A 72,089-nucleotide genomic window follows, 5' to 3' on the forward strand; every position below is an offset into this window, starting at 1 on the left:
CTTCAGTGTTATCACATTCTTCCTGTAATAAGGTGCCCAGAACTGCACACAGTACTTCAGCTGTGACCTGATCAAAGATCTGTACAACTTCAACATTATCTCCTAGATCTTATATTCTATGCCACGACTGATGAAATCAAGTGTCCTGTATGCCTTTTTAACTATCCTATTCATGTGTTCTGCTGACTTCAGCGATCTGTGAATAATTATCCTGTGATCCCTCTGTTCCCCTAAGCTACCCAGTGTCCTGCCACTCATTAAATGTCATATGACACTCATCTGCTCATCTGACCAACATATGTATCACCCTGTAACCTACAACCATCTCCTTTGCTATTAGCCACCCTACCAATCTTGGTGTCATCTGCAATTTTGCTTAACATCCACCCCACACTTTCATCTGTACTATTTACATATATAACAAATAAGGGTCCCAGAACTGATCCTTGTGATACAGTGCTAGACTGGATCCTTCAGTTACTCAAACAACCTTTTTCCACTACCCTTTGTGTCCTATTACTAAACAAGTTTCTGATCCATCTCACTGAGTTTCCCTAAATTACATGTGCTTTCACCTTCTCAATCAGTCTCCCATGTGGGACCTTGTCAAAAGCTTTGCTAAAATCCACATAAACTACATCAAAGTTCCCTCATCCACATACTTGATCACATTTTCGAAAAATTCAAGCAAGTTTTTTGGAATTCTTCTCCACCAATCTCCTTCACCATCAAATTCTTGGCTCCTGTGAAAATGAAGCATTCTATCCTAACCAATGATACGACCCAAGCTTTCTAGACTCAGGCTTGCATGTGGCAGGATTACATTTAAATCTGAGGCAGTAATCACTATCACAATCTATGGTGGAGTTTTCCACCAGCAAAATCTAAGTGACCAAAAGCATAATTGACTGCAGGGCAATGACTGAGTATCATGTGACAAAAACCTCCTGATTCCTCAAAGTCTGCTACCATGTAAAAGGATCGAGTATTAATGGGATGGAATACCTATTGCTTTCCTGCAAGAGCTGCACCTGCAGAAGCAATCAGAAGCTCAGACTTTTCAGGACAGAGCACCACTCTCGATCAGTGCCCCAGTCATCAGATTCAAACTCCACTTTTTGCCAACAGTCGCACTCTGTGACTGAAGTAGCAGACAATCCACAGGATTCCCTTCCGCAATTAATCCCGATCATTTTGATACCACCTGAATCCCCAAGATTTTGACAAAAAGAAGGACAAGAGTGGCAATGGCACGGGAATGCAACCGACTTCAAGCACACCTCTTAAGCCACGTGGACTAGAAAATGTATCGGCATTCTTTTGTTGTTAATGGGGTCAGTATCTTGAAATTCCCTGTGTGACAGCACTGTGGGAGTGCCATCACCACAAGCATCACAGCAGTTCAAAGAAAAAAAACAATACTTTACTGGGGCAATGACTGTGATCTTCCTACCAGCCACATACCAATGTTACTATTCAATGTGTACCTGAGGTCCTGGTATATGCTCCCATTTTATTAAAGCTAAAAGCCTTGTGCTGAACATCGAACTGTCGGAATGTGTCTTCATTGGAATGGCCCCAGAAAATACATTTTGTAAAATTCAAAAAGCAATAAACATAAATATGGATTTTAGATTATCTTCCAGCTTTTCATTTAGAATTGAGTGTGAGATGAATTAATTGAGCAGATGGATCGAAAGACATTCAGGAACTTAATTTTGTGATTCAGTATTTTCTCTGGCACCAGTGAGCAGACAGAGTTCTAGCCTTCCTTTCAGAATTAAATGGGATGTTACCTATTAAATGCCTTCCTCCCGATTTCTATTTTTAAAACCTGGGTGTATTTCAAAACATGTATAAAAGAAGAGCTGTAATTTCTTGAGGGAAGCAAATTAGGAAAGAAATATGTACTTGCAAATAGATCCCATATTCATAATAATTACTTTATTACATGCGTGTTTAATTCCCCATGGAGAATCAGTGAATTGTATAAGTATTCAAATTGCTTGGATATATTTTTATCTGTAACATTTTTAAATCAAATTAAAAACGCAGACTTTAAGAAAAGTAGCAATATCCAAATTATAAAGTAAAGCAAACAACCAGCTCCAGGCAGGAGAGCAACAAATATTCTGCTTAATTTTCAGTAAATGGATAGGATCATTTTGGTCCACCTTCAGCAGTGAATTAGGTTTGCCAAACAAATGATAATGTGCTTTCTGGACGCGAGTACATGGAAAAATATGACAATTAATTTAACAAGGTGTAGAGCTGGATGAACACAGCGGGCCAAACGGCATCAGAGGAGCAAGAAAGCTGATATCTTGGGCCTAGTCCCTTCTTCAGAAATGGGGGAGGTAAGAAGGTGAATAGGGAGAGAGGGGGAGGCGAACAGAAGATGGATAGCGGAGTAGACAGGTGGAGAGGAGACAGACAGGTCAAAGAGGTGGGGATGGAGCCAATAAAAGTGAGGGAGGAGATAGGTCAGTTTAGGGAGGACGGACAGGTCAAGGGGGTGGGATGAGGTTAGTAGGTCAGAGGTGGGGATGGAGCTAGAGGGAGGAGGAGGGGATAGAAGGGAAGAAGGACAGGTTAGGGAGGTGGGGATGAGCTGGGCTGGTTTTGGGATACGGTAGGGGGAGGGGAGATTTTGAAGCTTGTGAAGTCGACATTGATACCATTGGGCTGCGGGGTTCCCAAGCGGAATATGAGTTGCTGTTCCTGAAACCTTTGGGTGGCATCATTGTGGCACTGCAGGAGGCCCATGACGGACATGTCATCTGAGGAATGGGAGCGGGAGTGGAAATGGTTTGCGACTGGGAGGTGCGGTTGTTTGTTGCGAACTGAACAGAGGTGTTCTGCAAAGCGGTCCCCAAGCCTCCACTTGGTTTCCCCAATGTAGAGGAAGCCACAACGGGAACAGAGATGCAGTATACCACATTGGCAGATGTGCAGGTGAACATCTGATTGATGTGGAAAGTCTTCTTGGGGCCTGGGATGGGTGTGAGAGGGTAGGTGTAGGAGCAGGTATATCGCTTCCTGCGGTTGCAGGGAAAATTGCCAGGTGTGGTGGGGTTGGAGGGGAGTGTGGAGCAGACAAGGGAGTCACAGAGAGAGTCATCCCTCTGGAAAGCAAATAAGGAGGGAAAAATCAGTAAGGAGGGAAATATCTCTTTGGTCCTGGGGTCGGATTATAGATGGCGGAAGTGTCGAAGGATGATGTGTTGGATCTGGAGGGTTCAATATCTCCCCTCCTCCGACTGCATCCCAAAACCAGCCCAGCCCGTCCCTGCCTCCCTACCCTGTCCTTCCTCCCACTTATTCACTCCTCGCACCTTAAGCCCCATCTCCTCCCTAACCTCATCTGGCCCCCTTAACCCATCTGTCCTCCCTGGACTGACTTATCTCCTCCCTAACTCCTTATCTACACTCACCTTTACTGGCTCCATCCCCACATCTTTGACCTGTCTGTATCTTCTCCATTATCCATCTTCTATCCACCTCTCCCTCTCTCCCTATTTATTTCAGAACCCCCTTCTCCTCCCCCATTTCTGAAGAAGGGTCTAGGCCCAAAACCTCAGCCTTCCTGCTCCCCTGATGCTGCTTGGCCTGTTGTGTTCATCCAGCTCAACACGTTGTTGTCTCAAATTCTCCAGCATCTGCAGTTCCTACTATCTCTAACAGATAATTTAGTTCAGATGGGTGAGTTTTATCCTCCACGTTGGCCTTCAAGGAAATGGAAACAAAAAAAATTAAATCAACTTGGCCAAATAATGATAAGTGAAAGGACCCAGTTCATTTTAAAGATTTCATATTTACAGTGGGAAAAATAATCTTATTTCCTACTGAAATGAACAATGATGCATTTATTCTCAGGATTATTTCCTTGTGGAGTTTAGAAATGTTGCTGTGAGCTCAGTAGAAAAAAAACAAATGAGGAGCGGGTGTGGGTCAGGAACACAAAAGGGTTTGAGTGGATCTTGGAGAAAATAATGAAATGTTATTGGCAAAATGTTACAATTTGCGGGCCCAGTAGTTTTGTTGAGATTCCGTCGATCTCCACCTAAAACTAGGAAATTTGCCTGGCAACTTGGAAATGGCATGGTACCTAAAACAGACATTCCCATCAGCCCTGATGGTCTCATGTTGATAATGGAGGAAAATTCATGGAAGCCAGCAGAATTTCAGGCCCTAGATTAAATCATCCATCTCGTTGTTCACCTGAAACGCCCAAGCCAATTACCAATTTCTAATTGATCAGAGAAATTATTATGTTAGAATTATATAGGTTTGCAGAGGGTCCAGTTTAGTTTGGAATTATGATTGTCGTGGCCACTTTGGGCCGAAGGATTTCCTTCCATGCTGTATTTCTCTCTATGAATACTTGCCTGATGCATACAGGTCTGAGAACCATACCAGTGTGGTGGCTCTCCAGCACTGAACTCTGTGGAATGCCATTGGAAGCTGACTTCCAGCCACAGAGATATTCCTCTACCATCATCTGCCTCTCGACCAAGATTGGATCCAACGTGCACTTTGCCTCGGAACTCATGACCCTTACTTTTTTGACCTAAAATGGAAAATACTGGAGAAATTCAGCAGGTCTGGCAGCGTCTGCAGAGAAAAAGCAGTATTAATGCTTCAGGCCAGGTGACCCTCTTCAGAACTTGCTGAGTTTCTCCAGCAATTTCTGTTTCTTTTTCTGATTTCAAAAATCGGCAGTCTTTTTGTTTTTTTTAACTTTTTTGACCAGTCTACAACAAAGCACCTTTTCAAAAGCCTCGCTAAAGTTTATATAAATCACATTAATATATTACCCACGTTAAGTCTACTGGTTATCTCCTCAAAACATTTGATCAAATTTGTCAAACATAACATTCCCTAACAAATCCATGCTGACTTTCTGTGATTAATCTATGTCTCACCAAGTGCAGATATATTCTGTCTGTCAGAATTCTTTCAAATAACTTGTCCACTGCCAAGATTAGACTGACCGGCCTGTAATTTCTTGGCCTATCCTTTCATCCCTTTTTCAAATTTTGAGACAATGTCAACAATCCTTTCCAACTCTGGCACCTCACCTGCAGCCAGAGAGGATTTAAAAATTAATGCCAGAGCCCCTCATATCTTCTCCCTTGATTCCCTCAACAGCTTAGGATGCCTCGCATCTGACCTGTGGAGCTATCCCCATTTCAGGGCTGCTAAATCCTCTAGCACCTCCTCTCTCTCTCTCTCTCTCTCTCTCTCTCTCTGTCTCCATCTCTCTCTCTCTCGCTCTGTTAATTTCCTATAATATTCCACAGTCCTCTTCTCTGATGTCTATTTATTGAAAGCTGGGCATTTCCTTGATGCATGCAGAAAGTCACAACTTCCACATGTCTTGCTCTGTTTAGATGCTGCAATGACCATCGAGTTTGTGCTGGGCACTTGTGAACTTCACCAACCATTAAAGATTAATTCATACTTATGTCGATGCTTCCTTAGATTTTACAAGAGATCTTCATCTTATCCATCAAATCTTTTTCGAATACGTCTATGGAATTTGCTCACTTCCCATCAGAAGAAGGAATCACACAATGAGCCCTTTCACTGCAACTGTTCACATAGTGGTCTGTGAATTCTGTAAGCTTCTGTCTTAATGACATGAATTCTAGTCAATGAATGCTGAAGTCTAATCTGGTTCTGAATTGGTGCCCTAACCATTTAACTCTTCAGTTATTAATCCTGATGTGTTAAATTTGAGTTCACCTTCATTCTTAACTACTAAGTATAACCTACTGACTTGCTTTTCTGTATCGCTCACCCAAATCTTGAAAGCTGAACACTAAACAATGTTTATAACATTTTAACAAAGTGTGGAGCTGGATGAACACGGCAGGCCAAGCAGCATCTCAGGAGCACAAAAGCTGACGCTTCGGGCCTAGACCCTAGATCACAGAGGGGGATGGGGTGAGGGTTCTGGAATAAATAGGGAGAGAGGGGGAGGCCGACTGAAGATGGAGTGAAAACAAGATAGGTGGAGAGGAGAGTATAGGTGGAGAGGTAGGGAGGGGATAGGTCAGCCCAGGGAAGATGGACAGGTCAAGGAGGTGGGATGAGGTGGTAGGTAGGAAATGGAGGTGTGGCTTGAGGTGGGAGGAAAGGATGGGTGAGAGGAAGAACAGGTTAGGGAAGCAGAGACAGGCTGGGCTGGTTTTGAGATGCAGTGGGGGGAGGGGACGAACTGGGCTGGTTTTGTGATGCAGTGGAGGAAGGGGAGATTTTGAAGCTTGTGAAGTCCACATTGATACCATTGGGCTGCAGGGTTCCCAAGCGGAATATGAGTTGCTGTTCCTGCAACCTTCGGGTGGCATCATTGTGGCACTGCAGGAGGCCCATGATGGACAGGTCGCCTGAGGAATGGGAGGGGGAGTTGAAATGGTTCGCAACTGGGAGGTGCAGTTGTTTGTTGCGAACCGAGCGGAGGTGTTCTGCAAAGCGGTCCCCAAGCCTCCGCTTGGTTTCCCCAATGTAGAGGAAGCCACACCGGGTACACTGGATACAATATACCACATTGGCAGATGTGCAGGTGAACATCTGCTTGATATGGAAGGTCATCTTGGGGCCTGGGATGGGGGTGAGGGAGGAGGTGTGGGGGCAAGTGTAGCACTTCCTGCAGTTGCAGGGGAAGGTACCGGGTGTGGTGGGGTTGGAGGGGAGTGTGGAGTGGACAAGGGAGTCACGGAGAGAGTGGTCTCTCCGGAAGGCAGATAAGGGTGGGAATGGAAAAATAGCTTGGGTGGTGAGGTCAGTTTGTAGATGGCGGAAGTGCCGGAGGGTGATACGTTGTATCCAGAGGTTGGTGGGGTGTTATGTCACCTGCACATCTGCCAATGTGGTATATTGTATCCATTGCACCCGGTGTGGCTTCCTCTACATTGGGGAAACCAAGTGGAGGCTTGGGGACCGCTTTGCAGAACACCTCTGTTCAGTTCGCAACAAACAACTGCACCTCCCGGTTGTGAAACATTTCAACTCCCCCTCCCATTCCTCAGACGACATGTCCATCATGGGCCTCCTGCAGTGCCACAATGATGCCACCCGAAGGTTGCAGGAGCAGCAACTCATATTCCGCTTGGGAACCCTGCAGCCCAATGGTATCAATGTGGACTTCACAAGCTTCAAAATCTCCCCTTCCCCCACTGCAGCCCAAAACCAGCCCAGTTCTTCCCCTCCTCCCCTTACTGCATCACAAAACCAGCCCAGCTCATCCCCTCCCCCCACTGCATCCCAAAACCAGCCCAGCCGTTCTCTGCTTCCCTAACCTGTTCTTCCTCTCACCCATCCCTTCCTCCCATCTCAAGCCGCACCTCAATTTCCTACCTACCACCTCATCCCTCCTCCTTGACTTGTCCATCTTCCCTGGACTGACCTATCTCCTCCCTACCTCCTCACCTATACTCTCCTCTCTACCTATCTTGTTTTCTCTCCATCTTCGGTCCGCCTCCCCCTCTCTCCCTATTTATTCCAGTTCCCTCTCTCCATCCCCCTCTGTAATGAAGGGCCTAGGCCTGAAACGTCAGCTTTTGTGCTCCTGAGATGCTGCTTGGCCTGCTGTGTTCATCCAGCTCCACACTTTGTTATCTTGGATTCTCCAGCAACTGCAGTTCCCATTATCACTGATACAATTTGTAACATTTTAATTCTGTTAGGATCTCCCAACATAAATTCAAGGATTTTGCAATCTCTCTGCTAATATGCCTTCAGCCTTGCTTCTTTGCTACTGATGTAACTTGCATACCAGTCACTTGACTTTCTCAATTTGAGGTAAATGGAATTTGTTTATTATGGATTTATCTGCTTACCAGCAAGCAGAGTTTCTAACACTCCCTATCACAGTAATGAACAAAGTTGTCAAGAGTCGTCTCATGCACTTTAGAATGATTGCTGTCAAACATTTGTTTCACCTGTACATTAACTTCCTTACATAGGTTCAAGCACTATAGGCTCCATCAGCATGATAATGTCCACAGTTGCCAAGTCGTGTTAATGATAATGCGCCAATGATCAATTTCAGTTCAGGGATTCATTAATTGCTTATTTTTTTCCCTTAAAACAGCAAAACATATTGCAAGTTGTGCAGCAGACATTACAGTAAAATGAATGATTTCCGTATGTGCAGATTGCATTCTGACAAGCAGCAAATAAATGGCTAGACAGCGCTGTGTTATAATATGAACACAGCGCACGGAGTCCCTAAGCGTGAACTGACTGAAAAGCAACGGACACATATAGCATAGAGCACCTCTCTCTTTGTACCTCCTTCATCTGCAAATGCTGACCTGACCATTCCACATCAATGCTGTGGATAGTGATTATCTCCCTCCTCTGATAAACTGACAAACACGCCCAACTGCTTCCAAACTGATGTTGTCAGTTCAAAATCTTCCAAAGTTGAAAAAAGCCAAAACCTAACTAGCACACTCTGCCAAAGAAAATAGAAGTAGCAGCTGCGATTCATAAACTTTTATTCAGCTCGGACAATGACAGATTGAAGTAGCCAGAATCCTGTGCACCAGATGTTGTGGTCATGCCCACCAGAACCATCTCGGATGTCTTGGTTAAATTCAATGCTATCAATCCTTCTCAATGTTATCAGTGTAAGCTACCAGCACCAACTGTGGAATGATGCCTGAAGTAAGGCTTCAGCAGAGGAGAGGTCCAGTCTTATTAAATAGAATAGATTTATTATATGGTACTTAGATGGATCTCAGACCTGTGTGTTTAAGACTGAGGTAAATGAATTCTTGATTGGTTGGGCAATTAGGGGTTATGAAGAAATAGTGGGAAGTGGAGGTGAGGAGTGTTGGGTCAGCTTTGATCCTATTGAATGGCAAGTCAGGATGGAAGGGCCAAATGGCCTACCACTGTTCCTTTTTTTCTGGTCTTACTTAATACATGACATCTGAGTTATATGATAATCTCACATGAAACCTTCAGAGTAAGCATATGTTACAGTTCAACTAGGAGGAATTTAACACTTAGAACAATATCTGGAATATTGAAAGCAAATGTTATAAAGTAGAAGTTGACACCCCTCTGATAGCTAAATCTGCAACACCCAGAGAGGAGCACCTTGCCTAATAATCTGGTAAAAAGGAGTGAGAAAAGTGGTGTAACCTGCTTCTCAGCAACTTCTGGTAGTTAAATAAAACAAGGCTTTGACACCCACTTTACAATCAACAAATAACAATTGATTATCTAACTCTAATAGTGAACAAGGGAGAGCAGCAGGTCTGACAACACCCGAGGATCAGGGAAGGCAATATTTCACACCAAAACCATTTGTCAGGAATGACGTGCTGTGCATTTGCAGCTTCACATTTATTCACTGAATTTTCCAGCATCTGCAGTCCTCCCTGTCTCTAACTATTAACAACCCCCTGAATAATCCCCTTGTAACTACTAACTATTCCCTAGTAAAAGAAGATTCTAATGGCATGCTGTTCCAATAGATACAGGTCCCACTTATATCAAGTAAAAAAAACACAGACTTTAGTCACTCAAAATTACAGCCAGATTACGCATCTTGCAGAATGCTCTGTGCCTTCTCTGTCAAAAGACCTATCAGGAATACTAGCTCATTGTGCTAGAGATGCCTTCGATTTAGATAGTGCATTATCTAAAACTTAGAGAAGACTGTGAGAGCTGGTGATTCTCTCTTGAGAGCTGAGAGATGTTAACTCTGGCAGACAGAAGTTACTTCTCTTGAATTTCCAACTGCCCTCTCCTTTCATACCCTTGATGACATCTCAATTTCTTACAACAGGATTGGTTCTACGTTGTCAAAACCATCAGATTTAATTTTAGATTTAATCATCAGATGAAGGGTCTAGGCCCGAAACATCAGCTTTTGTGCTCCTGAGATGCTGCTGGGCCTGCTGTGTTCATCCAGCCTCATATTTTATTATCTTGGATTCTCCAGCATCTGCAGTTCCCATTATCACAGATTTAATTTTAGTTGGTTTTTGGTCTCTGAGTGCCTGATCCATATTGATTGGCCAAAATCAAGCGAAACTGCTGCTTGGCCTGCTAACTGTATAGCTTTTTGATTCAAGTGTTTCAATTTGAGGGTTCTCTGTGCAGGCACAAACCCACAAGCTGCTGTCTGCAGACATTTTGTTTAAACCTCTGAGCATGGAAAAAGCACATAATCTTTAAGAGGGACCACACACTGCTCTCTCCCCAACTCCCCACCCCAACATTTTACAAACACCAATATTTTACAAACACCAAATTCTAACGTTCTGCCTTCCAATCCACAAATACTCCACCCAACTTCACAACACAAAGTGCTATCCTCACAGGAACAGGCCTTTATCTCTTGATAGGTGGAGCATATTGTATGTGACTTCTATTCGCACTTTCTGGTGCTAGACGTTTTCTACAACGCCAGGGACCTGTAATGCTGAAGTAAATTCAGAGCTAAGTTAAAAGAAAAAATACGCATATCTCATTGACATCTCTTTGGAATGCTAGTTATGCCAACAATTACCCATTTGTAATCCATTAAAAAAAATTTGACTTGAACAAATAGGTGTCTTGCCAGCATCCAAATAGGCTTCCATTAAGACAAGATGTGGCTGCAGTGGAGTTAACTTGTATGCTCAAACCTAATACATCATGCTTTTACTTCTTCCTAACCCTCCAATTCCTGCGGAATATCATTTCCAACAAGGGATCATAACAAGGCAAGCATTCAGGTTGCCACATTATGTTGTGGGGCCTCAAAAATATTATCACTTACAAATCTCTGAGGTCAATTTTTAAAAAAATCTTTCCTCAACTCCACTCTTTGGAATATTGCCCAAATAAAAAATGATTGAAATGCCATTCATCTTTCTTTTATCTCCCAAGGCTGTCCGAAGATCAGAGAAGGTTGAGAATATTATGGCTTTACTTGAAAGTGTTTCCCTTTTGTAAACATTTATATCCTGTTGCATTTAATAAGGGCTATTGAGCAGAATCCACCCCGTACCTGTCAATCATTATAAACTGCAATTAACAGATACTGACCTATAGTTTTTGAGACTCCCAGTCACTTTGAACTGAAGGCATCAGTTTTACAAGCTGTAAAACGTCAGCTTCATTGGTGCTGTTATTGAATGCCTGCCTTCTCCCTGTACAACCTATGCAAAAAAATTGCAACTATGAGCAAATTTAATGCATTTTTTCAATTGTGATATTGACATTTGCAATAAGTGGCCTAACCAGCAATCCTTAAAAGTCTGGCAGCAGGTTACAGTTCAGGATAGGGGTTTGGATTGTTTAAGGCTGAGTTGAGGTCACTTAAAGTGTTGTGAATGTGCCAAATTCTTTATACCAGAGGGCTGTGGGCGCTCTATCTTTGAATATATTTAAGGATTGAGAGAGAGGATTTTTGGTCCGGCAGGAAGCTAAGAGCTTAACAAGTAAGAAATTGGATCTGAAGCCCATGACAAATAATGACATTACTGAATTTTGGAGCAGACATGATGAGCGATGCAGTTTTCTCCTATTGCTATTTTTTATATGCCTATATCTATACCATAATGATTTGTGGTTTCCTTTTACTAGATGGAACAGTTAAAAGCTATTCATTACCAGGAAGATTTAGGGTTTGGTGTGGTAGTATACAAGTTAGCTGACGTTGTGCTTCAATGTTTGCTGATACAGCTCAAACCATGTACTTTTATGGTTATGTTGGGAAATAGCTGAGGCAGTTTGTAGGCTTTGTAGGTAGAATAATGTTGCTTTGCAGGAATTCCTTGTCTTGTTGGCTTTTGTTCACCGAAGCACGTTAAACTAGAATTAATCAGCAGACAGTATTTCATGCAGAATGACCAATAAACAACAATAACTTGGACTTATGTAGCACCTTTAACATGATAAAATGTTTCATATTGCTTCACAAGAGAAATATAAAGCAAACTTTGACATTGTGTCACATAGAGACGAAGAGGTTGATGTGAAATAGTGTCATCGAAGAGCTGGGTAAGGAGAATCTTAAAAGAAAAGAAAGTTGGAGAGGTGTAAGCGTTTAGATAAATGGGCTTGCAGGGCATAGAACAAATAGTGAAGCATTTAACATTGGAGGTTGCTCAAGATGCTAAAAGTAGAGAGTGCATATATCTTAGCGGATATGGGGTTAAAGGACATTACTGAGATAGGTAGGAGTGAAGTTTTGGAATGATTTGAAAACAAGGGTAAGAATGATATAATCAATTGGCTGAACCTTGCCTTTTTTGGCGAAATTCAAATTACTTTGAGCATTTTGCAGTTTTTTTTAATGCTACAAGGCCTAGTGGGTTTCCTTGCCATACCTTGCCAGATTCACCGCAATAATTGCCAAACTGCCCCTCTGGCACATTTCACACCTGACTTCTTCATCAACTTACTCTGTGAACGATCCGCCACTCACCAGATATTCACCCCAAGACCAACATCCCTTGTTTCAGCGCCACCTTTGAAAGCCCACTGAGTATTGGCACATGGGAACTGCACTGGTTGATTTTAGAGACTGTGAGGAGACAAGGTGAGAAGAGGGAATTGGGACCATGTTTCTGCAACAGGGTTGTGGAGGCCCTGGTCAATGGGGGGGTACAATAAAACATGTGTCCTCTGTCAAATGAAATCCTACCACTACACAATGCTACCCTGGTTAGAGATTACCATCTTGGATCACTGTAGTCTCAATTGCATAGAAGGCCAAGCTGCAGTGCTGCAATGTACCCTCTCTGTTTCACTAGGCTAAGTGCCATTCTCTGCTGCATCTGTTGTTGCACATAGCTCACACCAAGGCTGACCCTTTGATATCCCATCTGCTGCATCCAATACCTTCCCTCACGCATTCTCATCACCATGTATCCTCGAAAACCACTAACACTGCATCACTTCCATGGTACCACCTTTGGTCCCTCAAAACACTTCAACACCATTTCCCTACTTGTTCTAACAATGATACCATCCACTTGCAATTTACTGAATTCACCCCATAATGTCATTATGGAGAAGACATTCCATAACAAGGCAGAGTGAGACCATTTTGGCGGGTAGGTTCCCAATACCTATGTCCTCACCTCCTCTGAGGAGAGAATAATTGCTCTTGCTACAGAAGACTGGGACTGCTCCTGTGGTGCCCATGTCTGTCAGCCAAGTAAATACCACTTGTTGTTCCATATTTGGATATAATACACTCTGCCCCCCCCTCCTTAAATACGTTAGTATGCATGAATAAACAATTGAGCTCCTAAGACTGTTCCTTGTAGAACCAGACAAATTTTATCCTTCCAGCCTACAGAAGACCCATTGATCAAGGCTGTCTGTCTTCTGCATGTTAACCAAACTTCAATCCATGCTCATACTTTATCCCCAATACCATGATTTCCAATCTAATTATCTGTTGTGTGGCACGTTATGAAATCCTTCTGGAAATTTAAAACTTCCCAGAAATAGTAGTTAAATAATAATGTAAGTTATCTGCTATTTCACTGTTCCCTGTTATCAATTCTCCCATCACATCCTACACAGTTTATTTGGCTACCTGCTTCTTTTTATGTACACGTAGAATCTCTTGCTTTTTGCTTTTATATTTCATGCCAATTTGTTTTCGTAAACAATTTTCACCACTTTTATTAGATTCCTAGTCATCTACTATTGGTTCCTAACAATTCCTAATCCTCTGACATGCCATTAGCTTCGTTACCTTGTTTTGCACTAATTTTGGAATGGATACTCCCCTTGATCACCTTTGTTAACCATGAGTGGTTCATTCTCTTTGACTGGAGTAGATTTCACTGAGTATTGTGAACTATCTGCGTAAATATCTACCACTGTTTATCATTCTCCTTAGAACATTTTTCCAACCTGCTGTAGACAATACATTTTTCATAGCTGTGTAATAGCCCATATTAAGGTGAGGACCCTGGTTTGAGACTCACGTTTCTCTCCCGCAAACTGAATTTGAAATTCTATCATGTTATGAGCTCTGCACCCTTGAGGATACTCAACTATAATCTCTTATTAATCTTCCCTCAGTGCTCACTACTAGATCAAAAATATCCTGTTCCCTGGTAGGTTATGCAACAATCTCTGAAGTAGTCTATAAATTCATCATCTATGTTACCATTTCCAGTATAATTTGCCCAGTCAGTATGCAGCTGAAAAATCACCCATGACAAGTGTAATGCCTTCCTACAGGCCTCCATTATTTCCCGAGTTATATTTTATCTAACAGTGCGGTATCTCTTCGGCGGCAGGGGATGACCATAGGTGACCCCCACCATTCTCTTGCTATTCCTGTTTCCAATGAACTGATTCAATGTCATGGCCCATTTCATCCATATCACTAGTCAGCACTGCACTACTACTTCCTTTATTAACAACGCTCCCTCAGCTCCTTTTCTTTTCTGAAATGATGACCATCCATGAATATTAAGTTCTTAGTCTCAATCAACCTGTAACTGTGTCTCTGTCATAGCTTTCAAGTCATATTCATTTGTTTCTTCTGTGACACCAACTCATCCAAATGCTATGTGCTTTAAAATGTAAAAGCATTAAACTTCGGCTTTGTATCATTATAGTTTATTCTTGTTCTAGTTTTCACTGCATTCTTTTGCTTATATTTCTTCCTATATATTTACATATATTCTTCCTTATATTTCCTGTCACACTTTGGTTATCAATCATGTAGATGTTGCTCTGCACCACAGTGCTGTCATTTCTTTTGGATTTTTTGAACTTCTCTCAAATGGAATCCTCTTCCTCCACCACAAACATCCTACTCACCCCCAATCCCCCAGACTTATTAGTTTAAAGCCCTATCTATGACCCTGGTTGTACAGTTCATTGTGCCACTGGCCCCAGTTGGGTAAATCACAGAGGAAGAAACAGATGGCCATAGTGATGATATGGAATTGTTGTCAGAATCTCATTCCAGCTTCAAGTTTCAAACCAAATTTACCAACAATCTGTTTCATCCTCAGATATTTGCCAGGGATAGAGACAGAGTTGACAGCTCAGGAAAGGGATTTGTATTGGGCCCAAAAGCAATGCCTTCCCGATATTTAACTGGAAGAAATGTATTGAATATCAATCAGCAGTCTGATGATTTTGCAATAGTGAACAATTTGGGAAAAAATGATAGTGATTTAGAGTTAGATGTCATCATTGTACATGTGGAAACAAATACTGTCTTAGGATGCTGTCACCCATGAGAACCAGATCACTGAGAAATAGCAGGAGGGTGAGTTAATTCTTTGGGGAACAGCAGAGGTAATGGCACAAGACTGGGAAGATAAACCTTTGCAGGTTATACACTGGCAACTGGAAGGTGATGGAAAGGCAATGAAAGCGGTAGTAGTCAATTTTGTGAGAGGCTGTAAACAATTCAAAAAGCACAAGGAATACATTTTGCCTCTGCATTAATCAGAGGTAACTTTCATAAAAGTTATTTCAGCACTACTGGAGTGGAGTGAAAATATGAGTCGAAAAATGTGATCATAAATTCTCGGAATGAGGGCTATAAGTTTAGCAGGCAACAACACATTCAATGACTTTGGAGAGGAAAGAGAGTTGGAGATGGGACAACAGTTTGCAAGGTCAATGGGGTTACTGGCTCATCTTTTGAGGAAAGGGCTAAATGTTTTTATGGCATTATTTGGGCACAGGGCTCACGATTCGTGACCTGTCTGAATCGGTTCTAGTGAATGAAGGAGGCGTGAAAATTTGGCGCTGCCATCCATTTGTAAGATTGTGCTATTGGGCCATGTATTGGTTTTGCTGCTGGCTACTTCATTGTTCAGTCGGGACCTAGCATCAGGTATTCATCAGATGAGGTTGAGCCAGCTATTGACTCTTAAATGCATCATCTGCCTCTTTCAAAGAACATTGCAATAAATTATAAAATGGTCCAGGTTAATATTTTGACTGCAATTCAAAACAAGGGAAGTTAATTACCAGGTCAGAGAGTGAGCACCAAGACTACAAATTCCAGTCACCAGGAGGAAAGGCACCATGGTTATATGAGGTGGCAGGAGGCACTGGCAGAAGCTGGTGGAAGCAGACAATCAGTTGACATCTGCCAGTGAGACTCTAACACCAATGTCACATGACATTGAATAAGTCCGCTTATGCAGTCAATGTTAGAGAATGCAGCTTTGCATTCATTGATGTGCCCACCACACCACCAATCTTACATGTTGTTCAATGTAACACATTTTCATCACTCATCCTGCCTCAGACCCTGGCACTCAGGACTCTTACGTCACACCCACGTACACCATCTCATCTCCACACACCCACCAGAAGAGCCAATCTCAAACCTATCTCTCACAGATGTCATATCTCTCCAGCCATTCAACTATGCCAGAAGTCACACAGCATCACATTATAGTCCAATAGATTTATTTGAAATCACAAGCTTTCAGAGCATAGCCCCTTCGTCTGGTGAAATGTGACTAATAAAATAAACCAGTTGGACTATAACCTGGTGTCATGTGACTTCTGACTGTCCACCCCAGTCTAACAGCAGTGCCTCCACAGCATGACCATTCAACTATAGCAATGCATCAGCCAAACGCATTGAGCAGAAGCTTCCTAGCTCCTGATTGATGTGGATAATGGAGAGTCAGTTGGTAAAATAAAGTAAGGCTGGTCAAGTGAGATTCACAACAGTGAGGAAAAGGACCAGATTTTCCACCCAAAGTTTTAAAGATGAGATTGGAATTTTGCCAGTGAGCAGTGAACAGAATCACACCAGTATGCCCCTGTGATGTGCCTTTCCTGGATGATGTGGAGATATGCACTAACGCACATATTTTAGTACAATGACTAGCAAAGCATGAGGATCAGCATACAACGAGACACCAGGCATTGTTACAGGCAGGCCAGGGTGTAAAGTAAGGTTCATGTACTCGTTCACTAGAAGTGCAGTCACTGATGTTTTCTGTGACAGGGGTCTCAGATGTGAACCTCAGAAAGGTGGTATACTGGAACATTCTGACAGACACATGCAACTCCTGTCACTGTGAGAGATGGTGGAACAGGCTCGCTGCAAGATTAGAATATAAGACCACAAGGAACAGGAGTGGGCTGTTCGGCCCATTGAGTCTGCTCCACCATTCAGTAGGATCATGATTTGACATTCCATAGTCCACTTTCCTGCCCGTTCCCCTTAACACTTGATTCCCTGACTGATCAAAATCTACCTGTTTCAGCCTTAAATGTACGCAGGGACTTCATATATGCAAGAATTTGAAAGACTCACACCCCTCTGAGAGATGAAATCTCTCCTTATCTCAGCTTTAATTTGGTGCCCCTTTATTCTGAGACTATGCTCCCTGGTCCTCAACCCTTCCATGAGGTGAAACATCCTCTTAGCATTTACCCTGTCAAGTTCCTTAAGAATCCCTACATGTTTCAATGAGACCACCTCACCTTATTCAAAACTTCAGTAAGTTGAATTCAAAACTGTTTAATCTTTGTTCATAACACAATTCCTCCATACTGGCATTCATCCTCTTGAACCTTTGAACTGCGTCCAATGAAACAATATCTTTCTTTAAGTAAGGAGGCCAGAACTGCTCACAGTATTTCAGATGTGGTCTTATAAGCACCTTGTACAGGTGCAGTAGCATTTTCCTACCTTTATATTCCAATTCTCTTGAAATAAGGGCAACATTCTATTAGCCTTCCTGATTACCTACTGCTTCTATGTGCCAGCTTTCTGTGTTTCATGCACAGGTACCTCAATGTCCCTTAGTGCTTCAGCTTTTCTACTTTTAAATAATACGCTATTCTTTTGTTCCCACTTCCAAAATGAACAATTTTGCATTTCCCACACATGGAAGACAAACAATGTTCAGAGAGCCACTCTCTGCAGTCTATTCTTCATTTCCCTCTGCAATAGCCTCTGCATTCGCAGTACCTGCTATGGCCTTTAAATGGACAGATTACCTACTTTGCAGTCATCCCTGCATGGCAACCCTTCCAACAAAAGCCCACAATAATTCCAGTTCCTTTTGCAGCAGCAGACAACCTTTCATATGATAATAAAATGTGAGGCTGGATGAACCCAAACCAGTCCAACCTGTCTCTGCCTCCCTAACCTGTTCTTCCTCTCACCCATCCCTTCCTCCCACCCCAAGCCGCACCTCCATCTCCTACCTACTAACCTCATCCCACCTTCTTGACCTGTCCGTCTTCCCTGGACTGACCTATCCCCTCCCTACCTCCCCACCTATACTCTCTCCACCTATCTTCTTTACTCTCCATCTTCGGTCCGCCTCCCCCTCTCTCCCTATTTATTCCAGTTCCCTCTCCCCTTCCCCATCTCTGATGAAGGGTCTAGGCCCGATACGTCAGCTTTTATGCTCCTGAGATGCTGCTTGGCCTGCTGTGTTCATCCAGCCTCACATTTTATTATCTTGGAATTCTCCAGCATCTGTAGTTCCCATTATCTCTGATACTATTTTAACCTTTCATATGAGTTAGGTTTCATTTCCTTGAAATAATCCCAACATTAAGCTCCTCTCGAAGCTGAATGCATGATCATCGATAAGTGACTTGTGGATTTGACAGCAGAGCGGAGGGGGTGGGGGGTGGTCCAAATTTGGAATGAGAGCTTCGCATCAGCTGTAAGTGCTGCGTGACTCGATTGAAGCAGTTCCGTTGCCTCCAGCGCACATGGCTCTCAATTCTCAAGGTGCTGAGTCATTTGGTCTTCGCAGTTGCATTGACAGCAACACAACAGATCTGAAATTCACACACACTTCAGTTTCTTCGCAAGTTCTAGAGAAATGTCAAATTGGAGAGGAGCCAGAATAGAAACCTTTATATGTGGCTGAAATGCTTATTCCGCTACTTACTCCCACTTTATAAATATTCTATAAGTCTGCATTTGGCCTTGTACAAACAACGAGTAATTGCAGATCATAATCTGGCATCAGGAACCATATTCCTTTTCCTGTTTTTGATGGGATCTGGATGTCAGTGGCAAATCCATTGTTTATTGCTACACCCAATCGTAAATGTGTGGCTTGCTAGGCCATTCCAGAAGGTGACTAAGTGTTAACGACTTTGTTGAACATCTGGAGCAGGTCAGGGGAACAGCTATTCTTAAAGGACAGGAGTGAACCAGATGAGTTTTTATGACAGCCGGTATTACTTTCATGTTCACCATTATTGACTTCTGTAAGTTTATTATTCAAATTTAAATTCCACCAGCTTCTGTTGTCGCTGGCCTTGGATCATTAAACATTACCATGGTAGCCCTGTCTTCCCACTTAATTATCTCTTTCATTTGTCTTAAGATGCATCTCCCTTGGAGAGAAAAATACGATGACAGAAGGAGTATTCATTGCCACACTGTTACCATCAGAGGTGGACAAATGTATCAGGTCCTCTCTTTATCGACCCTTTGTTTAAAGATAAAAGATTTTAAATTCCTTTGTATATCTCACCCTAATGTATATAAGAACATAAGAATATAAGAAATAGGAGCAGGACTGGGTCATTTGGCCAGGACTAGGTCATTCGTCCTGCTCTACTATTCAATAAAATCATGGTTGATCTTTTCATAGCTTCAGCTTCACTTACTTACCTAGTCACCGTAACTCTTAATTCCTTTACTGTTCAAAAATCTATCGGTGCCTTAAAAACATTCAACAAGGTAGCGTCAAGTGCTTTACTGGGTGGAGAATTCCATGACATCACAACCATTGGAGTGAAGAAGCTCCTCCTCTGCTCAGTACAAAATCTGGCCCTTCTTATTCTGAGGCTAGGCTCCCTAGCTCTAGTTTCATCTGCCAATGGAAAATACCTCCCTCCTTCTATCTTATGGCTTCCCTTCGTAATTTTATATATTTCTTTAAGATCCTCCCTCATTCTTCTAAATTCCAATGAGCATAGTCCCAGTCTACTCAATTTCTCCCTATAGGACAACATTCTTAACTCCAGAATCAAAATAGTGAACTTCCTCTGCACTCTATCAGTATATCCTTTCTCAAGTAAGGAGACCAAAACTGCATACAGTATTCCAGACGTGGCCTCACCGGCACCATAAACGGTCGCAGCATAACCTCCCTGTTTTTCAACTCCACTTCTCTAGCAATGAAGGACAATATTCCACCTGCTGCATCTGCAAATAAACTTTTTATGATGTACTATTTCATCAGATCCAATGAAGGAGTGAATTTTAAGTGAATGAAAGAACGAATATATTACTTCCTAACAGCAACAAAAGTAATAAAGTTGTGAGATCAATCATACATACCCACCATAATGAGGACTAAGTTTAGAAAGGGGAAAGTATCCAGTACAAGAAGGAAGTTAAATGAATATGTGGTTTATATGTCCTTAGATTGTTGTTGCTGTGTTAGCTTTAAACTCGAGATCATGGTTAGTTAATTCATTTCTTGTAACCTCAACAGTTGTAATCATTGTAGATATCTTTGCCTTCTCAGTGAGCAACTATTACTCCCCTTTGCTTTATCATCAATCTATTGTTGTGTCCTATGAAAGAGACAGAGAGAAGTGAATGAAGGAGTAAGTATTCTCTAATTCCAGTTACAAATTCATCTTTCCCTCTGCTGCTCTGACAATACAACTCGTTGAAATGTAGCCCATTTGTGTGTTCCTATGTCTGAGTGCATTGTTTTCTAAGCTGGATAACTCTTTCACAAACAAGATGTTAAGTTTACCAATAAAGATACAAAAAAACAGGATGGTGTTTTAATGCCTTCTGTAAATTTTAATTTTGGGTCAGACTACTTTTACTTTTCTCACTTTTTAAGAAAATTCTCTCATGAAAATGGGGCATTGTTGACTGACTGCCCCTTGTTACCCCTGAGAAGTGATGGTGAGCTGCCTTCTTGACACACTGCCATTCATGTTGTACTGTACGTAAACCCATAATGCTGTTAGGGATGGAATTCCAGGATATTGACCTTGCAACATTGAAGGAATGGCAATATATTTCTAAGTTAGGAAAGTTAGTGACTTAGAGGGGAACTTGCTGGTGACGACTTTTCTATGTATCTGCTTTCTTTGTCCTTCTAGAGGGAAATGGTCATGGGTTTGGAAAGTGCTATCCAAGAATACTTAGGTGAATTTCTGCAGAGCATCATGTACATATTAGACACTGCTGCTACTAGCTGATGAAAGTGGTGCAATCAGGTTGGTTGCTTTGTTCTAGATGGTGCCAAGCTTCTCAGGTGTTATTGGAAAGACATTCAGCCAGACAAGTGGAGATATTCCATTGCACTCCTGAACTGTGCCTTGTAAATTGTGGGCAGTTTCATGAGGCTGTACTGGGATTAGGTTTTAATACATTTTTTGAACACCTAAGTCGCCCAAATTTGTCTAACGTCTCGTAGATAATACTTTGTCCAATTACTCCTTATAGCCAATAGGACCCAGCAAGTCTCCCTGATGCTTACCAAATGTGACTCAGCATAGATTTCAATTGTAACATTTTGGAGAACTATCAGCTTCTGATTGGCTGTAGCTCTGAGATGAATCTAATTTCTGAGGAGCAACTCATAACTGCCTGGATATTCCAGAATTGGCCAGCATCATGGCATTGGTGCCATCTTCAGAAGGCCATTATACACCCAGACAAACCCCCTAGCCCTGAGCCAACCTGCACAGTTCCTGATCTATTCCCCAGGCATGACAGACAAGGGAAATGCAGCATCTTTTTTTGCGGGGCCTGAGGTGATATTTAGGCAGTACATTCTCTTCCCTCAGGACCAGTGGAGGATGACCACCCTCACCCAAGGTTATCATACACCAGTTTCAAAATCTCCCCTTCCCCAAATGCATCCCTAAACCAGCCCAGTTCGCCCCCTCCCCCCACTGCACCACACAACCAGCCCAGCTCTTCCACTCCACCCACTGCATCCCAAAACCAGTCCAACCTGTCTCCGCCTCCCTAACCTGTTCTTCCTCTCACCCATCCCTTCCTCCCACCCCAAGCCGCACCCCCATCTACCTACTAACCTCATCCCACCTCCTTGACCTGTCCGTCTTCCCTGGACTGACCTATCCCCTCCCTACCTCCCCACCTACACTCTCTCCACCTATCTTCTTTTCTCTCCATCCTCGGTCCGCCTCCCCCTCTCTCCCTATTTATTCCAGAACCCTCACCCCATCCCCCTCTCTGATGAAGGGTCTAGGCCCGAAACGTCAGCTTTTGTGCTCCTGAGATGCTGCTTGGCCTGCTGTTTTCATCCAGCCTCAGATTTTGTTATCACACAGTTGCCAGGGTTCGAAGGTTTACGGTCTAGGGAGAGGCTGAGTAGACTGGGATCATTTTCCCTGGAGTTTTGGAGGCTAAGGACTGACTTTATAGAGATTTATGAAATCATGAGGGGCATGGATAGGGTGAATAGCCAAGGTCTTTTCTCCAGGGTAGGGCCGTCCAAACTAGAGGGCATAGGTTGAAGATGAGAGAAGAAAGATTTAAAAGGGACCTGAGTGGCAACTTTTTTTGCGCAGAGGGTGGTGTGAGTTCAGAATAAGCTGCCAGAGGAAATAGTGGAGGCTGATACAATGACCACATTTAGAAGGCATCTGGATGAGTATTGAATAGTTCAGAGGGATATGAGCCAAATGTTGATAAATGGGACTAGATTAATTTAAGATATCTGGCCAGCATGGACGAGTTGGACTGAAGGGGCTGTTTCTATGCTGTACAACTCTATGATTATAGGTCAGTGCCTTGAGCAGTGGTCAGCAATGTACAAAATACATGAATGATCTTCTCTACTCCACCAGTAGAAATGCCACCAGCATCTCTCTGAGAATACTTACTTTATTTCTGTTAGAGCATCCATCGCCACTAATGTGCACGCTCTATGTCTCTCACTATTACTTGCAAAACCTTCCCTTAATTGCTGTGACCCACCCCAACCCCAGACATTACTAACTCTGCATACACTCTGTGCTGCCTTTCCTCTCTTGCAGGACACCTCCCAACTTCCAACAAAACTAACAGTGGTGTCAGCCACTGTTGTCTTACTTAATATCAGCCTCTCCCTCAGACTAGGAGGAAAATAGCCCACAATAGGGCAGAAATATTCAAACAGGGTGGTGAGCGGGCTGGCATTTGGTGTGTCACCCCTAATATAGGCAGCATCCTGTCTCTGATCCATCCAAGTGGTTGACTGACTGTGTTGAAGCCCCTGAATTGGTTTCAGATGCAAAAAAGATACGTGAGTTATTCGCAATATCAAGATAGACCTTATCAGACTTCTTACGAGCTTTTGCCACAAATCTCATCCCATTTCATTCACGCCCCTATCAGATTCCACCCATCACATCTCAAGACACAATCTTGACCAACTTGAAAATTGTATCGGCTCAACTATCACTGCTGCAATTTGGAAAATTTCCTTCAAGATATTTCTTAACCTTGCTTTTAAAAGTTCATTGATTTCATATCAAACTCCGCTTTATTTTGAAAGCATTCGGTGAAGGTGTTCTCTATATGTATAAAAAAACTCACCTCTTCCTAAGAATTTTGAATAGTTTTTGTTTGGGAAACAGACCTATTATTTTCAAAACTTTTATTGAATTTGAGCTTTACTTTTAGCTTTATCTCACTACTATGGAAACGTCTCTCTCAGTATCTCTTGGATCGCTTAGTAATAGTTACAGTTCTTGGCATCATCATCCGTACGGAATCAATGATAAATGCTCTCCCATCTCTAGTGGCACCTGTATGTGTGCACTATCAGTAATCTATTACAGCATATGATTTACCTTTATCATGATTAAATTTCCTGCTAGCCTTGCTTCTTTGCTCTTGTACTCTACACCCTGATGTATAAAACCAAAATGATGCTGCTTTTCCTTGATGCCTGTGAGTACCTGCACTAGCACCTTCAAGAAAATATGTATCCACATGTGGGAGACTTCTGTTTATCCAGATCTTCCAATATCTTTCAACCCAATTTTCTTATCCTTGTAAAATATATCACACATGTAAGGAACAATAATAAGGAGTGGTATTGGCCTATCGTTTGGTCCCTTTCACAACTATCTTGCTTATCTCCACTTCAATCATTTCATTAATTTAAGATATCTGGTCAGCATGGATGAGTTGAACTAAAAGGCCTGTTTCTGTGATGTTCATCTCTATGATTCTAGGTCAGTGCCATGGAAAATTCAAACATAGATAAAATATAACAACACACTAACTGAGGCATTAAATGGTATTTGCCTAATCAACAATATGTGTCTTTCACATTACAATAGGCAGACCTACGCCAAAATTGGGAGAACTGACCTATATGCTGTTCAAAAAGCAGTGTGAGATAGGTATACTCAACAAATCATACCTTACAAACAATATCCTAGACTCTCCAACACTATCCCTGAAAAGATTCTGTCCTGTTGGAGCACAGATTGGATGTAATGGTGCTGGGAGTCTTCAACATTGGCTCTGAGCCATGAAGTCTCTTGACATTATATCAAACATGGACTGAGAAAGCTGCTAATGATTCCAACCAGCCAGACTGGACTGCAGCAAGTGGTGAGAGACCAATTTATACAGATTGCTTATCAAATTTTCATCAGCCCACCTTTCTCAGATTTGGATTAGACCCAACAGTTCAAATTCCTCGTGATGTCATGGGCCATCAGCAGTGACATAATCGATCACAATCTAACCTCATCAATTAGCATATTCCTCAGGTTTTCATTATCAACCCTGGAGCGTGGGAGTGCATGCCAGGCACAGCAACAGGACAAACCTAAGAGTTATGTGCCAACCTGGGGAAGCTAAAACACTGGATTACGAACATGCTCCAATGAAGAAGCAAACGTTAAAGATCCCAAAAGAAATAACTAGGATCAAAGCTTCAAATTCCTGGTGATTCTATGAGCGAACTGTAGTGGGCTATTAGATGCATAATACGGAGAGGCACCTCCAAGAATATCTACATCCTGAATGGAAGAGGAATCCAGAAAATATTGCAAAAGACAGTATAATTGTTTACAACATCTTCAGTCAGAAGCACTAATTCAACTAATACTCCTATTGTTCTCCTGACAATGGACCATGATAGCTCATGCAATTTGATTTGCTTGATGCAATATCAAAAGAATAAGACTCTACAGACTGGGCACTGTAAAGTCTGTGAGACACAACACCATTATTGTTGTAATACTGAGTACATATGTTTCAGAACTACATGGTGGGCCAAAGGGTCTGTTCCTATCTTGTATGCTTCTAGAACTGGAATAATGTAACCAAATCTCTAACCAAGCTGCTCCAGTACTGCCACAATACTGACACCAGTGCAATATTTCACTCAGTATATTATATCCACGAACGGCAGGGCAAATCAAATCTAATTGACGTTGTTCCAGGTCAACAGAGCTGTCATGAATAATTTGCTTGTTCAATTGTGTAACAACCAGGGCCAGTCAGCACCAAACACCATTGCAGACTTGGTCCAAACGTGGAGACAAGAATTGAACTCCAGTGTGAAGGTGAAGCTGATTGTTCTAAAAGTCAAGGCAGAATTAAGAAGCCTTGGGCAAAGCTGGAGTCAACAGGAACTGGTCTCCAAATGGAGTCATACATACCACAAAGGCCGTGGTTGTTGAGACCAATCATCATTGATCCAGCATGAATCCCTCAAGGTCTAAGTAACCTGTTCAGAGATGGTATTGCATGCCTCTGGAGCAGTTGGGCATGAGCCTTCTGTCTCAAAGGAAAGGGCATTACCACTGCACCACATGAGCAAATTCCCCTAGGTAGACACTTTTAATCAAACAGCTCAGAGATGTTATGACACACTTCTGGAGCAGCTGAGACTCGAACATGGATATCCTAGCTTAGAGGTAGGGTCACTACCGCTGCAATGCAAGAAAGCAGAATTCCTCATGGTTGAGATTTTTTTTAATGAACCTGTTCAGAGATGTTATTAAACTACCCTGGAGCAGGTGGGTCTTGAAGGTAGGTCTCCTGGCTGGGAGGTAGGACCCTACCACTGCAGCCCGAACACCAATCATTTCATTGCTTCATGACCAATGGAGAAGCTCACTGATGATTGCACAATGTTCATTATTCAGTCTCCTTTGTGGCTTTTCTCATAATGAAGCAGTCTGTTCTCAACTGCAGCAAGCCCCTGGACAACATTTAGGTTTCACACCGATAAGAGGCAGGCAACTCTCAGCAAGGCAAATATTTAACACATCAATCATCCCGATCATGCATTAGACAGTAGTTTGTGTTTCAGCAACAATGGCATTGATGTAGAAGTGTAAACGAGAGATGTTCTTGGTGGGGACGTTAAAAAGGAATTAAAAATTAAAGCCAGCATTTAGTAGCATATTAACATCCAGCACCATATTGCCCAGCAGATAATCAAGGAAATCTCTGAAACAGAGTCAGAGGCATGTGTTTGATTAACAATATTGTATCATTATTGAGCGGTCGGAAATGTTAGCTCAGTCCGAATTTGAGCGTGGACAGCACAGCTGTTACCCTGGGGCAGAATGGTAGAGTTGCTCACCAGTTGAGTATCAATGTTTGTTCACCACATTTTTACTAAATAATGTCATCGAAAAAGTGACAAGAAATGTTGCTATCAGTATGCAATCTATTTCCTGATTTCTTAGAATAATTTGTCTTATATTGAGTATAACTACTTCATAATATGAAAACTAAAACACATTTCTTTCCCGAGTGGGCAATGACTGTTTAGGCACATCTCTTAGATGAAGATCAAGCTGTTAAATTTGAAGCCACTTCAATGGGAAAAGCAGAATGGCAGAGTATTATATAAATGGTGACAGATTGGGAAAGGTTGATGCACAGAGGGATCTGGATGCCCATATGCATTGGTCACCAAAAGCAAGCATGAAGGAGCAGCAAGTAGTTAGGAAGGCAAAGCCTTGCTTTCATTACGAGAGAGGATGAGAGCAGGAGCAAGAGAGTCTTACTGCAGCTTTACATTATGTCGCTGAGGCCACATGTGAAATATTATGTGTAGTTTTGGTCTCCTGGGCCTGGTTAGATGGTGACAGAGTAGAACACTCCACCCAGAGCACCTCCTCACCAGATGTTCTTTTTCTTTTTTATTGTCTCCCTCTCTCCTCCCTTCTCTTGGCATCTACCCTAGCCTCCAAAGGGGGGCCATTGGTTGACAGAGATGCCAGCAGATGGAGTGGGGATGTCGGCAAGCAGTGCCTGAATGCGGAGCGAGGCAGCAGTGTCCCAGTGCAGAGCAAGGATACCAGCCCAGTGCAGAACGGGGAGAACAGCCCACTGCAGAGCAAGGATAACAGCCCAGTGTGGAGCCGGGATAACAGCCCAGTGCAGAGCGGGGATGCCAGCCCACTGCAGAGCAAGGATAACAGCCAAGTGAAGAGCAGGGATCACAGCCCAGTGCGGAGCGGGGATAACAGCCCAGTGCGGAGCGGGGATGACAGCCCAGTGCGGAGCGGGGATAACAGCCCAGTGCGGAGCGGGGATGACAGCCCAGTGCAGAGCAGGGATAACAGACAAGTGAAGAGCAGGGATCACAGACCAGTGCGGAGCGGGGATAACAGCCCAGTGCGGAGCGGGGATAACAGCCCAGTGCGGAAGGAGATAACAGCCCAGTCCGGAGCAGGGATCACAGCCCAGTCCGGAGCAGGGATCACAGCCCAGTGCGGAGCGGGGATAACAGCCCAGTGCAGAGCAGGGATAACAGCCCAGTGCAGAGCGGGGATAACAGCCCAGCGCAGAGCAGGGATAACAGCCCAGTGCGGAAGGAGATAACAGCCCAGTCCGGAGCAGGGATCACAGCCCAGTCCGGAGCAGGGATCACAGCCCAGTGCGGAGCGGGGATAACAGCCCAGTGCAGAGCAGGGATCACAGCCCAGTCCGGAGCAGGGATCACAGCCCAGTGCGGAGCGGGGATAACAGCCCAGTGCAGAGCAGGGATCACAGCCCAGTGCGGAGCGGGGATAACAGCCCAGTGCAGAGCAGGGATAACAGCACAGTGCGGAGCGGGGATAACAGCCCAGTGCAGAGCGGGGATAACAGCCCAGTGCAGAGCAGGGATCACAGCCCAGTGCGGAGCAGGGATAACAGCCCAGTGCAGAGCAGGGATAACAGCACAGTGCGGAGCGGGGATAACAGCCCAGTGCAGAGCGGGGATAACAGCCCAGTGCAGAGCAGGGATCACAGCCCAGTGCGGAGCAGGGATAACAGCCCAGTGCAGAGCGGGGATAACAGCACAGTGCAGAGCAGGGATAACAGCCCAGTGCAGAGCAGGGATAACAGCACAGTGCGGAGCGGGGATAACAGCCCAGTGCAGAGTGGGGATAACAGCACAGTGCGGAGCGGGGATAACAGCCCAGTGCGGAGCGGGGATAACAGCACAGTGCAGAGCGTGGTGGTAGCCAGCATCCAGACCACCTGGATGGCCCTTGCGTTGGCCTGCTGCAGAGAGCTTTTGCAGAGAGTCTGTGATGTTTGCCTTTTTAACTTTGCTTCTTGTTGTTTTCTATGCTATATAGTTATACCGTGTATAGCTGTATTGTAACTTTTTTCTTAATTTCTCTTTTCTTTAAAAGGGGAAGTAATGGGTTGTGTGGCATTATCGCTGGACTGTGAACCCAGAGACCCAAATAATGTTCTGGGGACCCGGGTTCAAATCCAACCATGGCAGATGGTGGAATTTTAACTCAATTTTTTAAAAATCCTGTAATTATGATTTTAGACAATCGATTGTCACAAAATCCCACTGGTTCACTAAAATCCTTGAGGGAAGGAAACTGCCATCCTTACCTGGTCTGGCCTACATGTGACTCCAGATCCACAGCAATGTGGTTGACTCTGAACTTCTCTTTGTAGCTGGCCAGTGTGGCTACTCCTTAACTGGCAACTAGACAACTAGGAAAAGTCAATGAATGCTGGCCTAGCGGATGACATGCATATCCCATGGAAGAAAAAGAGAAAATATTCCAGACCATAATGACCTGCAATGAGGAATTTTATTCTGTGTCACAAAGTACTTAAAATGGATAGACAAGGTAGGTGCAAGTAAAATATTTCCCTGTTGAGACAATTATGGATAGACAATGAATACTGCCTAGCCCGCGACATCCTCATCCCATAAATGAATATAGAAAAAAAAACCTAGGGATTGTAGCAGGGTACAGTTGCACCAAAGATGATGTTGCAAGTGGTGATGTATAAACTTTTCACTGTGCTCATTTGAGTACATGTGACAATAAAGTCAATTCAATTCCTTACTTAACAAAAGAAATACTTTCCATAGAGGGAGGGCAGCAAAGGTTCACTCTCCTGACTCCTGGGATCACAGTTGTTGTATGAAGAGAGATTGTGTTGACTGGGCTAGTGTTCACTGGAATTTAAAAGAATGAGAGAGGATCTCATTAAAGCACTAACATTTCTGACAGGGCTGGACAGATTGAGTGCAGGGATAATGTTTCCGATGTCCGGGAGGGCCCAGGGCAAAAGGTTTTGGATTCAAAATAAAGATGCAGATCGAGGTGAGGAAATGTTTCTTCTCTCTGAGGATGGTTTGTCAATGGAATTCTTTACCACGAATGGTTGTTGAGGCCGAGTCACTGTAGATATTTCAGAAAGAAATAGATTGCTAAAGGTGTCATGGGTAGTGGGGGAAAGCAGCACTGTAGCATTGTGATTGAGGAGAAGTGTGATCGTGTTGAATTGTTAGGTGGGTTTGATGGGCTGAATGGTCTCCTCCTGCTCCTATTTTCTATGACAGTCGATTGATGCCCTGAAAAAAACTTCAACGAAAGGAGCCAGATTTCATATGAAATATATCTGTTTTTTCACAGTGGTTGATAAATATTCATGATGAAAAGAATATTATTTATTTGCCTTGAGTCAACATAATACCTGCAGGGCATTTCTTTGATATTTTTAAAATGCCTGTTTCATGATTTAAAGCTCCAGAGAATCCCAAATGTTGCATTATTTAAACATTACATTTTACCTGAAGCAGTGAAGAACATTAGTTTCGTTTTCTGTGCTTGATTCAAGATCTAATATCTTGGTTGCATTTTAATAGAATCAATACGATGTAATGCTATTTATAAGCAAGTGCTTGAGGGGATAAAGTATGTTGAGGTGAGGACTATTGCATCTCTCAAACTGTGCTGCTCTGAAAGTTGTTTTTATTGAAGATAATAGCTCTTTGCTTTACTTGGCAGCAGTGTTTCCTCTGAGTTGGCATTCAAGGTTCGCTTCCTGACCCGAACACCCAATCCAGAAGACTATCAAATGAACTGTGAAGCCAAGGCTCTATCTGCTAAGGGGCTTCACAATCTTTGTTCCATGGTGGCAGATGAGGTGATCTCCAACTGGACTGGGTGGTCACCCAATCGGTGTGCTCTGAATGTCACATGGCCCTGAAGTTTTACATATCCAGCTCATTCCTGCAGATATGTGTGACCTGTCTTGTCCCAAACATCCCCCCAATCACTGCATCAAGGCGGCGATCACTATAATCTTCAAAAGGGCCTGAAAATGGATACAACACTGAATTAACATGGATAGACAGGTCATGAGAGCAGTGATGAAGAGATGGGTCGAAGGAAGGAAGTAGTGAAAGCAACCACTAAGATCAGGATGCTGAAGGTGAGAAACAGTGCTTAAGATGTCAGAAGTGGAATAGTAGCATTAAGTAGGAAATGTTAGTAAATTAGTAAGAGATCATAAAGACATTTTAGGCCGGTTAGGTAACCCTATTGCATACATCAATAGATTTTCAATGCACCATTTAAAGGTCAGGAATGTAATACACTCTGTTGTGCTTCGTTATGGAAAAATGATCTTAATTTGGCACACTTTCATTGAACATTCCACTTTTAAGGGCACATCAGGAATGCTAAATGAGCCGTAGGTACACTTTCTTCCTGTTTATTTGGTTATCTATGAATCAGCAAATGCTTTTTACAGTATGCTGCCCAAAATTTTGCAACTCGTTTTGTTACGTACTAAAAAATGTCACAAGCTGTTTACTTTATTTTAACATGTACCAACTGAGAGCATAGTGAACGCAGAAAAAATATTAGCCGCACTATTTGTATCCAGTGATTATTAAACATGGCAACAAACTGTTTGCCCTAGTCTGAGCTTTCTCAATTATAATATTTTCACTTTATTAAGGACAATGTGAAAAGGGAGAGGTAAGAGACCAGTTTCATTTGAGAACTTTTGTGTAGGCTTGGTGCAGAAGAGTCTGGAAGCCTGCTGTTTTCATCCATTCAATAGATTGATAACTTTGACTCGAATTGCTGAAGGCTAACAGTTCAGTGCATTATAAAAAAAAGCGGAGGAAGAAAGAAATGGGATGTTGCCTAAAGACAGGAGCCCAGTCACACTGAGAGGCAAAACAATTCAGAAAGTAGTCTATGTGCAAGTGTGAGCTAGAGAGTGGAAGCTCAATTGCTCAGCTCTCCAACGAGCAGGAAACCGCTGAAATTGGTTCTTGGAACAGTAAGTTTGCTCTGAAGTTGGAGTGATAATGAATTTAGGTTGAAGTTTCTTTTAGATTTCTTGGGGAGGGATTCCAACTGGAGGAATAATATCAAGTGAATGCTCAGAAATTTGCAAGAACAAAGCCAGTTCCAGCTATGCCAGCCTGAGAGTGGAAATAGTCGTGGCCCATCAATGACATTTGAGCATTGAAAGGAACACGTTGGGATAAAAGGAGTAGATTGAAGGTGAACTTTTTTCCCCCTCTGGTGCTTATAAAGAAGTCTGCGCAATCTTTCTGTTTAGTGTAATATATTTCAATTTCTTTTCTTTTACCCAATAACTGCTTTAGTTTTTGTGCCAAAAGTATAATGTCAGTGTTTTGCGACATCTACAATTTAGAAAAAACGAAATTAAAATCTAAAAAGCCAGGATTCACTCTGCAGCTGCAGACTGGGTGGGGGCCATAGTTTAAAGAAAGTTAGAAATGGCATGCAAATTGTATCACTGTCAACAACGCCGTCGTCTGATGCTTTGACATCATCAGATTAGTGATGTCCTGGTAAAGAGAGCGAAATAATTTGCAGCATTCATGTCGCTTTGCAACTAGGTAAGTCTACAAATGTGGCAAATGTGGTTTACATGTGGTATATTTAAAAAGGGTTAATAAAAGAGGACATTTTCTTTTACAAGCTAATTCCTCATTGAACAACAGCTGAGGAGATTTTCTACTTGCTTGATAAGTTCATCACTGAAGATAGGATTTCATGCTTAAAATGTGTTGGACTTTGCACTGACAGCGCAAATTCAGTGACACATGCAGAGAATGAGCTGCCAGAGGAAGTGGTGGAGGCTGGTACAATTACAACACTTAGAAGGCATCTGGATGGGTATATGATTAGGAAGGGTTTAGGGGGATATGGGCCACTTGCTGGCAAATGGGACTAAATTGATTTAGGAAATCTAGTCAGTGTGGATGAGTTGGACCAAATGGTCTGTTTCCGTGCTGTACAGCTCTACAACTTAATGACTATGGCATGGAGGCACGATGGATTGGTGACATACATTGTTTGGAGAAATGTATTTGTAAAGACACTATACTGTCATGTACTGTCTGTTGTCATCTCTGATCCATTTACTGAACCTTTCTGCACTTCGGAGCACACATCCGCTTATCCTTTCAAGTGCAAGCAGTGTCCTTGCATCAACATTGCAAGGATAAGTGGACGTGTGCTCTAAAGGAGAACAGGCCCAATCGCTCTACTCTTTCCTGCATCTAAAATCCCTCATTCCTGGTATCGTTCTAGTAAAGCTCCTTTGAACTATCTCCAGGGCTTTAAAATGATTCCATAAATAAAGAGAACTAAACACCATGCTCCAAGTGTGGTCTGACCAATGATTTGTAGACGGGTAGCAGTGTTTCCTTGCTTTTATACTATATGCCTCTATTTTTAAACTTGAGGATTCCATAAGCCTGGTTACCTTCAGAGAATCATTTACTTAAACCCTGCAGTCCCTCTGCTCCCATATTCCTCTCAATGTAGTGCGCTTGAGCCTATATTGTCTTTCCATTGACCAAAATGAAACATCTCACTTTTCATCTAAATAGATCACATTCACTGGCTCTGCTCTATTTAACCTACTCTTTACCTTCAGAAACAATTCAGGTTTCTAATCTGTCATGACACTTGCTGAACTGCACAATTCCAATGTTCTCCGGCTTGACCAAACATCTTTCACCCTCAATCATTTAGATGTAATTTAAGGGAGCAGTTGATGTGCTTAGTATACAGACACTTAAGGAGAAGTTGGCCAAGCATGTGAGGAAGAAGGGAGAAGCTTGTTGAGATTGTAGATTTAAATGACGTGGAGAATTCCTTTTTTGTTTCATTGATTTGTGATTCAGGAACCAGCACATAGTCAATACTGTAGTATTCAGAGAGCGGATAGTTCCAAAGAAGATATGAATATTCTCTGATATTAGTTACATTAAATGCTGCCTAGGAAGAAGAGCAAGTTGTTGCAAAGTTTTCAGTATTTCACTCAAAATAGTTTAGGGAGGGACTGTTCTGAGCTCATAGTTACTTGGTGAAGAAGACAGAGACAGAAGCAAGAAAGTAACTTTTGAGCTATAGTGTTGAACGGGAACTCGACTGCACTATTAGAGATTGCATTTGAGGTCAAGAGCGGTTGGATATCTGCACTGTTAGAACTCAGGAGAATGTTCTGAGAGTTAGTTGGCAGCTTTATGTTGGAGCCAAAGCTCAGGAATTCTGGGGTTCTGAAGAAACCATGTGCCATTAATACTGAAAACCACAAATGCTGGAGATCACAGCAGGTCAACCTGCATCCATGGAGAGAGAGAGCAAGCTAAGTTTCAAGTCTAGATGACACTCCATCAGAGCAGTTCAGTACAGCTGTGGGAAAGACTGAAGGAAGCCTGGAAACATGATTTGCTATGTGATACAGTGCTGTCTTGGTGAAACACAGAAAATAGGAGCAGAAGTAAACCTTTCGGCCCAGGGAGTCTGCTTTGCAGGTTGTCATGACGACTGCTGATCCTCTATCTCGATGTTCCTGCTCTCTCCCCTTACTCTTGAAATTTTTAATCTTCTGGAGATCTGGCTATTTGTCTATCATAGAAACAAATCTCATTCTTTAGTATACTCAGGCATAAAAAGAGGAATGATAGAAGGAGGTTTGAATGGAAGATAAATATCAACACGGACTGATGGGCTGAAGAGCCTGTGACCACCATTTTCCTATGTAATTGCATGAAGTTAGGGTACAAATGAGCCATTTAGAAATCAGCATTAACCCCTTTATAGTACAACCTATTTATGATGAAAATACATGCAGACATTTAATTGATGATCACTGAAGTTTATAATGATCCTCGGAGGGTAACAATGAGTGTGTCATGTTTCAGAGCCAACTGAGATGTGAAGTGAAGTTTTGAGCTTATCCAAGGTGGGGTTGACAGCGCGATAGTGACAAGCGAGCAAGAGGTAGTGGAAAGTGAAAAAGTGGGGTAGAAGGGTGGAAAGCACCGAAGAGGGAGGAAGTCAAAAGCAGTAGGATTGGATAAAAAGTAGGGGAACAGAAAGGAGAGAAGGGCACTGGAGACAGAGAACAGGGAAGAGAGAGGGTTGGGGTAGAAATAATGGGCTTGATCAGTGAATACAAATTGCAATGAGTGGTGACAGAGGAAGTTCAGATAAAGTAAGTACAACAATAATTAGAATAGTTTTGTCAAACTCATTAATAGTGGTTGTGCTGTTTAATATATTAATGCCTGCCTTACAAAGTCTGAATGACAACACTCAGAGACTTCTTCCTACTTCCTCCTAGATGATGACCCTCATGGAATATCAAACCATTGTTTCCAGGAAAGTCACTAAGTCATATCCTCTGGAAATCTTCCCTCCACAGCTTTCCGATTCATCCTGAACAGCCCTGTCCTTCCCAAAGCCCACAAACAGGATTTCCTGGTCGTCTCATTGTTTCAGCCTACTCCGGTCTGAGTGAAGTAATTTCTTCCCACATCACGTCATTTGTCCAGTCTCTTCCTTCCTTAATTTTTGATTTTTCTGCTGCTGTATGTCATTTTCCAACAATCTTCAGTTTGCTGGCCTGAACCACTGCAAATATCTCTTCAGTTCCAACTTTCGCTGGCCCAAACAGTTCCTAGCCACCATCAAATTCTTTACCTGGCTGAACTTGTTCTCATATCAAACAATTTCTCCTTTAACTTCCTCCAAATAAATGTAGCTATGGATACGCGCACGAGTCCTCATTATGATTGAAGGGTATTTTCTGAAGCAGGGTCTAGACCCAAAATGTCAGCTTTCCTGCTCCTCTGATGCTGCTTGGCCTGCTGTGTTCCTCCAGCTCTACACCTTGTTAACTCTGTCTTTGTTATGACTGTCTTTTTAGTGGGGAATATGAAATGTTCCTTGTTTCATTGCTTTTTAGCAGAACATCAAGACACCCATGCAAAAACTCCTCTATCCACCCTAACTCTTATTTTCCAGTACCATTTTGAAATGGTGATAGCCACAGGAGATTCCCACACTGCCTGCCTATCTCTCCTACTTTAGTAGAGGTAACCCATCTACACAACTATCTGCAGTCATCCATCACACCCCAGGGTTCCTATAAATTGCTCATTGCCTCTAAGTGCCATTCGAACCGATCCATGTGATCTGATAGGATTCACAACCAAACATACCTTGTGCAGATATAGCCATTAAAATTTTCCCTAACTTCCCACATCCAGCAGGAAGAGCGCATCAGCCTGCTAGCAGCCAACTCTGCACTTTAATCTGCAGGCTCAGAAAATAGCACAGTCCTACTGCTCTAAAAACAATTTTAAGATGGGAGGCGAAAAATACAAAAGGGACCTAAAGGGGCAATTTTTTCACACAGAGAGTAGTGCATGTATGGAATGAGCTGCCAGAGGAGGAGGTGGATGTAGGCACAATTACAACATTTAAAAGGCACCTGGATGGGTATATGAAGAGGAAGAGCTTGGAGGAGTATGGGCCAAAAACTGGCAAATGGGACTAAATTGATGTAGGATATCTAGTCGGCATGGACGGGTTGGATCACAGGATCTGTTTCTGTGCTGTACGTGTCTGTGGCAATGGCAGTACATCAATGATTACATCAGCTCTGTTACCAAGTCTCACTTGGAAACAGAATTACAAATTTAAGGTAATTTCCCTCTGTCCGCATGTTGAAGATGTTGCCAGATCTTCACTGTATCTCCAGCATTTTCTGTATTCATCTCAGATTTCCAGCATCCAGAGTATTTAGCTTCTGCGTGATATAACCAGTAGGTAATTGTTGATCTCTGTGCTTTATCCAGAAATCAGCCTGACATTCTGCTGAATCAGCACATCGTTCTAATTTCCAGCATAGTGTTTGAGAAAAGTACATTGAAACAGGTTAGAAGCTTTATCTTATGTCAAATTTTATAAGATCCATCACTGCCACAAGTACTTATTCATAAAATCAACTCGACAGCATGATCAGTGCATTCACTCATTCGGGACTAACTTCAATGAGGATATTTTGTGAACCTGTTGGACCACATTGCTGTAGTAGGCTTATTCTTGGTTTGAGATGCTGCATTTACTATTTTGCACTGCTGTCAACAGCTATCCAAAACAATAGGTTTTCAAGGACATCTCTGGAATAGGCAACTCCCATCTGAACAATTCTAAGCCCTATTGATTGAAGTAGTGGCATTCACTGCCTGAAAGACAACAGTTAACAATTTCCCAGTCACAACAAAAGATTGTTATTCCTACAAATAACTTCCTTATATTTCACGTTAGAGTGGCTTTAAAGAAACAAGCTTTAGTTTGCATTCATAAATAACATTATTAATTTTATAGAATTATTCTGCAGTAATGCATTACATGGGGATCATGCAAAACAATGTCCTTCCTCTATGCAGTCCCAATCAAGCTGATTTGACTTGCTTTGCTTTTGTGGGTTAATGATAAGATGAAGAGATCTGCACCATCCTGGGAGCACTTTAACTTAAGATGGGGGCCGGTTCTATTCTTGTGTTTAGTATGCTAGACCGCACATGTTCATGTCAGTCTCTTCGCCAAACTGATGCTGGGCTGAGCTGTTTACATAATATTCTAATTGTTACTGTTCTTCGCACCAACCTGAATGGGAGTTCTATACACACTGCCTTAATTGTTGCCTGTGATATAGCCTTGACTGATCGTTTAGGGATGTCCTGGCAAACAATCTTTCATCTAGGTATGGTTTTATAACATCACTACTTTGTCTACATAGCCAAAATTCCAAAGCAAAGTGAAGTTATTCAATTGTTATCAGCTGAATTTTTGGTTGACTATTATTCCCACTGATTACATTGAACACAAACTGCTGTTCCAATGAAGTTTATTATCAGCTGCATTACGTTTACTTCAACAGCATTTACTTTTTGACAAAATATCTGCACAGGGTGGGGAACGGTGACTTTCCCAACTCTAACATGAGTATATGGTTGGCTGGTAAACCACATCTGGTAATAGACATCTGGAATTCAGAGTCTAATGATGACCATAAGTCCATTGCCAATTGTTGGTAAAACACATCTGGTTCACTAATGCCCTTTAGGGAAGGAAACTGTCATCCTTACCTGGTCTGGCCTAGATGTGACTCCAGACCCACAGCAAAGTGACTGATCCTTAACTGCCCTCTGGGCAATAATGGACAGGCAATAAATGATGGCCCAGACAGCGACGCCCTCCTCCTGTGAATGTATGAAGCAAAAATCCACCCAGCAGCAATCTTATGGTGATTCGCCAGGAGCGTTTACAGTTCAGAATTTGGTCGTGGCTGTGTTAGGAAGACAATCAGGTCAGTGGGGAGGACAACCATGCATTCTGGGCCAAGGTAGGTCAGCGATATTGGATTGGGTTTGTTAGGAAGGGGGAGCAGGAGGCTGGCATGTCGATTTTGCAGTGCAGGTAGGGAGAAAGGAAATGGGAGCATGGCACTAACTGATTAGCAATGGCTCAGAGGTAGAAAGTGTACCCCCGAAGCTACCCCTCCACTCTTCCACCCTTCATCCCATCGAACACACACTTCCAGATAAATCGACTCCCACAAGTTGAATTACCCCTTAATTACTTAATTGCATAATGTGGATGTGCCCTGCATGCACCCCCATATCATTGCTGTGATCTTGGGTGGGGTGGGTGAGAAAACAGTGAGATGGCCAACTGACCAATTTTACACATCCCATGGTAAAAACACAGCTGGCTGGTGAATGTTACATCCAGCCCATTATCTAACATTGTATTCATTAGAGTTTAGAAGGTTGAGGGGAGATCTAATAGAAACTTACAAGATAATGTATGGTTTAGAAAGGGTGGACGCTGGGAAGTTGTTTCCGTTAGGCGGGGAGACTGGGACCCGTGGACACAGCCTTAGAATTAGAAGGGGTAAACTTAAAACGGAAATGAGGAGGCATTTCTTCAGCCAGAGAGTGGTCGGCCTGTGGAATTCATTGCCACAGAGTGCAGTGGAGGCCAGGACTTTAAATGTCTTCAAGGCAGAGATTGATAAATTCTTGATCTCACAAGGTATCAAGGGCTACGGGGAGACTGCAGGGAAGTGGAGTTGAAATGCCCATCAGCCATGATTTAAATGGCAGAGTGGACTCGATGGGCCGAATGGCCTTACTTCCACTCCTATGTCTTATGGTCTTATGGCCTTAACAGCATTATAAATAAGGCAATCAGTCTAATTTCAACAGTTCTGCTGGAAGTCTACAGCACATTTCTGTTATTATTTGCTAAGCAGCTGGTCCTACTTCAAGCTTGTCAGCTTTACGCCAAATCCTTAGATCACATAATCTTTTCACAGGTACATTATGCACACCTTTCAGCATTTAGATCAAGCCTGCCTAGCTTATATTGCTAATAAATGATTCTGGGGTTAGTGAGGCTAATTCCGAAAGATTAATCTCAAAATTATCTCTGTTCCTGTTTTAAACCTTTCAAATGCAAGAGCAGACATTTGAATTAACATGTCCAAAATGTCAGAAAATATCTTAGCATCATCAAATTGTGCTGTATAAAGTTCAGCCTGTTTTCTCTTGCTCTCTTCTTGATTAGATCATGTTTATTGGACATGAAATGTTAATATCATGGAACTAAACCATTTCTGCCATTGGCAGTAATTATCAGAATCAAGTATTCGAACATTTTCAAGTAATTTTACCCAAGCTGGCTTTACGTAGGCAGTGTCTAAGGTAAACAGTGATCCATCTGCTCTCCTCTCAACTTGCATCATGAGGCCTGACTTGCCAGAACTTAGTGGCTCGCAGGTAGAGTGAGACTTTAGGTGGCAGGAGGTTGTAAAGAACTGGCTTGTAGCATTGAGGTAAGTGGTCAGGATGTCCGCAAAGGAGATCATTGTAACAGGAAGAAGAGGTGTCATTAGGCTTATAGGTTTCTCCCTTCAATACAATCATCAATTCTTCCACTGCATGCTTTAGATTGAATTGGAGAACTGACCAATAACTTCTAGCGTCCTACTTGAAACCAGCTGCAAAAGCATTCAGGCAAAACTCCTAAAAAATCAACCAGGATGGGCTGAACATTGCGCCCAGAAGACCAACAAGTGATTCTTTACTGAAGAGGTCAGCTTTCCTGCTCCTCTGATGCTGCCTGGCCTGCTGTGTTCATCCAGCTCCACACTGTGTTAGCTCTGACTCCAGCATTGACAGTTCTTACTACCTCTCATTCTCCTGCCAGGTCCTGTTTTTCCCATTCTCAAATGGCCAGCGTTCAGGGACAGACAAAGAAAATGCTTCAAGATAACACTGAAGCTCTCCTTGAGGAGCAGCTGCATGCCATTATGAGGGGAAGCTGCCAATCAGTCAGCAAAGCAAGAACTTGCCCACCAAGCTGCATCATGTTTTGAGTCGCTACATTTAAACGATGACCCAGATTGGCCCAGCACTCTCTGCATTCCTGCTGCAAGCGTAATATATGAGAAGGAAAGTAAAGGGAACAAATCCTGCATTCCAATCCCACTACCTTCCGTGCCTCATGATCTATGCTCATATGAAGCCTCATAAAAGAAAAGCACTATGTTGCAGAGATATTATCTTCAAAATAATAGAAATAATGGAGAAATCCTGATGCTCTGCACTGGAAGGAATCCAAAGGCACTTGCAATTACCACTATCCTTTGAACTTGAATGTTATTATCCAAATGGATTTACATTTTTCCCTATGAAACAGAAAATTGGTTATCTCCATGATGCAATGATGTACTGTTGCCTACCAAGTGCCATCAGCATCACTTGCCTCTCCTCAGGAATTGGTTGTAAGTAAATAAAAAACTGTAAGGTAGTTCTGAATTTGATAGGAGCAGCCCATGCTGATATCTTCTGTGAGATCGTAGAAGATGTACAGAGCTGTTACAAGTCAGCAAACAGCTGCCGAGATAGGTGCAGCCCTCTGATGCACTGTCATTCCAACATATCCAGATGAGTTCTCCCTTTGGCTGTCCCTATATTCAGGATTATCACCTTTATTGCCTTTCTGGCCCTGGACCTTGCATCCCTATTGAATGAGGGCCTGCTTCATCTACTGCAAATGCTTTCCCTCATTATTAATTGAAATGTCTTAGAATGATTCAATCTGATTTCCTGTTAATTTCTTCCATTCTTTCCATTGGATTGTGGAATCTTCTTGACCAATTCCTGTCATGAAACCAGGATGTCTGGGTGCAGAGGGGTATGCCCATCATTCAGACCTGCCACCCCAAAATGGTTTTGCCCAGAGCGATGAGACTTGTAGATGATTATCAAAGTGCTATGAAGCCAGTTGCCTATGAATAAGGGGCTTTCATCTTTAATGGTACGTCCTTCATGCAGCCCAGTCATCCTGACTCCATCTCAGCATAACCTAAAATATGTGTACTATATTTAATGTGATGAATAAAGTGCGCAGCAAGCACCTTTATTGTGATACAAGTTTTGTTGTTGGTCTACAGACCACAAGGCTTCTAAGATTCCCTTTCTTTCCTGAGAGGGTAACATCAAATTAAAAGGGCTGAATGGCCTACTCATGTCCCATATGCCCCTGATACAGGCCAAAAGGGTTGAGTTCTGAAAAAAAATCCAAAATCGAACAATGAGTTTTCCCCACCTTTAGAACATAAAAAAAGTCTCAGCTGTGCATTCCTGCTGCAAATGTAATATATGAGAATTATATTCCATTTCCTCCATCAGCCATGCTTAGGCTTTGTCACAGAAATTGCTCAATTTACTGAAATAGCAACTAGTTTTGTGCTGTGAATCCACACCTTCAGGAAACTAAACTGAGGCAACTGAAACTCTGTTCATGCAGGCACCCTTTAACTGTGAGATAATATTCGTGGATTTTCTTTTTCCTCTGGCACTGAAGTCTGAACCACAGTGAGAGATAAAAAAACAAGCAAGGGAGTTGTATTTCAGAGAGACAGAATTAAATCTGCTGTAGAGGAAGTTTGAAAATAGTGCGAAGACAGTTGCATCCAGCCAATGTGCAACTATGCTTGAAAATGTTGGAGTTATACTTGCAAAAATTACCACTCAATCACAAAACTGATGAATACCAACTGAGGTGGTAATGAATGCAGGAAGTGGTTTGAAAATGTGAGAATATATGCTGAGGAAATGATTGCCTCGAATTTCAAACATTGTTGATGTAGTTGGATCAGGATCAGCAAGCCGACAGTTCATGAATCTCATTGAGGAAAAAATAGAACGACATTTCAGATTGAGCTCATATGCATAGAAGTAAACTAAGTTCGGTTGCAAATTTTAACTTGCTAAACGTTTCTATAAGTCTTAAAGTAATAATTTTTACATATTAGCTGAAAGCTAGCTTCTGATACAGAGCTCTGTGTATTAGGACCGCGAATATGTCTACTGCTATAGCTGCTTATGTAAACTATCTATCAGATTTCTAGTGAAGTTACAATGGCTGGAAATAATTCTAAGTGACTTCTCGCTCTTAGAATGACAATTTTCAGCATGACTTAGCATGATCCTAGCTGATAATTGTACAGGAGAGGTCAAATTCCAGAGTGAAACCTGGCTTAATAGACAATAAGTTTTATTTTTGAAATTTGGCTACCATAGTGGTCCGTCACAATGCATATTCATAAGAGGATACAATTTAATACAATAGCAGCAAAACTAATAACAGAACAGAAAAGAAAGAGGTGTATACGTGGAACACAATTTGGGAAGATCTTACCATAAACAGCAAAAATACTCAATCCTTTTTCTCTCAACAGCTTCTTTTACAGACACTCAAATGCAGTGACATATCACATATTTCATAACTTTCTTAACCATAAGCCAAGGTAACAAACAGTTCTTTTAGGCAACTTTCAATATATTCAGACCCAAAGGTCCTCAGGAATGGTCACCGGACCCGAAACGTTAACTCTGTTTTTTCCTTCACGGATGCTGCTAGACCTGCTGAGCTTTTCCAGCAACTTTGTTTTTGTTCCTGATTTACAGCATCCGCAGTTCTTTCGGTTTCTTCAATCTCTCACTGAGGTACGCAATGTTATGGACCAGACCAGGCCCCCTCAAAATATTTTAAGAAGGTAGCCGAGACCCTAACTTTTTCTTATTTTAAAGGTCAATGCGAAGATGTTCCAGATGCAATGTGATCGGTCAAACTACTCAACATTAAGCAAAACGCAATTTATTTAAACACTTTAGTTAAAATACAAACAAAAGAAAGTGGAAATTAGACCAATTTTATTGGAAATCTTAACCAAATGATAAACGCAATACCTATTACTAATTAACTATTCCAAAATAGTACTATCCCATAAACACGCTCCTTGGCCGAAAGGCAAATTCAGTCACAAAATATTACATGCAGTTGTCCAGTCCCAGAGGAAACAAAAAACCAAGAGAAATTTCAGCTAACATAGCAGCTAGGAGTCATTCAGTGAAGCCTCCAGCTTTATAAGAATCCAATGGCTTCTGATGCTATCGAGAAAACCAAAACCCTAAAATCTGGATCTGTGAGCACTGACCATACCCATTTAACCTGCTTCCATTGTTCCAACTTAATAAGAACTCAAGACCTACTAACCTCATCCCGCCCCCTTGAACTGTCCGTACTTCCTGGATGGACCTATCCCTTCCCTATCTCCCCACCTACACACACCTTTACTGGCTCCATCCCCACCTCTTTGACCGTCTGTCTCCTTTCCACCTATCTTCTCCTCCATTTATTTCAGAACTCCCTTCCCTCCCCCATTTCTGAAGAAGGGTCTAGGCCTGAAACTTCAATCGTCCTGCTCCTCTGATGCTGCTCAGCCTGCTGTGTTCCTCCAGCTGTACATTTTGTTAAGTCAGATTCTCCAGCATCTGCAGTTTATACTATCTCTGTTAAGGCCTCACAAGCTGTTTACCTAAATCACTTCCAGTAGCCACTTCAGCACCTCTGCCTTACAACCTGGCTTAAAAAGACAAGACAAATAACCTTTCAAAGTGACAGTATCATCACGGCAGACGCAGACGAACTCACTGATTTTTCTCACTGAACTCTAAAGATTATTTTCCCTGGCACTATGACTGATTTTAGGCTGTGAAACAGCACAACTGTTAGTATCAGTCTTTACCTCTGAATTGAACTTGCTTCTGGTCTCTGACCTGTTTTCCCCCGGGTCATATAGACGCAACTTGGTAAATACTTACACAACACAACAACAACAACAACAAAATCAACAGCAACAAGAACAACAAAAACAGAAGTTGCTGGAAAGGCTCAGCAGGTCTAACAGCATCTGAGAAGGAAAAAACAGAGTTCACCTTTCGGGTCCCGTGACCCAAAGGTTCTAAGGAAGGATCGCTGCACCCGAAACTTTAGCTCTGTTTTTTCCTTCACAGATGCTGCTAGACCTGCTGAGCTTTTCCAGCAACTTTGTTTTTGTTCCTGATTTACAGCGTCCGCAGTTCTTTTGGTTTTTATTTGGTATATACTTAGCTCACCAGGTAGCTTGTCTAATCATTGAGCTCAAGTCACAGGATTTCATGGAAAATGTTATTTTGATCTGGTGATAGCAGAGTTTCTAACTTGTAAAAAGTCACCTTCACAGAACAGAAAGTCAAAGATTCATTTATTACGACTTCGGAACCCAAGCTGCTAAATAATATTGTATTAGTAATCTTCATCATTACGGCCACCTTTAGAAAATAAATGACATTTTTTTAATCAAAATTTGCTCATTACTGTTTTCTTCTATGTTGACAGGAATAACATATTTACAATAAATACACGGGAATGTTTATAACAATCAGGCCATTTTGCTCCCAACATTCATTGTTCTCAATATTTGCTCTGACAAAACATCTACTGTAACATTCTTGTCTTGCTGCACGCATGTTTTTCAAATTATGTGGTTTCAGCATGAAAATCAAACAAAACAGTCTCAAAATCTTGTAAATGTAATTATTTTAGAAACTTGAGAGAATTATGGTTTATCTAAATAACAGCCTCTGCAGAGATTCAGATATATAGAGTTCAAAGAGTATTACAAATGAGACTGGAGGAGTGCACTGTTGCTCTAATCCCATTAGTCACAACATAAAATAACAATACTTTTGCAGGTTACCACAATGACAAATTAAATACCTTAACCATATCAAGTTTCAAACAACCAGGCTTCGTAAGAAACACAATTATGGGCTTATTATTGGAATAAAATTTACTCTATAAAGATACAGTAGCTGTAAGCAGCCATGACTAAGGTTTCGGACATGTTCTTATTATGGTTAACATACACAGTCAATAACATAGTATCTCTTCAGTGGGGAAAGAGGCCATTTGTCCCAGAAAGTCTGCACCAACCCTCTTTAGAGCAACCCAATCAGATCCACCCCATCTCTGTAACACACATTCACCCGTGGCTAATCCACCCAGTCTGCACATCTTTGGACTGTGGGAGGAAACTGGAGCATTCGAAGGAAACCCATGCAGACACAGCAAAAGTGCGCAGACTCCACACAGACTGTTTTCCGAGGCTGGAATCAAATCCAGCTCCCTGGCTTTGTGAGACAACAATTCTATCCACTGAACCACAGTGCTGCCTATAAGGAGCAATGTCACACACACAGACACACACACACACACACAGACACACACACACACACACACACACACACACACACACACACATACACACACACACACACACACACACACACACACACACACACACACACATACACAGGCACTGTTCAGGAGAACAGAAGAATAAACTGATTTATCTACAGAATTTGGCTTTCTGAAAAAAGTCTCTTTGGCTGATAGGTTAGTCTTGAAGGTGAAAGGACAAATGCTCCCATGCCTGTAGCTGTAATGTTTGGTACACATCTTCGAGGCCTTGCTGACTTAGTTTTCTTTTTTAATCAGTATTTCAGAAGAACTGTTACACTTCATTTTGAACTGATATAAAGAGTTTTCTTTTCAGAAACAAGAGTGATCAGCTGAGCATCTTGTTCAGTGAAAGCTTTTCTCTAACTCAGTTGGTTCTCAGTAGACTTTACTCCAACTCAGTATTTTTTTAAGCAGGCTTTTTCCTCCAGTGAATAGGTAAAACACTCAGGCACCCCACGCGCCGTGCACTCTGCCCCTGCTGGAAAGTTATCATCTCTGCTGTGAAGTACTCCATGCCCAGACACGCCTGGAGCTACAGTATTGCCACTGGAACCGTGTCACCATTCTTCAGTGCTATCTTCTCTCCATTGACATCATCGCTGCTATGAGTTCGCCCTGGGCTGACCTCAGCAATGCAGCCGATGTTGAAGCTGCCGGGTCCCAAACAGGGTTCACACGCCACATTGTGCCCACCGTGCCGAAGCAGCCAGTGCCTCGTTCTGGATTATGTTGCCACCTCTTGGGACCGCCATTTCAGCAAAGGAATCTGCCACTGCCAACACTCCGGAATGGAGCCGCTCCCATCGCCGCCAACATTCCAGGGAGGGGACCAATGCTGCTGGGAAAACGAGGAGAAAGAAAGGGAAAAAGGAAGGGCAAAAATAAAAGAAAGAGAAAGCAAAAAGAAAGGCAGAAAGAAGGGGAATGTCAGGTGATGTTTGGAGTAGAAAAGGCAGGAGAAGGGGATACTGTGGGAAGGTTGAGGCCTGCAGGGGGCCCACTGAATGGAAAGGACACCCTGTGCCTGCCTCCAGCTCCAGGCAGGGAAACACACTGGTGGTGGGTGGGTCAGTGGTAGCCACACACTCGCTGACATTAAGATGCTACACTCCTTCCAAACTGCCAGTGGAAGTGAACGGCACATTAATTCAAGTACATTGTGTGCTGCATTTCAGTTCAACAAAACTCATGGGAAGATAGTTCCTTGTTAAGCAAGTATATTGCCAAATATCAGGACCTACATGGCAATGAGGCGTGCTTCTTAGTCCATTCTGACTACTTATTCAAACAAGTTGCTGTTGGGCATTAGGTGCCACATCTAATATCTTGTACAAAATCCAAATAGCAATTGTGTTCTGCCGCAGATTGAAGCTAGCAAAAATTTCCTTTGCTTTGTTCTATTTTTTTCTTAATCTCTGTAATGAGGCTGGAAGATTTATGAAACTTCTGTGGCAGTTGCTCGTATGGAGTAAATTTTTGATGATTACAGTTTGAAATTTGAACAGATCCTTCCTTGCAAGCCAAGACTTTCGCGATGATGACAAACCCTGAGTAGAAAGTAATTCATAAGATGCAATCAGCTGTATCAACAATTTCCACTAACTCATTGATTTTAAGCTCCCCTCCCCGCCCTCAATACAACCTCTGTGGCAAAAACATAATAAAGGGAATCAAGATAACTGTGTGTCTAATGTTGTTCATCATTATTAATGGACAAATTACACATCAACTTCAGGCAAGGGCAAATGTATTTTTGAACACAAAAGGTCTATAATATTCTTCACAACAGGATATTCTGCCAGTGTCTTCCAAAAATCAGGATCTCATTATCTGACCCATCAGTTTAATAAATATGAAGCACGAAATGTCTTTATTTATGTTAATAATGGACTAAACTCAACTCATAAATTTAAGCCATCTTTATTGCCATCTAAGTAACCATTTTTATTATATAAAAGATCTTAGTTATGGTCAAACAACCTTTTTAGCACTAATAATGTACTTTCTTAAGCATGGATCTTATTCCTTTAGATTTCAAATATTGAAGATCTCAGAATTATAGCATAGGAATAGGTTTTTTAGCCTATTGTATTTGTGCTGGTTTTCTAAAAGAACAACTGACCAAGCTACATTCTCCTCCAACAGCACTGCAAATGTGTTCCCTTTAAAAGAAGTTAAGACATATTTATCTTACACAATTTCTGACCTTTTTCCCAGTCTCTTTCTTTCCTTTTATTATTTTGCTTTGTGTGCCTGATTTGCACTATGCTGTCTTGCACTTCCTAATTCACATTCTGCACCGTACGGCAACATTAGTTCAATTTGATTTGTGAAGGTAACACATAGTTACGCTGCCTGTCAATAAAATCCCACATGGCCTGCAGAGGACAGCATGGTATTTTGATCAACCACTTACAACAAAGGCTGTTGCCAATTAAATCAGCATGGACAAGACTTACAAATGATATTTGTCCTTTATCCATCGGAAACAATATATTCTGGTGGTGTATCTTCAATGCAACACGGATTTGCATTTCCAGAGTGTCTTTACCAGAAAGGGACACCCAACAAATGAAATGAAAAACAGTAGCATTTTCAGTGTATGCTATTTGTGATCTGTTATGATCAGTTATCAGTCCTTTCTCATGACTGCCAAAAATGGATAGTGGGACTCAATGCACAAATATACATAGTAAAACAAATGCTCTTTGAGTATTAACTTGATCCATTAAACAACCAGAGATTTCACCTTATTAGAAAGTTCAGTAATACAGATTTGCCAAAAGTGGTCAGCCAGTGTGAACAGAAAATGTGCCAACAAAAATCTGTAACTGTGAAATTCAAGATACCATCAGGGAATACATTTTGATACAAATACTTAATTCTTCAAATCTCCTCTTCATGCTCTGTTAATCAACCCAGAATGTTTATGACTTATTTGATGTTTTAATATGTTTATTTGAAAAAAAAATTCCAGTAGCTATGTTTCTTCTTTGGGCCAGAGTGACAGTCCGTGACTGTGCCCATGCAATAAAAAATTTAGATGTTTCTGGATCAGCTGTTTTTAGGAACTCTGATCTGACTGTGGGTTGAAGTTTCCATTTATTTCGGAAAAGTGCTTCTTTTAATCCAAGTTAGAGTCATGATGGTCAGTCTCCCATGGTCCAACTTATCTCATGCAGTCGGCCTGTTTGGAGTCTGTCTTGTGGAATTGTGTGGCAGGAGGAGCAGAAATGTTTTCACGACAGGGGCATTATGATGTTCATGCCACCTGAGCCATATTTAAACCACAGCTCCTTGGCACTTGACATCTGCCACCTTGTTCTCTGCATGGCCAGAACAGACCTTCATACTGTTGTTGTGCACTGCTTTCCTGAAGGAAATAGCCCAGAAAGGGAACATAGCTTCCTCAATAAAGTCACAGAGATGTGCAGCACAGGAACAGGCTCTCCGGTCCAACTTGTCTATGCCAGCTGAATATCCTAAATATATCTACTCCCATTTGCCAGCATTTGGCCCATTTCAATATAAACCCTTCCTTTTCATATACCCATCCAGATGGCTTTTATATGTAGTAATTGGACAGCGTACACCACTTCCTTTGTCAGCTCATTCTATGCATGCACCACATTCTGTGAAAAAGTTGCCCCTTAGGTCTCTTTTTAATCTATTCCCTCTCATATTAAAACTATGTCCCCTAGTTTTGGACTCACCCACCCCAGGGGAAAGACTTTGGCTATTCACCCTATCCATGACCCTCATATAAACCTCTATAAGGTCACCCCTCAGCCTCCAACACTCCAGGGAAAATAGCAGAAGTATATTCTGCCTCTCCTTGTCGCTCAAACCCTTCAACCCTGGCACTACCCTTATAAATCTTTTGTGAACATTTTCAAGTTTCACAACATCCTTCTGAGAGGAGAGAGACCAGAATTGCACACAGTATTCCAATAATGGCCTAACCAATGTCCTGTACACCTTCAACATGACCTCAACTCCTGTGCTCAATACACTGATCAATAAAGGCAAGCATACCAAACATCTTCTTCATTATCCTATCTATCTGCAAATCAACTTTCAAGGGACTATGATCTTGCACTCCAAAGTCTCTGTGTTCATTAACACCCCCCAGGGTCTTACCACCAAGTGTATAAATCCTGCCCTGACTTGCCTTTCCAAAATGCAGCATGTCACGTTTATCTAAATTAAACTCCATTTGCTACTCCTTGGCCCATTAGCCCATTTGATCAAGGTTTCATTATACTCTCAGGTAACCTTCTTCGCTGTCCATGATGCCTCCAGTTTTGGTGTCATCTGCAAACATATCAACCATACCTCTTATGTTCACGTCCAAATCGTTTATATAAATGACAAAAAGCAGTGGACCCAGCACCAATTTTTGTGGTGGCCTGGAGATGCAGGAGGACAGGGTTGAGGTGGGAAAATGATGACAATGCTTTTTTCTGATTAGCAGCAAAACAGGCCAAGTCACGAAATACAGCCATCCTGGACAAACATTGTGACCCAAGTCACTGTACTGTCCTGGTTGAAATGAACACACAGGAGTACAGGGAGAAAAATAATGATATTCAGCATTTCACAAGGGTAAATAGCACTAGCTTCTCTCTATATTTCACCCTCACAGGGATACTCCTCGGTCTTATTTTGTTATTGAACAAACGCTTCCCAAAATACAATGGACTGCCACTCTCACTACTGTATGTAACATGTCTTAATGACTTTCAATTGCCTCATCCTCCCAAACTACTAACTCTTTGAGCCCTCAACACTTCCTACTCATTCAACAGGGATACCTCAGCACCTCTCCTGCCTCTGCATCACCATTTGACATCTCTCCTGTTCCATTGCCATCATACTCAACACTACCTTTCTCCTGTTGTAGGAAAGAAAATTCTCACTACTGAGCCATGAGGGCAAAGACCATGAGCTCCAGGGTATTTCAATGAAAATGGACACCCTCGCCTGCTGAGCTTGGGGTAACCCACTCGAGTGAAGGCAATTATAGACCCTCCTTCAGGGCATTTCCTAATCAGAAGGACTTGAAGTTGGCCCACAGCAAAGCCCCAAAGCAAACACAGCCTTGAGCAAATGGTTAAAGTTTCCTTCAGGGTCCTGGCCGGCAAGCTGTTTTAGTTTATTAAACAAAAGAAATGGTGTTAAAACTGAGTAGACCAACGTGTTAATATATAATATGCCTTTAAAGATGTTGAAACATGCAGCAGAAATTTAATCCAAATAATCCCAAAACACTCTTTTAAGATCGCGAAAATACTTTGACATCATTCAAAAGCATCACAAGTACAGCGCTCACACCAGAGAAAAAAGGCATTTTTAAAACACTTCATTTGGCTTAGGTTAATTGTGACTTCAACTCAAATCTGTGAAAATCTAATAGCCTTCTTCTGGAGCTTGCAGGTATCTGAGCTTTCAAATAACATCTTCAGGGTTTCATCCAAGCAGTTCTGGTTTGCGTCTATCACTAAATTCCTTACTCTAAGATAATCTAGTTTTATTATCTTCTCCGCTTCTGTGTATTATACATCCATCTTTTATTGGCTTCTGTAAAAATGCCTCAAAACTGAAAATTTTAGAAAAAATCTTTGTTTTCTAAGCTGCTGGTGCTTTCCTTGATCTTAAAAACAAATCTAAAGTTTTCAAACAAACACCTTGATTCACAATTGTTTACCTTGTTGTGTTCTAAACTCTCCTAAATTATTTTTTAAAATTAGTTCTAAAAGCTATATCCCTGAGATGTTTTTCAAAGGAATCACCTTGCCCTCAGAAATATCAGGCAAACCCATACGTTATTAATTCAAAATTCAAAAAAACAAACTCAAAAGAAATGGGATTAAAAATAAAGACAAGTTTTTTTTAATTCATTCAAAGGAAGTGGATAATATAGACTAGACCAGCATTTATTGCTCCATCTCCAGTTTCCCTGAGAAGCTGGTAGTCTCTACTTGAACTACTGAAGTCCATTGTCCTACACTGATCTAGGATGCCACTGGAGAGGGAATTCCAGGGTTGTAACTTAATGACACTGAATGAATAATGTTCCAAGCCACCTCATTTTTAGGTCTGCCTGGTGCTGCCCCTCACTTGCAGTCCTGAACTCTTCATTGAAAACAAGAGTGATTCCTTGGGTTTGATCGTGGTGCTGGGCCGTGAGATTGCAGATTATGTTGGAGTACAGTCTTGCTGCTGCTGATTCCTCACCCTAACTGATGGATGTCTGCAGTTTTGAGTTGCTAGAGCTGTTGGAAGTCTACATCACAGGAAAAGTGTTGTCCTTCAACTTAGTGAATGAAATGTGGTTCAGAAATGATCAGCTCGAGTGAGTCTTTTGAAGATAGCATCTGGTTAAATTTGCTTATTTCATTTGTCAAGGAGGCAATTAGTGCAAAATTAGTCATGATTGGGCAGAGCCTGACGCTCACAGCCCCCTTCCAACCTCAGATAGAGTCCACGCAGACAAATCTAGCAGTCTCCCTTAAGGTAAGAGAGCCTAGCAGTGGTGGAAAGAGGTTCATAATTTGATGCTTAAGAAATCAACCTTTGGCAAGGAAGGTTAGCATGTTCACTGTCAATAGCAAAGTACCTTGGGCAGCAAGAATATGGTGTGGGGACACAGCTGCCAAACTTCCCCCTTGATTTACGTTGGCTCCTACCATTCTGTGGATTTGGCTAGCACTCTGAAACTCCGAACACCAGCCCACTTTCCAGGGCTGCAATTCCTGCTGGTGGCTTATTTTCCTTAAGCCCATTACGCAGTACCTGCAAGAATGGCAAGGAAGGAGTTCTGTTGACATTTGAGTAGCACAGCAGATTATTTCAAAGTTCTATTTACATATCAAGGGAACATAAATGGAAGTGTGTGGTCTGTGTATGAACTCAGCTAAAGAGTATTCAATCAATCTGACGTGATGTCCATGGTATGCAGCTGGTGCTGGAGAATTCCACCCCATCTTTAGTGAAGTATTCCCTGTATATTTCTTTCATTGAAACACGCTTTCAGTGTAAGGAAAGGACATAGACGCAGAATACCGACAAGGAACAAATCCAAACAACCTTTTTACTTATTACTAACAAGTTCCTCAATAATAGAATAACTGAAGAGTCTAAATGGCATGGTAATCCTTTGTTTCATTCTCAGAATTAATTTGAGAGTTTTAACTAAGTAGCTTATCTCTTATATTTTTAGTATTCTTATAAATTTTGTTATTTAAAGCCCAGAATGAATTCTCCATGTTGTGCTGATTGGATTGGATAAAGTCTTTAAGAGGATTTCTTGAGCTGTATTTTTGTCACTCTTGCAACTTTCCAACGTAGCAAACTTTTAAGAGAAATCAAAACTCACTTTGCGCACAAATGTAATTAAACATATGAGCCCAATTCAAAGTATGAAGCTTTAACTTACAGGATTACAGCAATGTGAAATGAACATCTCGTGTCTGGTGTAAATATTTTAAAATGCCACTCTTTTGGGTCTGCCAAATAATGAGGAAGCCAATCCAATCAAAGACCAAAGGGTAGTCAAGGTTAAAGCCAAGGGAATTAAACATTTGCAGATTTTATTAACACCACAAACTTATGTGCTGGCTATATGTTATTGCAGCTTTTTCCTGATGAGAACTTTGACCCGCATGTAAGTCCTGCTTGAGTGTGAGCCACACAACCTGTGAGAGTGGTCACAAATTATATTTTTACTTTGTTGTATATGTGAGCTTTTTACTGAAAACTCCATGATGTGGACTTGACAGTCACAGTGATACAGCACTAAGCATCCTTCTGGAGAGGTCAAATCTTGGCCACAAAAGAATTTTAAACTCAACTACCAAACATGCAGCAGTATTTTGCGTTAGTTGGAAAGGTAGAGCAAATCAAGAATGGTAAGTCTCAGAGGATAGGGTTTTTTTTTCAGCTATTAGTGAGAATCCCAGCAAGGTATTGCTTTCCGTCAGTCAAAGTGAAATGTCACTGTTGCGCATGGTGGAGTTCATAGGCCAGATCATTCCAGTGTCCCTGCAGACAGGCTACAATGTTCAGAAGGTTTCCAGAAGTAGAGAACCACACACTGTGGAACTATGTGTGGACCAAGCTGTTGATTTTTACTTCAATGAGAAAAAAGTTAAAAAATCAATCTGACATTTCTCAACAGCTTTGGGCCCTATTCATCTCCTAGAAAGCAGGGTTGTTTAAGGAAATGAATTAGGCTTTAAACTGCTGTACTGAAACACGCAAAGAAATATGAATCACGCAGCTGGACAGTGAGTCAGTTTTACGTGATGTTATGAAGATTGTGGTTCAGTTGCTATGGATATGTGATCACAGAACATGAAAGTTACATGAAATGTGTACTTTGAAAAGGGCAGATCAGGACAAAGATCACGGAAGTAATGACATTGCACAGGAAAAATATCATTTTTGGAATTTGTTACAATTTTTTAGCTATTTAAATAATATTTAGACAGGAATTTGCCCAGGTTGGCCCATGGTCTAATCTGGCATGCAAAATTCATTCATTCGCAATATGGTTCTTATTACAATAAACACAGAAATCAGTTTCAACTGCAGTTAGGTTCTTTAGTAGTTGAAAGTAATTCAGTTTTGGGGGCTCAATATGAGGAGAACTGTACTTAATTTTGGGGGGGGCCACTGCTGCTTTTTACATTTTCTGAACTTCTCAGATCAGTTATTCTAGAGCAAGTAGTTTCCCGCGCAAATCAAATCAGCAATTTATGGCAGTCAAGAGCAGAGGCTGAAACTTCCTTCTGTTTGAACTTTAGGTGAATGGAAATGAGAATTAGCTGGTGAAAAGACAGGACACAAGCTTGGTATAAATACATTTTTGCTTGTGACTTGAAATGCTTGGTTTCAGGGTTTTAGGACCTTAGCTGATGATAAAAGGGGACGGTTTAGAACCCAGGGTGGAATGAGGCTTACTATATCATAGACTTCATTGTTTTGCAATTGATTGCCATGATGATTAGTCACTGAACATATTCACATAAGTTCGTCAACAAAATTGGCTTTAGGGTAGGAAACCGAGGGTGGTGGTGAAGGGTTGTTTTTTGGACTGGAAGCCTTTGACCAGCGGTTTTTGACAGGGATTGGTACTGAGTCCACTTTTATTTGCCATTTATATAAATGATTTGCATGAGGGTATGGAAGGTGTGATTAGTAAGTTTGCGGATGACACCAAAATTGGTAGTATAGAGGATAGCGAAGGTGGTTATTTAAGATTCCAAAGAGATCTTGAACAATTGGGTCAATGGGCTGAGCAGTGGCAGGTGGAGTTTAATTTGGATAAATGTGAGGTATTGCATTTTGGTAAAACTAGCAAGACCTGGACTTATATAATTAATGGTAGGGCACTGGATTATTCTGTCGAACAGAGAAAGACTTAGGGGTTCAGGTACATAATTCTTTGACAGCTAGACAGGGTGGCCAAGAAGGTATTTAGCATGTGAGGCTGGATGAACACAGCAGGCCAAGCAGCATCTTAGGAGCAGAAAAGCTGACGTTTCGGGCCTAGACCCTTCATCAGAGGTCTCTGATGAAGGGTCTAGGCCTGAAACGTCAGCTTTTGTGCTCCTGAGATGCTGCTTGGCCTGCTGTGTTCATCCAGCCTCACATTTTATTATCTTGGAATTCTCCAGCATCTGCAGCTCCCATTATCTCTGAAGGTATTTAGCATGCTTGCCTTCATTGCTCAGACATTTGAGAATATGACTCGGGATGTCATATTGAGGGTGTAAGAGCCTCTTCTGGAGTGCTGTGTGCAGTCTGGCCTCACTGCTATAAGAAGGATATAATAAAATTGGAGAAGGTTCAGGAAAGATTTACCATGATGTTACTGGGAATGGAGAGTTTCGGTTATAAAAATAAGGTGGGTGGATTGGGCCATTTTTCACTGGAGGGTAGAAGGCTAAGGGGCGACCTTAAAGAGGTCTATAAAATCTTGAGTGGCATAGATTAGGTGAATAGCATGGGCTTTTTCCCTCGGGTGGGGGAATTCAAAACTGCGGGGCATATTTTTAAGATGAGAGGAGAAAGTATTAAAAAAGAAGTGAGAGACAACTTTTCTCCCCAGAGAATAGTTCATGTGCGGAATGAACTGTCAGAAGAAGTGGTGGATACAGATACAGTCACAACATTTAAAAGGCATTTGGATATACGCATGAACAGGAAATATTTGGAGAGGAATGGGCCAAACTCAGGTAAGTGGGACTAGTTCAGTTTTGAAACATCTAGGGTATGGGCTGCATTCAATTCTGGTCTCCTTGGAATACTAAGAATGTTGTTAAACTTGAAAGGATTAGAAAAGATTTACAAGGATGTTTCTAGGTTGGAGGGTTTGAGCTGTGAGAAGAGGCTGAATAGTCTGGGGTTATTTTCCCTGGACGGTCAGAGCCTGAGTTTATACAAGCTTATAGAATCATGAGGGACAAGGATAGTGTGAATAGTCAAGGTCTTTTGTCCGGAGTAGGGCAGTCCAAAACTAGGAGCATAGATTTAAGGTGAGATGAACAAGATTTCAAAAGAACCTAAGGGACAACTTTTTTCACACAGAGGGTGCTACATGTATGGAATGAGCTGCCAGAGGAACTGGTGGACGCTGTACAATTACAACATTTAAAAAGCATCTAGATGGTATATGTATCAGAAGGGTTTAGATGGATGTGGTCCAAATGCTGGCAAATGGGACTACATTGATTTGGGATATCCGGTTGGCATGGACGAGTTGGACCGAAGGGTTTGTTTCCATGCTGTAAGACTCTATGATTCCAAAAATTCACATATTTATAGTAGAAAAGAAAAGACAGAAGCAAAAGAAAAACAGTTTAGAATGATCTTAACATAAACAACAAAACAGAATTTCTTTATCCGCAACAAAATCCAATACTTATTTCAAGTTCCAAGGGCGGAAATCCCTCTCCAGTTCTGACAGTTTGAAAACTTTTACAAAAACTCCTGTGGCTTGGAGACTTTACAAAATCCTCACTAGCCGAATATTCTACAATTTAAACTCTCACAATCTGGAGATTTCTCTAACAGACAGCCCTTCTACACATAATAATAAAATGTGAGGCTGGATGAACACAGCAGGCCAAGCAGCATCTCAGGAGCACAAAAGCTGACGTTTCGGGCCTAGACCCTTCATCAGAGAGCTCCTTGTGCTCCTGGGATGCTGCTTGGCCTGCTGTGTTCATCCAGCCTCACATTTTATTATCTTGGAATCTCCAGCATCTGCAGTTCCCATTATCTCTGATACTACATTAGCCCTTCTACACAGATAAGACTGTTCTTGTTTCACTGAGAAACCTGATATTTCTGAACTGAGACCTGAACTCAAATTATTTGTGGTTATCGATCTGTGTGTATCATAAAAGCCCAACATTGCCAATTGCAATGACTCACTGGGATAGCACACTGGAAATCAGGCTCCAGTATTCCCCAATCCCTGCATCATCACAAATGTGAAAATATATAATCAAACTATCCAAAGTCCTCAGTTTACCAGGTTAAACAAATGAAGCCAGATTTAAAAAACTCATCAAATTTCTGTACTGAACATAAAAGCAGCTCTTCACTATAAACTAGATGAAAGCTGATGTATTGGGTTGGGACCCTTCTTCAGGAAAAAGGTCCCACCCCGAAACGTCAGCTTTCCTGCTCCTACTGATAATGTCTGGCCTGCTGTGTTCATCCAGCTCCACACTGTGTAATCTCAGACTCCAGCATCAACAGTTCTGACTAGCTTTACTATAAACTGATTATTTTTAATCAATGGCAGAAAAGAAACACAAATGATCAATTTATAACTCATTATAACTTGACATCTGTCCCTTTAAAATATTCCCACACACGTACAAGTACACGAAGAAATAAGAGGAGTCACAAATATTAAATGTGGATACAAGCACAGATCTGACAGCACGGTGTGAAGCTGGATGAACACAGCAGGCCAAGCCGCATCAGAGGAGCAGGAAAGTTTGACGTTTCGGGTCAAACTTTCTTCAGAAAAGGTTTCGCAGCGGTGTTAAAATTGTTACAGAAAAAGTAGGAACTGCCGATGCTGAAGAATCTGAGATAACACGGTGTGAAGCTGGATGAACACAACTGAAGAAGGGTCCCGGCCCAAAACGTCAAACATTCCTGGTCCTCTGATGCTGCTTGGCCTGCTGTGTTCATCCAGCTTCACGCCGTGTTATCTCAGATTCAAGCATTGGTAGTTCCTACTAGCTCTGTAACAGATCTGACAGCAGTCTGATTTATAGGCATCAATGTGACATTTAGCATTGGTTCTCTTCCAGTCTCTTTTCACTCATTGAAGAGGACATGAGATTGAGGACACAACCAGTTAAGGATTCACCCTTTCAATGTCTCTAACAGTGGATTTTTCTTTTCTTTTTCAAGAAGTGAATTTTCAGAGAGAGAGGGAGAATACCTAGTTGCTTGGATTGTACTTTTATTTCTCCATTCAGAAGGGGGTCCATAAGAGAGATGTTTTCTCCTGTATTGTCCAAATACAAAATTATGGCCACTTGGCCTGGAATCAGTCCAGAAGTTGTTGCTTTCGAGAGTACTCCTGGATACACACAACTTGTCCTGGTTTCCAAACCAGTCAAAAGTCTGTCAACTGGAACCTACTGCCCCAAACAAACATCACACAGTCAAGAGTCCGAATATTGTTCCCCCACTGCTTGATTAAAGCCATCTTGTGGATACAACATGCAATTGATATCTGGTAGCTTGTTTTTTCAAAATTGTAACATCTTTTTCCTCAATTCCCTGTGGAAGAAGTTCACAGTTCCCATTTTTAGTCCACAGTCCAAAAAAAAGCAAAATTTACAAAGCTCATAATCAATTAACATCATGAGTCTCCTCTGAGACACTCAAGTCACGTGCCTTATTGAAAATGATGGCCATAGTTCACCGCTCCAAATGACTTTCTAACCTCTTAGTATAAAAGTTAATTTCAGAGAATTGAAGCCATCCATCAATTTTATTTCTAATTTAAAATCCAAGTTTCAATTATTTTAACATATGACACATTTATTACAAGTTTTTTTTAGACATTGAGCATTTAGAATTTCTTCTTGCATGTCACACTACTTTGATGTATATTGAATGCCATGGACCTACACAATCATTCCAGATAACTGTGATCAGAAGCATTTACAGAACCTGTTTTAATTCGTGTATTTTTTAATCTTATATATGAAGTCAACAATATAATTTGGTGAACTATTCCTGGTTAATTTATGTGGTATACTGAACCTATCGGCTGTGTGTTGTGCAAAAGGAACTATTTTCCCATGAATCGCTGGCAGCTGAGAAAAAGCAGTTTTGTGTCCATGTTCACCATCACTGAGTGGTGACAGTAACCATAGCAACACCCACCTTATAAGTGCTGCCGAGCTTTTTGTGGTATCCATACCACAAACAAAGCATGATTACACTACACAGCTGTAACAAAGTACAAAAAAGATCAAATACTTTCAAGCTCGCTGTCAGTATAGTCATGAGTGTGACATCTATCGCCATGGGAATTCACGATGAATTCTCATTCAGCTCCTTACTGCTGCATAATTAAAGGCACAACACTGACGCAGATAATATCTTGGAACAAAAAAAAGCAGATAATAAAACGTGTTGTGTATTGACGAAACAGTAGGAACACAATAGAAGGCAATTAGCAAAGCGAATACAAAGCTTTTACTATGCACAATTACGTGACCAGTGTATATCTCTTTTAAGAAGAAAACTCTCCGTACCTGATGCAGAAGCCTAAAGCATTTGGCAACTAACCACAAAGTAAGTTTGAAGTTCAAGATAAGTTGCAAAATTATTCAAAGTAATGTTGAATCATGAAATAATTGAACGTGGGCAGGCTGGATTCAAAGGATGTATAGGTCTAGATGCAAAGCACATGGGTGCATGTCTTGTGTGAAAAGCTACAAGCCAAGAGTCCAGTCAGATATGGAAGCAAAAATTATGCCAACAATTGGTGCTAAGTATTCGGTGTGCTGGCTGCCATATCATCAAGGTAGATGCCTGCAGGGCAAGAATAGTTATTGAACAGCCATAACCAGGGATCTCTCTGGATAATAGAATCAAGCAGCATAGAAACAGATACTTTGGTCCAACCAGTCCATGCCGAACATAATCCCAAACTAAACCAGTTCTGCTCTTGGCCCATATCCGTCCAAACCTTTCCAATTCATGGACTTGTAATTGTAGGTTATGGTGCGAGGCATAAGGAAGCTTGATGTGCCAGGATTTGGTACAATTGTTTAAGCCTTCAGCAACCTGTTATAGTTAAAGGCTCACTGAACTGAAGACATTAACTTTGCTTTCTTTACATGGATGCTGCCAGGCCTGCTGAGTTTTCCCAGCAATTTCTGTTTTTGTTAGAATTATAGGTCTTATGACTGAAGGCTACATGTTGAAAGCTAGACACTTAAACTACACTTCGGACTACATTTACTACACAACGCAGACACTTGATAGGACAGCTGGTATATGCACCAGCAGTGAATCAATGCCAACTGCAACAAACCATGAGGAATGGAAGAGAGCAGAAAGGGATTTGTAGCTTTCCTGAGGTAACATTATTCTGAGCTAACTTAAACACCCGTTTGCCATAGCACAATGCCAAGAAAAAATGTCATTACTCGTGACAGAGGGTCAGAAGTGACTTCTCAATCCTGGGTCAGCCCTCCTCTCACCAATTTCAGTTCCCGGTCAAGGCATCATTTGGAGTGGACCTTTATACTGAGGCTGCACTGTGATTTTCCAGCCTCTGAATCTTCGGCTTATTTCGGTTTCCACCGCACTTTCAGAATTGTGGACTCACCTCTATCAGGCAATCTCCTCTACAGGCTGAAAATAGAATGTCCAGAGAGGATTGCGCAGTTGGGAGAATTCTCAATTCCCGATGTCTATCTGCAAGGCAGGAAAATGGCCCTTGGAGTCACTTATGGTGCAAAGGGAGGGAATTCGGGCTGTTGATTCCCTGCCGATTCCCGGAGGAGATGGAAGAAAACCAACAGCATGAGGAATAAGCAGGCCCAAACTGGCAACTTTTGTGACTTAATTGGTCACCTGACTGTACTGTGAAGTTTCCTGCTACTAACAGGATAACAGCAGGAAGACATCAGGGCCCTTGTTTAAGGTCTTATTTGACAGCTCTTCCACCTTCCTGCCCATCACCAGTGAACTTGGAAAATTCAGCTCTGTTTGGCTCCAACAACAACCCTCTACTTATCCCCGAAAGAAGAGGAACTCCCACTTGGCTAAAACAGCAAGAACCAGAAGTGAGAATGATTTACTTGATGAGCAAATGAATCAATTTCCAACAGATGAAAGAAGTACACATTACTACAGCAGGAGTCTGAATCGTAGATTCCCGACAGTGTGGAAGCAGGCCATTCAGCCCATTAAGCCCACACTGACCCTCTGAAGAACGACCCACCCAGACCCTGCCCCCACCCTATCACTGTATCTCTGCATTTCCCATGGCTAACCCACCTTGCTTGCGAATGCCTACACACCAAGAGAAATTTAGCATGGTCAATCCACATAAACTGCACATCTTTGGAGTGTGGGAGGAAACCCATGCAGACAGGGGGAGGATGTGCAAACTCCTGAGAGTGGAATCGAACCTGGTTCCCTTGTTCTGTGAGCCAACATGCTTCCCAAAAGAATTGAATGGCTCGTTCTAACAGATGTTGCAATAAGTGTATTGAAAGACTTTGAAAAGATTCATTTAATTTCACCACTGAAACGCAATGCGATTCTGACAAATTCATTCTCTCTTTGTGAGAAAAAAACCCTCAGGAGAAGAATTTGAGCCAACAATGACACTATGTTCCAGTCTATTGAAAGGCACCAAAGCACAGAAACCAGCCATATTCAATTACACCAGATGAATACTTCATAAAACGTGACATCTCAAGAAACAAAGCAGATGCAACTAAATTAGCTTGGACCAGTTAGAATAAAAGCTACTGACAAAATTTTAAGGGCATAACAGTAAAATAGTTTAAGAATAAACCTCAGAACATATAATTCTCCAGTTTATTTTAGCTGATGTTATGTACACACGGCTCAATTGAAAACAGTAATCTCAAACGTGGAGATAAACAACTAAAATGGAGTACAGAATGAAAAGCTATATTTACAGAAGTGCAAGAAATTGATCATAAAAACTTTCATCAACTGACACCCTTAGGCAAGTTTTTTTTTCCCCCAACTGACAAATGAAGGTGAAGAATCAAGATCCCTTGCACAGAAAGGCTGCATAGTTGAAAAGGAATGAAATTGAGACTTATGAAATGGGATGTTCAGTGTCAACTTGGATGAAAAATCGGCTCAAGGACAGAAAACAGTGAGTCGTGGTGAATTATTGATTTTTCAGCCTGGAGGATGATAGAGGGTCAGTGTCAGGCATGGTGGGTTTTTTTTTGCTACCTGTGAGCACATCCGACTGGAGAAAACTTTCTAATGCACTCCAGGAATTCTTGTTCTGCCCCTACCCTTTAAACTACTACTCTCTTTGTGAATATTGGGAAAATTAAAACTCCCCCATTAATACTTCGTGCATGCCTTTTTAATTTCCTTTAAAATTTGTTCCTCTGCATGTTTAGTACTATCTGGTGCTCTATAGACAATATCAATCAATACAATTTTCCCCTTTTCATTCTTTAGCTCAGCAAAACAGGTTTTGCCCCTTGACATCTCCTGGACGTCCTTTTTCTCCAGCACTGCACTGTTATCGTTTATCAATGCTGGTAACCCTCACCCATTCTCTTTCATATTTTCCTGGGCACCTTGCATCCAACAATGCTGAATGTTCTGTCCTGTTCTGCTCCGAGCCATGGTGACCCTCTGAAGACAACATTGTACTTTTATGTACGTACGTTACTCATCAATTTTACTTCCCACTGTGTACATTCAGTGGGCCTGCCTTTATTATTTCCTTCCTTATCACCTAATCACTCATTATTTCCTACTCTAGGCCTTTCCCAATATCTTTGTGCTTTAGCATTCCTTGCTGATGTTATCTCCTGGTTCCAACAACCCCTGCCAAATTAGTTTAAGTCCTTATTTTAAGCCCTCATCAACAGCACTAACTCATCACCCTGCAAGGTATTCAGTCCCAGCTCTGCTTGGGTGCAAGCTGTACTTTCTTGTACGGATCCCATCTCCATGTGAGCCACTCTCAAATCCCAAGAATCTAAAGCGTCCCCCTCCGGTGCCAGATTTGCAGCCACACATACGTCAGATTTATCCTTGCATTTCTATATTCACTTGCACATGGTACCAGGAATAATCCAGAGATTACTACTTTAGAGGTTCAATTTGCCAGTTACGACCATATCTCCCTAAATTCTGGCTGGAGAAACTATTTCTTTCTGCTAATATTTTTTGTATCACATGAACATGGTTTGCTCACCTATCACCACCCCATCCTGCCACCTCAGAGTTCCCTACAACCATGTAATAATGCCCCTTGACCATTGTACCAGTGAACCAATGGATCCTCCTGGATCCACATCCATCACCAAAGAAATGGCTGTCTGTTTCTCCAGATATTGAATCTCCTTTTAATATGGAACTCCTGGTCTTCTTCATACCTCCCTTGGAAAGCTGAACCACCTGAAGTGCATCCATTACCTGTAATCCATCGCTTCCATCAGTGTTCAGAACTAAATCCTGGTTTGAGACTGAAATTCAACCATGGGACTCTGCTCTCCCTGTCTGCTCCTTCTTGGTGGTCAGCTATCCCTTCTTCCTTTGCAAACTGTAGGATGGCCATATCAATACACAAGCTATTCATGGAGATCTGAGGCTCACAAATGCTATGCAATGATGCCAGCTCAAACTCTGAAAGCCCAAAGGTCCGGCTGTTACTGTTCATAACACCTAGTGCACAAGTGTCAGCTCCCTCCCTAACAATACTGTGACTGTGATAACAAGGTGTAGAGCTGGATGAACACAGCTGGCTAAGCAGCATCAGAGGTGCAGGAAGGCTGCCGTTTCGAGCCTAGACCTTCTTTCAGAAGAAGGTTCTAGGCCTGAAATGTCAGCCTTTCTGCTTCTATGATGCTGCTTGGCCTTCGGTGTTCATCCATCTCTACACCTTGTTGTCACAGATTCTCCAGCATTGGCAGTTCCTGCTATCACTGAAAATGTACCTGCACCATATGGATGGCAGTGGTTCAAGAAGGCAGCTCCCCACCACGTTCTCAAGGGCAGTTGGGGATAGGCTGTAAATGCTGGCCCAGTCAGCAATAACCTCATTCCTTCACTGAATAAGAAGAAAATTATAACAATTAGAAAGATAAATTTATTTGCAAAATTAATTTCATGATTGGTATGAAGAAAATATGATATTATAAAGTGAAATTGTAAATGTACTTGAAGAGATCTTTCTTCTTAACAATTCATCGTTTGTGCAGCTAACCCATTACTAAGGTAATGCCACAGGCTTGTATATTATGAAATGGATATGAACAGTCATACTGTTTGTAAGTATTTTGTTACTTAATTTTGCTTTCAGAACGTGATTTGAAGACAACTAATCTCAGTGGTCTCATTACAGGCAAATAACTTTAGACATGAGGTTGTAAGTACTCAGGAGGAGAGGGAGGGTAGTCATACTTGAGACTATTTATAAAAGGTTTTCTATAGCTCCTCAATTTTCAATGCTCCATCATCTGGTAACTATCACAATCGGTCATCTCCTTCCTCGATCATGTATCTGGGACTGTGAGTTACAATATATATTCGCTACTATATTTCCATTTTCAATAAGTCCTGTTAAGCCAATAAGTTATGAGAATTTGAGAATTTGAGATCTCCCTGCGCAGTTACAGTGGCCAGTCGCTCAGTGGTTAGCACTGTTGTCTCACAGTACCAATGACCCAAATTCAACTCACAACCTTTGGTGACTGTGTGGAGTTCGTACATTCTCCCTTTGTCTCTGTAGATTTTTTCCCACAATCCAAATATGTGCAGTTGGGTGGATTGGACATGTTAAAATGTCAGGGATGTGTAGGTTGGATTGATTAGTCATGGGAAATGTCAGGTGAGGGCACGGGTCTGGGTGGGATGTTCTTCAGAGGGTTGGTGTGGGCTCGATAGGCCAAATGGCCTGTTTCCAGAAAAAAAATGTTATAGCTCAGATCACTCTGCTTTGTTTTCTGCAGCAAGAATGGTTGTTGTTATAGGGTTAGTGGTTAGAATTACATTCGAAAATCAATGCTTGAGAGATCAGAAACTTGAGCTCAGAAAGCAATGAAGGGGACTTTGCTGGCAAAGAGGGCATGTTGGAGACTGCCCAGTGGAAGGTACCATCATCAGAACAGACGTGATGGAGTTAGAGAAACTGGGACCACTGGCCAGCCTACTTGTGACTCCAGACCCTCTGTAGATTTCTTCCCACAGTCCGCAGCAATGTGGTTAATTCTGAACTATCCTCTGGGCAATTAGGAGGTGGACGATAAATACTGCCTAGTCTGTGATGCCCTCATCATGTTAATGAATGAATAAAGACGTCGAGTTAATTGGAGGAGTCAGTGGGTTTGTAATGGATATTCGGTAGACTGTCTATTCCCAGGAATGGGACAACTGAAGTCAAAGAAGGGAAGGGAGGAGACAGAGATGGACCAGGTGGAAGTGAGAGAAGGATGGAACTTAGAAGCAAAATTGTTTAACTTCTCCAATTATGGACGAGAGTCGAGGACATCATTGATGTCTCAGAGAAAGAGCTATGGCCAGGAGCCCAGATGGAAACAATGTCCCATGTACCCTGAAAAGAGACAGGCATGAGGTTACCCAAGACCATGGCTTTGACTCAGGGAAAATGAGATGAGTTAAAGAAGAAGTTGTTCAAAGTGAGAACCAGCTTAGCCAGGCGAAAGAGGGTCGTGGTGTTGAACAAATATTGTGCAGGCATCCTTTCAAGGAAGAAGCAGAGAGCCTTCAGAACTTCCTAATGGAGAACAGATGTCGATAGGGATTGTGTACTCATCGATAAAGAGTAGGCAGCCATGAGCAGAAAACTGGAAAGTATGGAACAGACATAAAGTGTCAGAAGAATCATTAATGTAAGTGGAAAAAGACTGAACAAGGGAGGAAAATCTACAGTTGAGATAGAAATAAATTCAGTGGGGTAGGAACAGCTTGAAATGATGGGTCTGCTAGAATAGCCCTGTTTGTGAATTTTGGGAAGGAGGTACTTGTGGGCTGTGTACGCTTGACAGACTATGAGGTAGGATGCTGTAGAGGGGAGGCCTCCAGCAGAGGCTGAGGTGAATGACAGTCCTGGAAAGTGCAGCCTAATATCCAATGGTAGGGGCATGATCCAGGAGATCAGAAGTGTCTGGGATTTGGAGCTCACCCTCTTCCAGGTAGAGGTCAGCACGCCAAGCAGAGCTGGAGCTGAGGTAACAGATGCATTGCATTCGCATTTAAATGCATTGCATTTGAACAGCCACACATTTGCTCTGAACAGAACACCTACTCTGTCAAATCACCGTGTGGTGATGATGGCCTGAGTCATGCTTATAATATGCCTACAGCGGTCTTTGAGAGCTATGGATAATGACAGTGAGGCTGGTGGATACGTGGTCCGGTCATTCTCCTTTGCCTCCTTGGGAGGTTTCCCTTTGTTGTTTCTCCATCTGGAAACTGAGATTGTTGCTGGAGTTTACTGTCCTTTTTGGGCTTGCTGATGACTTTGAAAGCGATCCATCCTTCCACACTTCCATCGCCTGACATTAAAAGTAGAGTAAGAATCTTGCCTTCTGCCTAATGCCAGTTTGGAAATTCCACGTTAGAGGAAGAGTCAAACAAATTGAAACAGCAAGTAAAACTGTATTCCTAAAAGTTTCATTAAAACAGTCCCCTAACTGCTTCCAACAAACTTTAACCTGAGGGTGAAAAGTAGTTTCGCACTTTCTGTAATTTAGACAAGAGGTTTCTAGTTTCATTATTCCCTCTGGGACGGAAGCCAAGAGAAGGATTAATCAACTTGGCTCAGATTACATTTAAATTGAATAACTCAAGTTGCCCAGGGTTGACTGCCAGTACATGACACCAACAATTCCAATGAGGTTTAACTACACCTAATCATGTAAAATTGTCATTGTAAGTATCAAAATTTAATCTGCAGCCTATTTTTCTCTTGCTCAAATTTTCTAGTTTCAGGTTAAACATTCCAGACAGGCTTCCACTGTGATTAGCATCTCAAACAAGAGTGATTGGGAATTGCATGGTGCTGCAGGATTTTAAATGCTTGCAGCAGCTTTAAGCACCAGGGCTTAGCAAAGCAAGTTTTTCTTCCTAACTGCAAAACCATAAATGTTTTTGAAATACAGTCAGAAGTCACAGGGCACCAGGTTATAGGCCAACATGGTTATCCAAAATCACAAGCTTTCAGAGTGCTGCTCCTTTGTCTGGTGATGAAGGGGCAGCATTCCAAAAGCTGGCATTTTTATATAAATCTGTTGGACCACGACCAGGCTTCATGTGACTTCTGACTTTGTCCGCCCTCCTCCCCCCACCACCCAAGTTCAACACCAGCACCTCCACATCATGGCTACTTTTGAAGTATAGAGTAGCAGAGATATATAGAATGGAAACCAAGCCCTTCGGCCCAACTCATCCGTGCTAACCAGATTTCCTAAACTGAACTAGTTTCATTTGCCTGCATTTGGCCCACATCCATCCAAACCTTTCCTATCCATGTACCTGTCCAAATGTCTTTTAAATGTTGTACCTACCTCTACCACTTCCTCTGACAGCTCATTTCATGCACCATCCGCTGCATGGAAAGGCTGGCCCTCAGGTCCCTTTTAAATCTTTTCCCCTCCACCTTAAACCTATGCACTCTACTTTTGGACTTCCTTACCCTGGGGCAAAGACCTTGGCCATTAACTTTATCCATGCCCCTTGTGATTTTACCAGGAAGTTCAGGCGCAGGATACAATATCTGGATTTCCTTTACATTCAGAAATACAACAGAAGCAAAATCAAATGAAGTGGAAAGCTCAGCCTTGGGCGAAATGGAGTCTTAGAGTCACACAGCATCAAAACAGACCCTTTGGCTCAACTCACATATGCCAACCATGTTTCTTCATCCGAATTAGTCCCATATCACTCTATATCTGTCTTATCCATGAACCTGTCTAAATGCTTTTGGAATTAGAGATAGAGTTAGTTTTTATTGTCACATGTACACAATTATAAGATGAACGCAGTGACTTGTGGTTTTGTGGATGGAAGCTCCCTTACCTCATGGAGATCAGACTTTAAGAGACAGATGTTCCCCTTTCTTCTTGGCCCCGTTTCTTGAATTTCGGCTTTTTTTTGTTTAAATTCTGCTTTTTAAATCTAAGACAGTTGTTTTGGTTTTGTATCTAAGATGTTTGCTCCTATTAATTCCGTGTTTTCTTTGTGCCCTGGATGGTGTCAGAGAAGGCAATCGAACGTCTTTTAAAAATTGTAACTGTACTTGCCTCTACAACTTCTTCTAGCAGTTCATTCCATATACACACCACCCTCTGTGTGAAAAAGGAATGAGGCAGATTCATGAGCAAGGGCTAGAATTCCACCATTGTGATGACCTCCATGGCAGCTCACTCTCATTTAAGGCTAATGGCCTTGCCATCTAGGACAAGTAAAAATGGTTTAGGGACACCCCTCAAGATTACTCTGTAATTCAGATTTACAGCTAATTAGCCCTGGTGGTAAAGGAGAACATCTGGACTGTCGGAAGATCGAGAAGCAAAACTGGGATGCCTGGACACTAGGAACAACAAGGGTCAGAAAATTATGGTGGGAGTTGTTTATAGGTCTCTTAGCAGTAGTTACACTGGTGAACCACTATAAAACAACAAATAATTGGTGTTATAACAATGTCAATGTAATTATTGTCAGAGACTTGAAGCTTTATGCAGACTGAAGTGATCATATTGTGCAGATGATCTGGATGATGAAATGATAAAACGTCTTTGTTATAATTTCCTGAATGAATAGGTTGAGGAACCAGTGGAGGATAACTCTATGTTTAGATCTAGTATTGTGTAATGAAACACAGTTAATTCGTAATCTCAGAGCAAAGGATTGTTTGGAGAAAAGTAATCATTATACAATTAAATTCCACATGCTCTGCTTCCAAATATAAATCATAAATCTTAAAAGATATGAAAGCAGTAAGATAAAAGTAAAAAGCTTTTCAACATGTTTCACAGAAACGCATTAGCTGAAAAATCAAAAACATCAAAGGTTGCCCCATTTGTGGCTTGCTAATGAAGTTAGGAGTAATACTAATCTAGAAAGTAGTGTCTTGCAATGTGGCAGACAATAATAATAAGCCTGAATTTTGGACTGTTTAAGAAATCAGCTTAGAGATGCCATAAAATTGATGAGAAAGCAAAAAACAAACATGAGAGTAATTAGTCAGGAACTTAAAAACATATTGTAAACATTTTACACATTTATAAAAAGGAGTGATTGATTGATAGATTGATTTATTGTCACCGGTACTGAAATACAGTGAAAAGCTATGTTGATGAGCTGTACAGGCAGATCACAGAAAGCAAAGGATGCACAGATCAGGAAGATTTAGAGACATACAGCTTGCATTGCAGGTTACATTTTTTGCGACTGGAGTCAATTCAACAGCCCGATAATGGCCAGAAAGATTGTAACTGAACTCAACATTGGCCTGACAAATACAAGAGAATTTTTTTCATGAGGAATAAGGAAACGGAATGGCCAAGACTTTGACTAAATATTTTGTGTCTGTCGTCACAACAGAGGACACAGATACATACAAAAATTCAAAGACCAACAAGAAACCAATGAGATTAAGGAGCTCACGGCAATCAATATAGGAAGGGATAAAATATGCAGGAGGACTCCAAAGGGACCAAAATCTAACAAATGCCTGGGACCTAATGCATTACATGTCAGGGTTCTTGGAGATGTAGCTGCAAAGACAGCAAATGCATTGATTTTACATAATTTCCTCTGTTCTAGAATGGTCCCAGTGAATTGAAAGTTAGAAACTGCAAGACTAGCATTCCAAAAGAAAATGGAGAGAGAAAACACGGAACCAAATACCAGCTGATCTAACATCAGTCATTGGCTAAGTTGTAGAATGTATTACGACGAAAACTTCAACCATGCACTTGGAAAATTGTTGCATGTTCAGATACGGTCGACGTAGTTGAGGAAAGGGAAAATTATGCTTGAAAAGATTTATTCAATTTTTTAAAATGAGTTACCTAAGAGAATAGATAAAATGGAACCAGTAGATCTGGTATACCAAGGTGTAGAATTGGATGAACACAGCAGGCCAAGAGGATCAGAGGAGCAGGAAGGCTGATGTTTTGGGCATGGACCCTTCTTCATCTGTTTTCCAAAACACATCTGATCACAGTGCCATACAAATTGTTAATATTCAAGATTGGGACTCATGCTGTTGCGATCATTATTTTGGCAAGAATATGGAGCTGACTGACTGGAAGAAAAGGGTAACTATAGATAGGGAGTGGGTCTTGTATTGCAGCAGTAGTGATCCTATAGCTGAGTCAGGAGGCCCAGGTTCAAATCTCACCTGTGCCAAAGGTTTATAATAACATTTCTGCGAGGGTTGATTAGAAAATATCTAAGTATAAATAAGGCATTTTCAGGTTGGCAGGCAATAATTAGAGACACCAAAATGATTGCTACAGCCTTAGGATTTACAATCTACATTAATGATTCATGCAAAGAGACTGACAGTAACATTTCTCAGTTGCTGACAAGATAAAATTTAGTGAGAATGCTGTGGTCTAATGAGATTCATGTAAAACATGGTGATGTAATAGATCACACAAATCTGACATCTGTAAGAGGGATGACACCAGTTTATAATAAGCATGTGAAGGGAGAAGTCTTAGACATTTTTAGGAAACTGCAAATGAAATGTACAGTTCATATGGGGTTAAAGAGCTTTACTTAGTGATAAATGCTGACCTAACCAGCAATACTCACATGAATGAATATTTTTAAAAAACGTTTGGAGTGTACATTTTAGCAGGAAGAATGATGCAAAGCAATATTATTTTCTTTGGAGGGATAAGGTTAGTATGTGTTAAGGCAAACAGCCTCATGGACAATGTATATGCAGAGACCCACAGCCTGAAACACTCCACGTGGTACCTCAAACTGCAAGTAGCTGTATTGATTTTAAACCTACAATAAAGCAAATTGTGAGTGATGAGAAGATACAAAGAGGCTGCAAACAGATATAAACAGATTATGTGAGAGGGTAACAAGAAGGCAGCTGGAGTATAATGCCAGAAAGTGTAAGATTGCTTTTCTTGCTAGTAAGAATAAAAAAATGGAATTTTCTTCTAAAGTTGAAATTTATGAATGTTAAGTTTCAGAGGGAATTAGATATAATCATGTGAGGAATAAAGAAAGTTAGCATGTAAGTACAATGAGAAATTTGAAGTCAACTGTTATGTAGGACTTGATTGCATCAGGATTGAAGTATAAGAATAAGGAAATCTTGCCAGAACATTATATCACTTCGTTGGGACCACAACTGGAATGCAGTTTGCAGTTTTATTTTTCATATTTAAGGAGGATACACTTGTATTGGAGCCAGGACGATGCACATTCGTTAACTAGGTTCCTGGTATGGCCTAGGCTGAGAGGCTGAATAAAATTGCTTAGTTTCTCGGGGTCCAGAAGAATGAAAGGTGATTTAATTGATAAGGTAGATGCTGAGAGATTGTTTCCCTGACTGAGGAATCTGGAACATAAGAAGAATTATAAGATCATCGTCAGTTCATGTTAGCTCGTTGGAACAATTGGGCACCTTTCAGGTTTGGATTGATAAGCAGCAAGTAATATTCATACCACACAAATGACCATCTCCAACCTGAGACAATCCAAACAACCCCTCTAGACGTTTACTAAAATTAAATTCCTCCAACATGATCATCCTTGTCGTTATTCTTCACCTAAAACGTAATTGGGCTCTCTGTTTAAAAATGGCGGCGACAAGAGCAGGTCAGAGACTGGGTCTTCTGCAGTGAGTATCTCCTGACTACCTAAAGAATGTCATCAAGATACATGTCATCCATTCACCTGGTTGAGTGATTCAACAATGTTCAAGAAGCTTGACACAAAACCGTTCCACTTGATCACTCCACCACCTTCAGTATCTATTCCTTTCACTACTGACACACAGGGGGCAGCAGAGTGTGCCATTCATAAGTTGTACTGGAACACACTAAGCTCCTTTTGATACTACCTTCCAAATAATTGACTCACCACCTTGAAGGATAAGAGCAGTAGACCCATGGAAATACTACCATCAGCAATGTAATGTTTTCCACTAAAACAGACACCTGGAACTGTCTTGCTGTTCCTTCACTTTTGCTAAGGTAAAAATCTAAAACTCCCTTCCTAACAGCAGCACTGACACCAGATGGTCCACAGTGGTTCAATCATGTAGGTCATCACCATCTTCTTAAATGCAATGAAGCATGGTTAACACATGCTAACGTTGTCCCTCGAAAGAAAATAATATTGCTTTGCATCATTCTTCCTGCTAAAATGTATCACTCCACACGTTTTTTAAAAACATTCGTTCATGTGAGTATTGCCGGCTAGGCCAGCATTTGTTAACTATCCCTGATTGCCCAGAGGACAGTTATAAGTCAATCACATTATGGGGGCCTGGAATCATTTGTAGGCCAAACCAGGTAAAGATGGCAGATTTGCTTTGCAAAAGAGAGTGGTTTGTTTATGGAATGAACTGCCAGAGAAAGTGGTGGATGCAGATA

This window comes from Stegostoma tigrinum, chromosome 6 (assembly GCF_030684315.1).
Source record: "Stegostoma tigrinum isolate sSteTig4 chromosome 6, sSteTig4.hap1, whole genome shotgun sequence".
NCBI lineage: Eukaryota > Metazoa > Chordata > Chondrichthyes > Orectolobiformes > Stegostomatidae > Stegostoma > Stegostoma tigrinum.